General features: G+C 42.1%; 1 protein-coding gene across 2 annotated transcripts; it reads left to right on the top strand.

Moving 5' to 3' along the window:
* Window positions 1-26,971: 26,971 nt before the first annotated feature.
* LOC115135338 (suppressor of fused homolog) lies at window positions 26,972-52,228 on the top strand. Of its 2 annotated transcripts, none has more exons than XM_029669935.2 (12): window positions 26,972-27,337; window positions 27,747-27,881; window positions 31,226-31,362; window positions 40,247-40,389; window positions 40,526-40,611; window positions 40,724-40,796; window positions 40,951-41,107; window positions 45,058-45,160; window positions 45,676-45,810; window positions 46,049-46,187; window positions 46,277-46,345; window positions 50,324-52,228. In XM_029669935.2, exons 1-12 carry the CDS (start codon window positions 27,186-27,188, stop codon window positions 50,411-50,413), a joined length of 1,419 nt encoding a protein of 472 aa, XP_029525795.1. In that variant the 5' UTR covers window positions 26,972-27,185; the 3' UTR covers window positions 50,414-52,228. The 2 variants fall into 2 exon arrangements, with proteins under 2 accessions (XP_029525795.1, XP_029525796.1); XM_029669936.2 differs by having other exon boundaries at window positions 40,954-41,107.
* Window positions 52,229-54,475: the final 2,247 nt, after the last annotated feature.

The raw sequence follows: 54,475 nt of genomic DNA on the forward strand, positions 1-54,475 counted from the left end.
ATCCCTTGCATGCTAGCTAGCAAATTACGGCTAATGTACAGTCAAGTCAAATATTCTGCAGCCAGAATAACAGCAAATTAGCCCCATTTGTTTATGCTGTTTTCAAGTGACATTTGTTTGGATACATCCATAACAATGAGCTAATGAGGCGTGATTTCACCTGGCATAGAAAATGTGCTCACTTGTCAGGACACTGTTTTTCAGAGGAGCTAGTCAACAACACAGCTAACAAAATCACTTCAAACTGAAGCTGGAAAGACTTCAATCTAGCTGCACTTCGTTGTGCTTTTACCTTTTTTCAATTGACATTTCATGCTGATTCATGATTTAGACAGGCTGGCAGGCACCATTTCTCAGTCAGTCTGCCTGTCTGTCTCGTCCTGACTCCCGACACGTTCATTACTATGGGACAGCTGGAGATCAAATTTCAATATTGAAACAATATTAATACAAATCTCCACTGTCAAAAACAAAATCTTCGTCTAAAAGAAATGTGAGATAATGTCTAGATGCTTTTTATAGTGGAGATCAAGTTATAAAATGCTTGGCTGGGCTGATAAGACAGTGGACTGCGAGGGTCAGATGGAACATAATAAAGACACTTCAACGTCATAGATTTAGACAGTGGTAACTTGTGAAATAGACACCGGCTGGAATGTGGTTTTAACCAATCAGCATTCAGGATTAGACCCATTCATTGTATAATTATGTGTTAGTTCTATTAGCCATGCTGACAATGACGTTACATTAGGGGTGGCAGGTAGCCTAGTGGTTAGAGCATTGGTTAGAGCGTTGTTCCCCGTTAGGCCGTCATTGTAAATAAGAATTTGTTCTTAACTAAATAAAGGTTAAATCAATTTAAAATTAAAAGCTAATATAGTGACAATGATGTAGGCTGTGTGTAGCAGTTTGGCTTGGACAGGTTTTTTCACCTGGTCACATACAGCATTGAAGTCCACAAGCGAAGGGAATAGTTGAGAGGAGGAGAGCGCATAGATGTGAGAAGGAATACAACACGGCAGCTATGAAAGCGAACTGTGTTTACGCGTGATCAGGGGTGTATTCATTCCACTGATTCTGTAAAAAAAACATTTATTGAAGAGATAAACATACCTGAAATTGTCCAATAGTAACTCTCGTTTGCAACTGTTGGATTACACCCTATATCAGTTAGATGCAGGCAAGAGTGTGCAAGGCAGTATTGTTTGGCCATGTTTTTTTATTTAAACTTTGTTTAACTAGGCAAGTCAGTTAAGAACAAATTGTTATTTACAATGACGATCTAGGAACAGTGGGTGGGTAACTGCCGTGTTCAGGGGCAGAACGACAGATTTTTACCTTGTCAGCTTGGGGATTCGATCTAGCAACCTTTCGTTTACTGGCCAAACTCTCGAACCACTAGGCTACCTACCACCCTGTGTGTCACTGTCAAATGTGTCTCTCGACCTGTGTGCATCTACATTGTAAACTTTCATTCATAGACCAGACTAGACAACCTCATGATGGGTTCAGGGAAATTTTGAGAATCATGTAGTAGCCTAAGCCTATCAATGTTACATTGAACTGGGTGAATGAAACATGAATAACAAGTCATCCAATATGCTGTAATGTTCATGAAAAAAGTTGTCCTCCCTCATCTTAAACGGCACTGCCGTCAATGATGCGCTGTCTGTTGGAGATCATCATTCTCTCAAGATGTCCTATAATAATGGGGCCACATATGCTCCAGGCAGGGCAAAGTTATTCAGAAAAGCTTAACACTAGCTCCTCCTCCTCTACAATCCAAGTGGCTATTCCTCGTGCACCCAGAACTTAACGCTTTAATATACAGTCGTGGCCAAAAGTTTTGAGAATGACACAAATATTGATTTTCACAAAGTCTGCTGCCTCAGTTTGTATGATGGCAATTTGCATATACTCCAGAATGTTTTGAAGAGTGATCAGATGAATTGCAATTAATTGCAAAGTCCCTCTTTGCCATGCAAATGAACTGAATCCCCAAAAAACACTGCATTTCAGCCCTGCCACAAAAGGACCAGCTGACATCATGTCAGTGATTGTCTCGTTAACACATGTGTGAGTGTTGACGAGGACAAGGCTGGAGATCACTCTGTCATGCTGATTGAGTTCGAATAACAGACTGGAAGCTTCAAAAGGAGGGTGGTGCTTGGAATCATTGTTCATCCTCTGTCAACCATGGTTGCCTTCAAGGAAACACGTGCCATCATCATTGCTTTGCACAAAAAGGGCTTCACAGGCAAGGATATTGCTGCCAGTAAGATTGCACCTAAATAAACCATTTATCGGATCATCAAGAACTTCAAGGAGAGCGATTCAATTGGTGTGAAGAAGGCTTCAGGGCGCCCGAGAAAGTCCAGCAAGTTCCAAGACCGTCTCCTAAATTTGATTCAGCTGCGGGATCGGGGCACCACCAGAACAGAGCTTGCTCAGGAATGGCAGCAGGCAGGTGTGAGTGCATCTGCACGCAGTGAGGCTTTTGTAGGATGGCCTCGTGTCAAGAAGGGCAGCAAAGAAGCCACTTCTCTCCAGGAAAAACATCAGGGACAGTCTGATATTCTGCAAAAGGTACAGGGATTGGGCTGCTGAGGACTGGGGTAAAGTCATTTTCTCTGATGAATCCCCTTTCCGATTTTTTGTGGCATCCGGAAAAAAGCTTGTCTGGAGAAGACAAGGTGAGCGCTACCATCAGTCCTGTGTCATGCCAACAGTAAAGCATCCTGAGACCATTCATGTGTGGGGTTGCTTCTCAGCCAAGGGAATGGGATCACTCACAATTTTGCCTAAGAACACAGCCATGAATAAAGAATGGTACCAACATATCCTCCGAGAGCAACTTCTCCCAACTATCCAGGAACAGTTTGGTGATGAACAATACATTTTCCAGCATGATGGAGCACCTTGCCATAAGGCAAAAGTAATAACTAAGTGGCTCAGGGAACAAAACATCGATATTTTGGGTCCATGGCCAGGAAACTCTCCCGACCTTAATCCCATTGAGAACTTGTGGTCAATCCTCAAGAGGCAGGTGGAGAAATAAACAAAAAACAAATTCCAAGCATTGATTATGCAAGAATGGGATGCCATCAGTCAGGATGTGGCCCAGAAGTCAATTGACAGCATGCCAGGGCGGATTGCAGAGGTCTTGAAAAAGAAGGGTCAACACTGCAAATATTGACTCTTTGCATCAACTTCATGTAATTGTCAATAACATCTTTTGACACTTATGAAATGCTTGTAATTATACTTCAGTATTCCATAGTAACATCTGACAAAAATATCTAAAGACACTGAAGCAGCAAACCTCGTGGAAATTAAGATTTGTGTCATTCTCAAAACTTTTGTCCACGACTGCAGACTACATATTTATCATTTAACGTTTAAAATGTATTACCGTTTATATGTGGCAAAAACACATCCAGTCACAATGTTTTAATATGATTAGGCTACTTCAAAAGTCTTCTGTAGGTACGCGCACTTTCATCCTAAATATAATTCCAGCATCCTCAAAATGGCATGACTTTAACCAGGATTCCATCCAACCTTTTACACGATTAAAGCAGCCTACATGTCAGATAAAAAATGTCACAACATCATTGGAAAGCATGCAGTTAATTCTGCTACAGATGAAATAAGTTACGATGAACTTCACAGGGTGGTGAAAGTACACAGTGATGAAGTTGATGCTCTTTTAAATAAATATCAAGAGGGTCTTATTCTGGTGATATGATGGTCGATGCTTGGCTGTCATTTGACAAATAAAAATAATATAATCTAGCACTTTTGTCCATAATAATCTCTTGATTTAGTAGGCTATACCTGCACTGTATCTGCAAGCTGTTGGCTAGAGCCCACGTGCCAATACCATGGACACATTCGCAGTACCTAAGCACTATTTTTACTGACAAAACTATATACTGTAGGCCTAGAGTTGAAAAGGCCAATTAACTTCAGATCTGCTAGGTCGGATTTGAATGCACATCATGGTTCACCAGCAGCCCTAAACATCTGAAGAATAAACTACAGACTAGGGTTTAATATTTTCCCTATATTTGACAAATGTCCCATCCCGAGAATAATCACTTATCTCCCAGGGTAACCTGGTATTTCCCGCCCAAACCGGAAGCTTCATTCTGAAGTATAAAATCCAGCAATTTATTCTAGTCTAGTTTTTCCTGGGACTTCAAGAGCTAAGGAGTGTTTTTTAAGGTGGGAGGCCAGCGGAGCGCAGGTGCATATTGTGCAAGATATTTTCAGTTAGAAGCTTTTGCGTAGCACATCATCCATTAGCTAAATATGAGACTAGTAACGGCATTGAATCATCTGAAATGATTACCTGAAAGAGGTAAGCTATACATTTGAAGTCGGAAGATAACATACACCTAGGTTGGAGCCAACCACTCCACAAATTTCATGTGAACAAACTATAGTTTTGGCAAGTCGGTTAGGACATCTACTTTGTGCATGACACAAGTAACTTTTCCAATAATTGTTTAGACAGATTATAATTCACTGTATCACAATTCCAGTGGGTCAGAAGTTTACATACACTAAGTTGACTGTGCCTTTAAACAACTTGGAAAATTCCAGAAAAGTATGTCATGGCTTTAGAAGCTTCTGATAGGCTAATTGACATCATTTGAGGAAGAAGGAAGAAGGAAGAAGAGGAAGAAGCCACTGCTCCAAACCGCAATAAAAAAGCCAGACTATGGTTTGCAACTGCACATGGGGACAAAGATCGTACTTTTTGGAGAAATGTCCCACAATGACCCCAAGCATACTTCTAAAATTGTGGCAAAATGGCTTAAGGACAACAAGGACAAGGTATTGGATTGACCATCACATAGCCCTGACCTCAATCCATAGAACATTTGTGGGCGGTACTGAAAAAGTGTGTGCGAGCAAGGAGGCCTACAAACCTGACTCAGTTACACCAGCTCTGTCAGACGGAATGGGCCAAAATTCACCCAACTTATTGTGGGAAGCTTGTGGAAGGCTACCCAAAACGTTTGACCGAAGTTAAACAATTTAAATGCAAAGCTACCAAATACTAATTTAGTGTATGTGAACTTCTGACCCACTGGGAATGTGATGAAAGTAATCAAAGCTGAAATGAATCACTCTCTACTATTATTCTGACATTTCACTTTTTTTTACCCTTTTTTTCTCCCCAATTGGAAGTAGTTACAATCTTGTTTCATCGCTGAAACTCCCGTACGGAGAGGCAAAGGAGAGAGCCATGCGTCCTCCGAAACACAACCCAACCTAGCCGCACTGCTTCTTGACACAACGCACATCCAACCCGGAAGCCATCCGTACCAATGTGTCGGAGGAAACACTGTACACCTGATGACACCTGGTCAGCGTGCACTGCGCCCGCCGCAGGAGTCGCTAGTGCACGATGAGACAAGGATATCCCTGCTGGCCAAACCCTCCCTAACCCGGACGACGCTGGGCCGATTGTGCGTCGCCCCATGGACCTCCCAGTCGCAGCCGGCTGCGACAGAGCCTGGGCTCGAACCCAGAATCTCTAGTGGCACAGTAAAGAAAAACCCTGGAATGAGTAGGTGTGTCCAAACTTTTGACTGGTACTGTATAGACACAAATTATTTTTAAAAGTGACCAGGATTGCGCAATAAAGTCAGGGACTTATTTCCATTGTGGTTCCTACATTTGCTGCATCATACAGTAATATAAGGACTAAATGCATAACTAATTTACACATATACAGTTGAAGTCGAAAGTTTACATACACCTTCAACCTCAGGAGGCTGAAGAAATTTGGCTTGTCACCAAAAGCACTCACAAACTTTTACAGATCCACAATCGAGAGAATCCTGTCGGGCTGTATCACCGCCTGGTATGGCAACTGCTCCGCCCACAACCGTAAGGCTCTCCAGAGGGTAGTGAGGTCTGCACAACGCATCACCGGGGGCAAACTACCTGCCCTCCAGGACACCTACACCACCCGATGTCACAGGAAGGCCATAAAGATCATCAAGGACAACAACCACCCGAGCCACTGCCTGTTCACCCCGCTATCATCCAGAAGGCGAGGTCAGTACAGGTGCATCAAAGCGGGGACCAGGAGACTGAAAAACAGCTTCTATCTCAAGGCCATCAGACTGTTAAACAGCCACCACTAACATTGAGTGGCTGCTGCCATACATGTAAAAAATGTATCACTAGCCACTTTAAACAATGCCACTTAATATAATGTTTACATACCCTCCATTACTCATCTCATAGGTATATACTGTACTCTATACCACCTACTGCATCTTGCCATCTTTATGTAATACATGTATCCCTAGCCACTTTAAACAATGCCACTTAATATGATGTTTACATACCCTATATTACTAATCTCATATGTATATACTGTACTCGATAGCATCTACTGCATCTTGACTATGCCGGTCTGTACCATCACTCCTACATATTCTTCATCCCTTTACACGTGTGTGTATAAGGTAGCTGTTGTGAAATTGTTAGGTTAGATTACTAGTTGGAGATTACTGCATTGTCGGAACTCGAAGCACAAGCATTTTGCTACACTGGCAATAACATTTGCTAAACATGTGTATGTGACAAATAACATTTGATTTGATTTTGATTTAATGTAGAAAATAGTTTGTCACACGCTGTCTGTGTGGGTGAACCAATTCAGTTTGTCCGTGATGTGTACTCCGAGGAACTTAAAACTTTCTACCCTCTCCACTACTGTCCCATCGATGTGGATAGGGGGGTGCTCCCTCTGCTGTTTCCTGAAGTCCACGATCATCTCCTTTGTTTTGTTGACGTTGAGTGTGAGGTTATTTTCCTGACACCACACTCCGAGGTCCCTCACCTACTCCCTGTAGGCCGCCTCGTTGTTGTTGTTAGTGTCGTCTGCATACTTGATGATTAAGTTGGAGGCATGCATGGCCACACAGTCGTGGGGGAACAGGGAGTACAGGAGAGGGCTCAGAACACACCCTTGTGGGGCCCCAGGGTTGAGGATCAGCGGGGTGGAGATGTTGTTACCTACCCTCACCACCTGGGGGCGGCCCATCAGGAAGTCCAGTACCCAGTTGCACAGGGCGGGGTCGAAACCCAGGGTCTCGAGCTTGATGACGAGTTTGGAGGGTACTATGGTGTTAAATGCTGAGCTGTAGTCGATGAACAGCATTCTCACATAGGTATTCCTCTTGTCCAGATGGGTTAGGGCAGTGTGCAGTGTGGTTGCGATTGCGTCATCTGTGGACATATTGGGCGGTAAGCGAATTGGAGTGGGTCTAGGGTGTCAGGTAGGGTGGAGGTGATATGGTCCTTGACTAGTCTCTCAAAGCACTTCATGATGACGGAAGTGAGTGCTACGGGGCGGTAGTCGTTTAGCTCAGTTACCTTAGCTTTCTTGGGAACAGGAACAATGGTGGCCCTCTTGAAGCATGTGGGAACAGCAGACTGGGATAAGGATTGATTGAATATGTCCGTAAACACACCAGCCAGCTGGTCTGTGCATGCTCTGAGGACGCGGCTGGGGATGCCGTCTGGATGCCGTCTGCAGCCTTGCGAGGGTTAACACGTTTAAATGTTTTACTCACGTCGACTGCAGTGAAGGAGAGTCCGCAGGTTTTGGTAGCGGGCCGTGTCAGTGGCACTGTATTTCTCAAAGCGAGCAAAGAAGTTGATTAGTCTGTTTGGGAGCAAGACATCCTGGTCCGCGACGGGGCTGGTTTTCCTTTTGTAATCCGTGATTGACTGTAGACCCTGCCACATACCTCTTTTGTCTGAGCCATTGAATTGCGACTCTACTTTGTCTATATTGACGCTTAGCTTGTTTGATTGCCTTGCGGAGGGAACAGCTACACTGTTTGTATTCGGTCATATTTCCAGTTACCTTGCCCTGGTTAAAAGCAGTGGTTCGCGTTTTCAGTTTTGCGCAAATGCTTCCATCAATCCATAGTTTCTGGTTGGGGAATGTTTTAATAGTTGCTGTGGATACGACATCGCCAATGCACTTGCTAATGAACTCGCTCACCGAATCAGCGTATTCGTCAATGTTGTTGTTTGACGCAATGCGGAACATATCCCAATCCACGTGATCGAAGCAATCTTGAAGCGTGGAATCAGATTGGTCGGACCAGCGTTGAACAGACCTGAGAGCGGGAGCTTCCTGTTTTAGTTTCTGTCTATAGGCTGGAAGCAACAAAATGGAGTCGTGGTCAGCTTTTCCGAAAGTAGGGCGGGTGAGAGCCTTATATGCGTCGCGGAAGTTAGAATAACAATGATCCAGGGTTTCACCAGCCCTGGTAGCACAATTGATATGCTGATAGAATTTAGGGAGTCTTGTTTTCAGGTTAGCCTTGTTAAAATCCCAAGCTACAATGAATGCAGCCTCAGGATATGTGGTTTCCAGTTTACATAGAGTCAAATAAAGTTCGTTCAGGGCCATCGATGTGTCTGGATGTGATTATAATCGAAGAGAATTCTCTTGGTAGATAATGCGGTCGACATTTGATTGTGAGGAATTCTAAGTCAGGTGAACAGAAGGACTTGAGTTCCTGTATGTTGTTATGATCACACCATGTCTCGTTAATCATAAGGCATACCCCCCCGCCCCTCTTCTTACCAGAAAGATGCTTGTTTCTGTCGGCGCGATGCGTGAAGAAACCAGCTGGCTGTATCAACTCCGATAGCTTGTCTCGAGTGAGCCATGTTTCCGTGAAGCAAAGAATGTTACAGTCTCTTATGTCTCTCTGGAATGCTACCCTTGCTCGGATTTCATCAACCTTGTTGTCAAGAGACTGGACATTGGCGAGTAGTATGCTAGGGAGTGATGCGCGATGTGCCCGTCTCCAGAGCCTGACCAGAAGATCGCTTCGTCTGCCCCTTTTATGGCGTCGTTGCATTGATTCGTCGGCTGGGATCCGATCCATTGTCCCGGGTGGTGGGCAAAACACAGGATCGGGAAAGTCGTATTCCTGGTCATAATGATGGTGAGTTGACGTTGCTCTTATATCCATCCAGTAGTTCCTCCCGACTGTATGTAATAAAACCTAAGATTACCTGGGGTACCAATGTAATAAATAACACTTTAAAAAAAGCGAAATACTGCATAGTTTCCTAGGAACGCGAAGCGAGGTGGCCATCTCTGTCGGCGCCGGAAGTAAAATCATAGTGAAGACATAAAAACTATGAAATAACACATATGGAATCAAGTAGTGACAAAAAAAGTGTTAAACAAATCAAAATATACTTTATATTTGAGATTCTTCAAAGTAACCACCCTTTGCCTTGATGACAGCTTTGCACACTCTTGGCATTCTCTCAACCAGCTTTACCTGGAATGCTTTTCCAACAGTGTTTGAGTTCCCACATATGCTGAGCACTTGTTGGCTGCTTTTCCGGTGGGGGAGGTTTAATTTATTTTTTAAACAAATTATTTTTTCCATTTCAGTTTCACTAAGTTGGACTATTTTGTGTATGTCCATTACATGAAATCCAAAATAAAAATCTATTTATATTACAGGTTGTAATGCAACAAAATCTAAAAACCGCCAAGTGGGATGAAATCCACTTTTGCAAGGCACTGTATTCTATTTATTGTGGTGTTGAAGTCGGTATGTTTTGTTTATTGGTTGTGTGGTGCCAAAACCTGTTGGTGAAAAATGTTTTTTATTATTATTTTAATTTTACACCACACAACCAATAAACAAAACATGACGACTTCAACACCACATCGTATTTACAATGACGGCCTACCCCAGACAAACCCAGATGACGCTGGGCCAATTGTGCGCCACCCAATCACAGCCGGATGTGATTCAGCTTAGATTTAAACCAAGGACTGTAGCACCTCTTGCACTGAAATACAGTGCCTTAGACCGCTGCGCCACTCTGAGCCCTAAGAGCAGTTCCCTGACAAGGAATCAAACCCGGGCCGTGGCAGTGGGAGTGCCAAATCTTAACCACTAGACTAGTGTTGCATATACAGTATTTTAATATAATTATAAATATGTCATCAAAATGTTGAAAATATGATTTCCCCTAGCTGATCATGAAGTAATGAAACAGGCAGTGAGAGTGAGCTCGTCTGTGGCGGTTGGTGAACCCTCAATATTCTTGCTACAGGCATCGACAGTGCAACAAAAGCATGCTGAGGAGAATAACCAATTTTATAAACACAGGGTCGCCAGTAAATTTAGATGTGTCTGAGTTTGAGTTTATTATATTTTTACAGGGACAGTGCACATGAATCAATGTTTCAGTAAAAGTGACGGTTTTAGCCAGCCGGCTAATTTTCAACCGCAGTCCCTGGGCAGGTTATTAAAAATAATTACAATATAGACAATAGCAACATAGGACAAGCAAGATGTAGCATACAGACAGAGCAACATAGAACAAAAAGCAGCAAGACAAAATTGATCAAAGCAACAAAGTGTTTCCACACCTCACAAGCTACAGACAACATACATGGAAAGTGGCAACACACAGCTAGTGACCATGTTCACAAATCTGATTGACCTTTAGCCATGTCTTCAAGCATTTTGTGAAAGTGTGATATGTGGTGCAGTTATGTGTGTCTGATGGCAGTGTATTGCAGACATGGGAAGCTCTCACAGAGAAAACGGATTTACTAAAGGTGCTTTTCCTTAAGGGAACTATACAGTCACCTTTCATGGCAGACCTTGTGGATCTGCTGCCATATGTTTGGGTTTTCTGTTTAACAAAAATATTGAGTGGAGGGGGAGCCAGGCCATATAGGATCTTGAATACAAGACATGCATCGGTGTATTGCATAAGATTTTCCCAACTCAGGAGCTCATGCTTTCTGAGGATGTAACAGTGATGATGGCTATTGGACTTCCTATCAAGCACTTTGAGAGCCTGTTTGTAGACAGACTGAATAGGTCTTAATGTTGTACAACAAGCTTGAGCCCAACTAGTCAAGCAGTATGTTAAGTGGGGGAGTATCATAGATTTGAAGTAAAGTTTTGCTACCTCTGTAGTCAAACAATTTCGTATACATTTGGTTGAATTTGGTTATTTGAATTACCTTTTTCACATGCTTTTTAAAAGAGAGGTTGGAATCAAGTATGATGCCATGGTACTTAAAATCAGATACCACCTGGAGCTTCTCCCCTGACACATAGACATCTGGCTCAGTAGCATCTGTTGCCCTCTTTGTGAAGAACACGAGTCACTGAGCCACATTGTAACCTGGACCATTACAGTAGTGAGTTCTTGTGCAGCTTGATGTTTGCTCTTTCCATGCACATATATCACTGTATCATCTGCATACATTTGAACTTCAGACCCAGCACAGACAGAAGGCAGATAATTAATGTACAGGCTGAACAGGAGGGGCCCCAGTATTGACCCTTGGGGCACGCCCACATCATAGCTAAGAGTGGGCGACAGCTCTTTGCTCACTCTGACACACTGAGTACTGCCTTCAAGGTATGATTTCATCCATCTCAAGGCATCAGGGGAAAAGTTGAACTTGGACAATTTTGTGATGAAAATCTCATGGTTAACAGTATCAAAAGCCTTCCTTAGGTCCAGAAACACAGCCCCAACAACGCCCCCTTTGTCCATCTTGGACTTCACATTTTCCAGAAGAACGCAGTTGGCCGTTTGTGTGGAGTGTTTCGCTCTGAAGCCAAACTGCATGGAGTGTAATGTGAAGGGGCTGTTGTTGAGGTGGGCAATCAGTTGTCCCTAAGGAAGTTGTTCAAAAACCTCCAAATAACTTAGAATTTCCATTAATAAATCCTTCCAGGAAAACTTTCTGTGAACCATAGTAAAACGTTCAGAGAACATCCCGACAACCAAAACAGTTACATTCCCAGAACAGGTTAAATTCTCACTTCCATTCTCAGAATGTTAAAAAAAAAATCCGTTTTACCATTCAGGAAACTTCTGGCTTCATTCCCAGAACTAATGGGAAACCAAAAAATTTACATTCCCACAACCAAGGAACCAAATGTGCTAACTGGGTTATTACAGTAACCCTATGAGTGGGGACCAACCAGGGTAGATTGTGTAGAGTAAGAGAAGTCAAGCATGCTGACATACCGGTATAGCTAGAGTGGAATCCCCTTTTCAGCTTCATCACGGAAATACTGTATAAGAGAGGTAGAGAAGGGAGGGAGGGATACAGTAAAACCAGTGGGAGAGAAAGGGGGATTTCCTAGGAAGAATAACAAACGAGGCAGAACCACCTAGCTGCTTACACCTGAGTATCTGTCAATATAACATGATGAGGAAGAAGGATTAATGTGGTTGTTCCGGTTATCATACCTGTCATGTTTCACTTACCGATAGTTTGTGTACACATTCATCTATATGCTGTCTGTCACATTCATCTCTATATGACTGATTTGTTCCATTCGTTGACACTTGTACACACTACCCCTTGAGTGCCCTGTTTCATCCATGACATCATGGGTTTCGACATGCACATAGTGGAGACATTGTTCTTTTATAGGCTTCAGGCTTGTCTAGATTGGTCTAGATCACTGGTTCTCAAACCTGGTCCTGGGGACCCATAGGGCTGCACATTTTTGTTTTTGCCCTAGCACTACACAGCTGATTCAAATGATCAACTCATCATGAGGCTTTGATGATTTGAATCAGGTTTGTAGTGCTAGAGCAATAATTAAAATGTGCACTCCCGTAGAATGACTTTTCGGCCTAATGGGAACCTTATTGTATCCCACCTACTTTTGAAGCATGACTGTTGTTAATTAAAAAAGTTTTTTTTTAAGTGCACTTCAAAACATCACCTAATTTTCACTCAAATGCACCCACACACAGATACCAGAGCAAGAAGTGTTTCCCTGTGCCTCATCACCTACTCTCAGCAGCTGTTCTGGGGCTGAGGGGGAATTCCTGTTCTCTTCACCATTCCAAGGCTGATCATCAATACTCTAACACTGGTTCCTCCTCTCCTATCCTTGTCTCCCCTCCTTTATTACGACAGAAGAGTTGACTACACAGTCCCTCATAGGCATGCAACATGCATTTCTTAACCTGGTCAAAGATCAGTAAAGGGAAAGAAGTGAGAGATAAAGGTGAGAGAAAAGAGGAGACAAACAGAGGAAACCACTGTAGACTACTAAGCCACCCCCTCGCCTCTCCCCAATCTTTCTGAAGAGAAGTGTGTTGGGGGAGGGGGGCCTGGTCTAATGGAGTTCCTCAGAAGCAGCTCTGTTTAATCACTGTGTGTGGGTAAGAGCCTCACTCCCACTATTTCCTCCTTACTGGAAGTGACTGCCTGGCTTATCATTCAGAGAAAGAGAGAAAAGCAGAAGGAGGGGAGAGAGAGCGGGCGGCTTGTGTGGAGGGGAGTGTATTTAAGCGAGTCTCAACTCTGAATGTCAGGCAGTGAGTGGTGTGCCAGGGATAGGGAAGACTGTGAGGATCTGTCTGGACAGTACAGGTAGATGTCGGTGGAGGCTGGTGGAGAGAGAAATGCGGATGATGGGCTCAGCTCCAGTATGATTTCAGACCGAAACAGAATATCCTCAATGGTGATTTAACTGGACATATCAGGTGCCAAAATGGGAGCTATACCACTATTTGTTGGGTGAGGGCCATATCACTATTGTGAGTTTCATTTCACTATTAGCAAGAACATTACTTCTAGGAAAGCCACAACGCAGAATTTCTGAGATGTACCTAATCAATGGGACAGTGTTTAGTCTGATGTAAGTATTTGAGTTACAAATGTCTTCATCTGTGTGAGTATAATTTCTGTATTGGAATAAGAGATTACGTGGCACTGTTTCAACGCAATATTAGGAAGGTGCCCTTAATGTTTTTGCTGAAGTACTGAAATTTCCACAGAAGAATGTTATTGGTTGTGAGGTAGCCTAGCAGTTAGAGTGTTGGGTCACTAAACAAAAGGTTTCTTGTTTTAAGGTGAAAAATCGGTCAATGTGCCCTTGAGCAAGACCCTTAACCCTAATTTGCTCCAGGGGTGCCATACTACTATGGTTGACCCTGTAAAACTGCACCTATCCAGTGTATGTGACATTATAACTTTAGTTTTTTTGTTATCATTCTCTGAACATTCTGAGAACATGACTTTAAATAGAACCAGGAAGAAACCTGCAGAAAATGTTATGCTGAAGTACTGACATTCCCACGGAAGAACGATGTTTCATAACGTTCTTGGAACAATTCGATAACATTACTTTAAATAGAACCATGAGGAAACTGAAATTCCCACCCAAGAAACATATGGTTCTCAGAACGTTATGTGCTAACTGGATATTCTGCACCCTTCCCAGAAAGTTGTGGGAAGGTTGTACACAAAATTACCCTAGGACAACCACGCTCTCACCAAGCTTTAACAAACATATGGTTCTCAGAACATTATGTGCTAGCTAGTCTGTCTGGGTTACAGATGCTAGAGGTTGATCAGAGATTAGAGACTGTGTTGGACTTTGCCTGGTAGCCAAATCTGTCTCTGCTTTAGTCTACCCCATATGTGTGTGATTCCTATCTTTACATTTACTTTTTTAATAACAAAAGTCCCTAGTACGTGACCGAATTGGTTTAACTGTGTTAGCCCAATGAGCTAAAGCCTAGGCATTAGCTTTGGGAGCTAACACAAGTGTCAAGGCCTTAGACAAGGTTAATCATAATGTGAGCATGGTTCACTGAACCATCTCCACTACACTGGGACTCTCTAGCCAGTTCCTCTGTATTTCAACTATTTCTTTATTCCAGTAAATACCAGGCAGTTCAACCGGTTGTTGCTCAGTTCAACTGACTGGCAGGAAGACTGGAGTTTCCTGAGCATATATTACCCAGCTAGCACATAACATTCTGAGAACCATATAATTCTTAGAGCTTGGGGAGAGCATGGTTGTCCTGAGGTTATTTTGTATACAACCTTTCTGAGAATGGTGCAGGATAGTTGCTCGGTTTTGGAACATTTTAGGCACAAAAATGTTTTTTCTTGGTATTTTATTAATTTAACAGAAAGTTTCCTAAAAGTTCAAAGATGGTTACATTTCATTTCAATTTTGGTAATGTTCTAAGACTGTTCTCCCAACTTGTTTGACATTAGGAATGTTATAAAATAGTTATTTTATTTTATTCTGTGGGTACTTTAGCGTAATGGTATTTTAGCATAACAATTCCTACAGGTTTTTTGTAATGGTTGTATTTAGCTCATTTTCCCCCACCATAGGACACTCACTAGCGATTGGAGGATTAAATCACCTCGAGCTCAACATTTAAATGGCCTGGAAAATAACGGTATGTTTTGCGACTGAAGACACACTTCTAGCTAGCTGACCACCAATTTTCATTGCAGTTTATGTAAGTTAGGTTTTGAGAGTTTCAAAAAAGTTATACATATACACATTTTGTGGGACGTGTTGTATATTTTAAAATGTGAATGCGCGACAGACCCCACACACATAATTTAATATCCAACTTTTGACCTAAATTATTCATACTCATTTAAATGTTAGTATTAAACGTATCTACTTTATCAAAACATAAGTTTAATCAGTAAAACAAATAATGAGACATTATTTGGTAACAACACTGAATTTTTAAGAGTCTACAGGAGGGTGCACTGAGCTACGCTAGGAAAAGTTGACAGGCAAGCTTTTTTTTTACCGGAAGCCTAGCCAACTAGTCAACCAATAAACAGTTCGGATACGAGTTTGGTACCCCTTTTTTACCTAACTTAAACAGCTTTATGTTGTAATTGAACAAAATAGTAAGGTGTCAACAACTGGGGACCATATGCCAATAATACAGGACGTATTTTATTTGCTAAACTGCTTATCAAAAAGCTGATAGTAGTAGCATTTCCACTGAAATGTCAAACATGCTAATTGCTAAACCATTAGCTAACATTTTTACAACACCAATAATCACAAAACATTGATGGCTTGATCACAAGATAACACTGTTGAAGGTAATATATTTCTTAAACCCTGTTGAATATGCCGATAATACGGGGTGCTACGCTAAAGTAATGTTCTCAAATTGTCCCGAGAAAGTTAAGAAAACCACTATAAAACTTTAGTAACGTTCAGGGAACATTCTAAGAATGTTATTTAAAAACGTATACATTTAGTTCTCAGCATTAACAAAACTCTCTCTCTCCCTCCATCTTGTTAAATGTGTTCAGTTGTGGTAGCCACAGTTTTTAATGAGTGCTTGTTTCCTTTGAAATAGGGTCTGTTTAAATAGACTAAAATGAACAGCTTTGTATGCGTAACAAAAAACATGGTATGATCGCGCCATCCTGGTGGCCAAGTGAACTCATTCCATGGATAGAGGACAGATGATCATAGATTTTAATCTCACTGCTGCTGTGTCATAATGAAAAAATAAATGTGTTTTCTCGATTAATGCCTAAGGAAATGAATTTCTATGTGTCCTATCTGTGCGTGGAGATCCAAAACGAGCTGGCAGTGTTATTAAACGTCTTATTGAAACACACACAAGTTTTAATTAAGGAAGTTATTCAAAAACCTCAACTTAAACAGCCAATGTGATACCAAAAACATATGTTCCCACAACTTCCAAGGAACCAAATGTGCTAGCTGGTTGAGTTGTGTTCTTCCTCACAATGTTGTGTGTGTGTGTGTGTGTGTGTGTGTGTGTGTGTGTGTGTGTCCACTCAGGAATACACTATAAACCACCAGGAGAGAACACTGAAAGCACCTCCAACTGTACTCACACTGTCAATATTGACTCTAGTTATCTGAATATAATTATAATTCCTGCAATTTTAATTGCTCAGATTACAATCAGTGGCAAACCATGTATTTCTATTATTGAGGATTTAAAGAAATACTAAGCAACAGATATGATTGCCTTTCATTATCTGAACGTTTCACCTTCCTGAATACTCCCCTGGTTTGTGTGAAACTGTTGTATGTGATGAGTCATCTCTCGGCTTGACCAGTGCCGTGTGTGTGTGTGTGTGTGTGTGTGTGTGTGTGTGTGTGTGTGTGTGTGTGTGTAACTGACCAGGGCTGTACAGTATCTCTCAGTGCGATCTGAATCAGGCCCTGCATCACCCCACCACAAAATATTTCCTTTCCTCCCCGCCAACTGCCATCAGAGAAGTTGTGAAACACTTCCAGGAATCTTGTGTGCTGCAGATGGATCCTTTAAACATTCTTTATCAAGGTTAAGCGTAGGCATAACCCTTGGGCACAGATCTCGAATCATGAACTTCATACCCCTCTAATCAACAGGCCCATGGTTCAGTCTTGAATGAAGATGGAACATGCTCAACCATATAGCGTTGTACTCTTAGGAGGAAGAGGTGCTGGTATCTACTATCACCATCTTCTCGTCGCCATCTTAGTGACTTTTTCTAGAAATAGGGAAGGTCACCACAGGGCAAAGCTGGGGGTGATAAGAGGTTGAGCAATGTCTCTACTGGTCTACTGCTTGTCGTTCCCCTGGCATTTATCAGACTCGGTGCCAATCTGAATAGGAGCCTTGGCAGTTCTGTTTACTTAGGTTTTAAAAGACGTGTCAACATGGTAGAGAGGTAGACACAGAAGTGTCTATGCTACTGAGACTAGGAAACTATGGTATTGATACAATTTTCACTACACTATTGTTCAATACCTGGGTCAAAATATTTTTTGATAGTGTTAGCAGTCTTTAAAATACTTAAGGTATGCTTGATTGAAATTGCCTGATGGGACCAATTGAACAAGAGCACCTCATTTCTTTGAAAGAAAACAAATACTTTTTTGAGCCAGGTGTTACAGAAGCAATTTGAATGGATTGGAACGGTGCTAAAGCCTAAATGGAGAGAGAAGAGACGGGAGTATGGGAGGAGAATGAGAGGTGTGAGAGGTGTTGTGCCCTGAGAACTGAATTCCATAGATGGTGGCTACTGGAGATGTCATCTATGGGCTCAGTTCTTCTGGCAAGGCACTGCTTATCAGCATAATAAGACATCACCTATACTTTCTTGTGAGGAATACAGGTTATCTGGATTTCTATGGCAAACTTGCGGTTTCAAATAAAAATCATTGTGTCCTTCTGCAGATTACATTTACTCAGCATGTTACAATTCAGCATTGTGTGTTGTAATACACTGTTAAAGTCTGTAATTGGGGTATGTCTTTTGTATGTATACATATCATGTAAATGAATAAACTTTTCCTATTCAGAAAGTACACTTCATATCTCGTTAATATTTACAATCGCATCATCATTCATGTTTATTTACAAAGTGGTGAGGATTATAAATAACAGTCAGACATCCATGTTTTGTAAAATCATATGTGACACTTATTTATAGAGAAACGGGATGTGTGCTCAAGCACATATATATTACTGGAAATTGTGCAGTACAAGGAACATTCTAAAGTGAAGCAATCGAATGCAGCATACCCAACCCACATACCCTGGCCACAGCTATGTCTTATCACTCTATACTGCGAGAGGTGACTCAGACCCAAACGCCTGTTCCATAGAACCTGGGGTCATGGAGACAACAGAGAGAAGAGCAGGGTCCACAAACGTTGGACAGACAGAAACAGAATGACTAGTCATACTCGTCAGAGTTACCAGTTGACTTGAATGAGAATGTCCATTCTAGTAATTATATTTCTATGCTGATGGACAAAGTCTACTGTGACAATAGTGATGAGATACAAGAGACTGGACCGGGTTTGATACAATACGACACAGGGTTATAGTATAAGAGGTGAGAAATGACTAATATGATAGACAATAGATAAAACTTCTCTCATAACATGCTGATGTTCTAACTGCATAACATGGGTTTTTCAGTAAGAGATGAGAGGCAAATGACAGGAGTTTATAACAAGAGTGGGAAAGCACTTTCCTGAAGCAAATTTGTTAATGCTAATGTTACAGGAACCTTGATACTGAAAATCATAGTACTACACGGTAGCACACCACCTAATGAAAACACTAGACGAGAATGACTCCAGCATTGTAGTTGCCTGAGGTAGCGCCATATAATGAGATGGAGAATATTAACAAATATGTTTAATACAAAAGCAGTCAAATGCTACTTATCTGAAGTTTGCGCTTTAATTATTTGTTTCTTCTCTTACTTTTTGCTGTTGTTGTATTTTCTTAAAACTGCATTGTTGGTTAAGGGCTTGTAAGTAAGCATTTCACTGTAAGGTCTACTAAACCTGTTGTATTCAGCATGTGACAAATAACATTTTATGTAGAATATTTATCAATAGCATTTCTACTATTAACATTTACTAATTTTAATTTTACCTTTATTTAACCAGGCAAGTCAGTTAAGAACAAATTCTTATTTTCAATGACGGCCTGGGAACAGTGGGTTAACTGCCTGTTCAGGGGCAGAACGACAGATTTGTACCTTGTCAGCTCGGGGGTTTGAACTCGCAACCTTCCGGTTACTAGTCCAACGCTCTAACCACTAGGCTACGCTGCCGCTACAGCAACTACTATATAACAGTCATACTTTTGTTCAATGCTTATGGGAAAAATCATCACATTTATGTAAATACATTTTCATATGTCAACAAAGTTGGCATTTATTAGCCATACCTCCATTACAATCATCTCATCTTTCTCCTCTTCTCTACTACCTCACTCATGCTATCCCCCTCAGGACTCTCCTGCTGCCTCACTATCCTCCTCTCCATTCTGTACTCCTGCTCCCCGACATGGGTGTCCCCTCGCACCACGTACTCCCCTCCCTGGTAGGTGATACTAACATCCGTCCGGGGATAGGTACCGTACACTCTCCGCAGGTCCTCCCTCACAAACTCAGGCAGCTCCCTGCGGGGGCCATACACCCTCTCCAGCCTGCCCCAGTGAAGCTCTCCTCTCAGGGTGAAGCCCTCGGGCCAGGTCCCTCCCTGGTTCTGGAACCTCTGGGACCTGGTTGGAGTAGGGGCCACAGGAGCCACTGGAGCAGAAAGATTGGCATACAGGCGCTGGTGGTAGTGCCAGTAAGGGTTAGACATAAGTCTATAGTTACACCAGGGCAGGGGAGAAGTTTGATGATAGTGGTGGAAGGCGCTGGGATCAGATCCCTGGAATCCCCTAGTGCTCCTGGAGACCAAGTTTAAGGGGAATTGATACTTGGTGGGGATACATGGAGGGTAGAGACTGTAGTTGTTGGGCCACTGCATAGGTGGGGTGATGACGGTGGGACACATCGATCTGTAAAAGTGGTGTGTAGATGCAGGTCGAGGTGAGGTGTATGTGTAAAAGTAGTGAGAGTTCATGTTCTAAGAGACAGGTGGGTGTGGAGAGAATGGTAGAAGGTCCCCTGACCTCAGAGGCAGGTTGGGGTTGTCTTTGTCCATACAGGGATCTCACTCTGCTGAAATTAACAGCAAATACAAAACAAAGGGGTGAAAAGTACTCACATTAAAAAGGTATATGAAAATAATTTTCACAAGTCAACACTGTAGCTAGCTCCCATTTCCAATAAACTCTGAACTAAACTCTGAAAAAAGAAACAGATAGGCTGACTGTCATTAAATCTAAAAAGCTGTGAAAAGACTCGGCAACTTTGCACAAGATCATAAGAAAATCAACAACGTGTTGCTCACCTGAAGGAATATGAAGTGAAACTCGCAAAGCCAGTGTTGTTTGGTGTTCTCTTGTCAGAAAATGAAATGCACTTCCATTAAGTATAGAAAGGGTCTGCCATACACAGAAGCCAGTCACCTGACTCTTTGTTACAGTATCTAGGCTGCAGGTAACAACAGTTATGTACATAGATCCTGATAAGATGGTGACTATATCTTCTCAATGAACTACGTTATGCTCAATGGGTAAGTAATACGGTGTCGTCGTCAGGTCATAAAAATCTAAACACCAAATTGCATTTTAGGACAGCCTACCATTGACAGTGGTACCTTTGAGTTCCCTTGCTGTTCCTCCTATACTACTTGGAGCTCAAACAGTAGTGAGTCCCATAGGCCTTGTAAAATGTGTGTTTGCATAGAGCCCCACCGTGGACGTGTTATAATACCCATAAAATCTTGCGGTCAAACTCAGAAACGGCTCCAATCGTCTTTCCACCATTCATTTTTTCACATTAGTGAACTTTACAAACACTTCAAATGAAGTATATGTTTCGTGTAGGCTTACCTTGGCGTGATATTTTTTGTCAACCGTGTGATTATCTCTCGGACAAGGTGAGTTTTATAAAAGGGCACAAGGCGAGACCCAAATGCGGACACAGGAGGCAGACGGTTGAGCATTGACATTTATTGTACCAAAATTGGTAGGCAGAAAACAGGTCGGGGACAGGCGAGTTCATAAACCAGGTCAGAGTCCAAACAGTACCAGGGGAAAGTCAGGTTTGAGGTCAGGACAGGCAGGGGTTCAGTGAACAGGTCCGACTACAAACAGTACAAAGGGATAGGCAGGCTCTAGGTCAGAACAGGCAGAGTGGTCAGGCAGGGGGATTCGGCGTCAGGACAGGCAAGGATCAAAACCAGTAGGGCTAGGAAAAACATTGACTGGGGAAAAATAGGAGCTAGGCAAAACATTGGTCGACTTGACAAACTGGGACAGAGAGACAGGAAACACAGGGATAAATACACCAGGGACTAATGAGGAAAACAGGACACCTGGAGGTGGGTGGATACAATCACAAAGACATGTGAAACAGATCAGGGCGTGGCAAGTTTAATCGGTCTGTTCACCTCAATTTACTCTTGTTGTGGAAATTCTTACAAAGGGACACTCGAAGAAATTCTTAAAAGAATCATTGTTCACTTTCAGCTCGCTGGAGAGGTTCAAAACAAACTTGATGCGCCATAGTGAACGTCTGTCAGGAGCGCTAACCAGGATGTCCCATTTAGTCCCCTTATATACTGGTTACAGACACATTACATAGGCATAGTTCATAGCGTTGTTTCCGGCATGTGTCTGGAACCGTCTCCTATCTTAATGTAAAGAACATATTCTTGGCATTCTGCCAAATAGACTAAAGGAGGAGGTAATGGTGCCCCCCCTGTCTTTACCAGGCACAGGCAGGAACCAAGGATTGTTTATGACACAAAAGACAAGATGCACAAAGTAAAATGTCCTTTACATTCCATCCTTTTATCACTTGAGTGATAATAATGGTGAAATTGTAAGGTAAGCATTGTTTAACTTCTATATCAAATTGAAGTAAGGGAAATCAACACATAAAACCAGACACTTCATCATTTCAAACCCATTCTAAGTTGTACAATCCAATTAGTATGGTAATACTATCATCATAGGTTATACTTCTATTAATGGGAGTGCATTTATCAAAGACTGGAGACGTTATCCTCTACCTGTAGATCCATCGGTGGTATTGAACAGAACCCTAGACAACGTTACAGACAAAAAGAACTCAGCTCACAGAACTGGTTGGGGCATTCATTCACCTCTATCACACGTGAGCTAGTCCCCTGACAGCTCTCGTTCACTCAATACTTTATACCTCAATTTCAATCCTCTTATTATCCATATTTCAATCTTGTTTTCCACATTTCAATCAGCTTAATATCCAATCAGCCTACTATTCAAATTTGGATCTTATCTTCCAAATTCCAATCTCAATAGTAATAATTTCAATCCATTTATGATCCAAATTTCAATCAGCTTAATATGTCATATCTCACAATCACACAGCTTTCACATCCACGTGCACTTAGTACTATTCCCAAACACACTCAGTAATCTCCCTCATTACCCCATGTGCATCTTCAAAGATTATTGTCATTATTTGCTATGCACCATATGTATCTTGCTGTAAATATAAATAACACAACGTATTCAAAAACACCTTGTGTTATTTGTAGTGGCTGCAGGCCACGATTATGTTTTTTTAATAAAAGCCTACAGACAGCTGTCAGCGGGGCTTCCCATGGTACCGTTACGTCCTCGCTCAAGTCTTCATAAAACTACTATGAGTACCTTTGTGTACGTTACTCACCTTGATTTGAGTTTTTATCTTATTTTTTATATTTTTTATACCGATTCATTTAAATGGACTTACTGAAATCAGTTGCCATCCCTCAATTGTTCGCAGATGATGTGTCTCCTCCTGGGCAGATAACAGAAAGGGTCTGGTCTTGGCGAGTCTCGTCGTCTTTTAGTCAGACGGGAATTTCCCTCACGCTTAATAAAATGCACCATCGGTTTTCCTTGCAGACGCTTACTTGAAAGTTCCGCAGGGAGAATCAATGACCCTGTTCATTGACGCCAAATTGTTGTGGAAATTCTTACACAAGGACACTACAAGTCAATCTGAAATTAATCATTGTTTATTGTCAGCGCGTTGGAGAGGTTCCAACAAACTTGATGCACCATAGTGAATGTCTGTCAGAAGCTGGTTACAGACACGTTACATAGGCATAGTTCATAGCGTTAGCAGAGCAGTAGATCAAAACATTGGCCTAGATAATTGTTTGTACAGTTTGTCGACTTTAGTGTCTATTTCCAGGGGCGCAACTTTGGTTGTAACTTTTTTTTCATTTATTATTATTTTTTTTATCCGGTCGGATAAACATTCCAAACAGCCTAGCCATCCGCTCTGAGGCATCCGCATGGTCCTAAAGCATACCGTTGCCTCGTTTTGTATCACATTCCAATGCTAAAACTGGTATCGGCCATACCTAAAACTAAAACTAAAACTGGTATTGGTATCGGCCATACCAATGTGGAATGCGAATGGAGGAAGCCAGCCGTGGCCAACCACGTGCAGTCTGTGGAGGACCTGAACCCAGGAGAAGATTGAAACCCTCTGTCCCAAGAGCCCACAGAGGAACATTTTCAGTGGCTAAGGAACCAGTCTCCAGGGCAGGTTCAGTGGAATGGCATGTCTCTTTGAACTTGAGCCAGAACAGTCAATACCCTCCCTGTCATCCCTGTCTGTACTGGACATTATTTTAAAAAAAACAAGGGCACCTGGGGCTTGCAGGGATCCTGGCTGGCATGGAGCTGTCGGTGGAGCAGCAGGAAGCGATATGGCAGGCAACAGTTGGACAGTGCTCCAACCCCAACTAGCACGCCATGAGGAGAGGGAGGTTGACGGGCAGCAATTATGGAGCAGTGGTCAGGGCCAAGTGCATTACTCTGTCGCTGCTAAAAGAGGGTCCTCAGATCACAGTCGTTAGATGGGGTGTTGTCTGTAAAGTGGGGCACATATAACAAAGAGGATGGCATGAAGGTATCCTGCGCCTTGAGCGATGACGTCAAAGCTTGCGACAGGATGTGTAGTTCTGTATGATAGCCACTTTGTGTCTAATTAGCATTTCATATTGTGGGGGGGCAATTACAGGCGAATATATTGATAAAGGCGACCTTGTCCGTAAGAGATTTACACGATTATCGAAACGTCACACCAGGGTAAGCCTACACGACACAATGATCTTACATGAAGTAGTTCTAAAATCCCCTGTGGAAAACGAATTATGCTGGAAAACTATTGGAAACATTTCCGGGTTTTACCGCCAGATTTTATGAGTATTATGACTCATACTGTGGTACTCAATTGCACACTAGGCAGACTTTTGCAACCCTGCCCAAACATACTACTGTGACAAATTTGATATTTAATTTTGCTTGTGACAAGCATTGATTGCAGTGAGAGGTCAGATGGGTTGCTTGCAAGTTGCCGGCATCATACCACACTACATCCCACTGCTGCCATGCCTGTGAAGCTGCAGGGTCAGTCCTAGTCAGTCCTGCAGGGTCAGTCCTGGTCAGTCCTTGGGTGACCAAATGCTGTTGGAAGTGGTGTTAGAGAGCAAGTACGGGCCACGCTTCCCTCTGGTCTAAGGAAATCATAATGCCACAGGGCAGTAAAGGGCATATTGGCCTGCGTAGGGTGGTGTCTTTTAGATGGGATGTTAAAACGGGTGTCCTGACTCTCTGTAGTCCCAAAAGGAAATCCCAGATGGTATCCCTGGCTGCGTCCTCAGACAAGCTAGCTGTGTTTACAGACATATTCAATCTCCCCCTATCCCAGTCTGCTGTCCCCATATGCTTCAAGATGGCCACCATTGTTCCTGTACCCAAGAAAGCAAAGGAAACTGAACAAAATGACTATCGCCCCGTAGCACTCACTTCTATCACCTCTATCCTAGACCCACTTAAATTTGCCTACCGCCCCAATAGATCCATAGATGATGCAATCGCCATTACACTGCACACTGACCTATCCCATTTGGACAAGAATACCTATGTAAGAATGCTGAACCCCGCCCTGTGCAACTGGGTCCTGCACTTCCTGATAGACCGCCCCCAGGTGGTGAAGGTAGGAAACAACACCTCCAATTCACTGATCCTCAACACTGGGGCCCCACAGGGGTGTGTGCTCAGCCCCCTCCTGTACTCCCTGTTCACCCATGACTGCGTGGCCAAGCACGCCTCCAACTCAATCATCAAGTTTGCAGACGACACAACAGTAGTAGGCTTGATTACCAATAATGATGAGTCAGCATACATTGAGGAGATGAGGGCTCTGGGAGTGTGGTGCCAGGGAAATAAACTCTCACTCAATGTCAACAAAACAAAGGAGATGATTGTGGACTTCAGAAAATAGCAAAGGGAGCAACCCCCTATCCACATCGATGGGACCGCAGTGGAGAAGGTGGAAAGCTTCAAGTTCCTCAGCGTACACATCACTGACAAACTGAAATGGTCCACCCACACAGACAGTGTGGTGAAGAAGGCGCAACAGCGCCTCTTCAACCTCAGGAGGCTGAAGAAATTTGGCTTGGAACCTAAAACACTCACAAACTTTTACAGATGCACAATCGAGAGCATCCTATCAGGCTGTATCCCCGCTTGGAATGGCAACTGCACCTACCGCAACCGCAGGGCTCTCCAGAGGGTGGTGCGGTCTGCCCAACGCATCGATTGGGGCAAACTACCTGCCCTCCAGGACACCTACAGCACTCGATGTCACAGGAAGGCCATAAAGATCATCAAAGACAACAACCACCCAAGCCACTGCCTCTTCACCCCGCTATTATCCAGAAGGTGAGGTCGGTACAGGTGCCTCAAAGCTGGGACCGAGAGACTGAAAAACAGCTTCTATCTCAAAGCCATCAGACTGTTAAAAATCCATCACTAGCACATAGAAGCTGCTGCCAATATACATAGACTTGAAATCACTGGCCACTATAATAAATAGAACACTAGTCACTTTAATATTTTTTACATATCTTGCATTACTCATCTCATATGTATACACTGTATTCTATACTATTCTACTGTATGTTAGTCTATGCCGCTGTGACATTGCTCATCCATATATATTTATATATTCTTAATTACATTCCTTTACTTACTTGTGTGTATTGGGGATATGTAGTGAAATTGTCAGATATTACTTGTTAAATATTACTGTACTGTCGAAACACAAGCATTTTGCTTCACCCACAATGACATCTGCTAAACAGGTGTATGTGACCAATAAAATTGGATTTGATTTAAAGATCCTTTGGCACTTATCCTAAAAAGACTAGTGTTAACCCTGGGGTACTGGCTAAATGATCAATCTGGCACTCATGCCATTGATGGCCACCTACTCAACTCCAGCTTCCAATTGGCTCATTCATCACTTCTCCTCCCACCTGTAACTCTTCCCCAGGTCTTTGCTTTAAAAAATAATACTTATTTTCTCAGTCAATTTACATTGGAAATAACTCTGTATTGGAAACAAATATAATATGTGGAATAGGTGAGAAAATAACTGCAACTTAATACACACACAATATGATACATTTCAATACGATCAAAAACTGGGGATAGTTTTAAATCCATCAATCTTGCTCTTAAACAGGTTCTAACATATTGATTGACAATTCTTTAGCCAAACACAACTCTGTATTTGGATCCGCCTATCAAAAACTGGCACTTTGATTGGATTGAGCAAACGTCACTCAAGCCGTTCCTCCCTTCCTTTCCACAGCTCCAACCAATGATGAAAAGTTTTCATAGGTGAAGCGAGCAACAAGTCACGCAGTTGAGTAGGGCAAGGAATAGGGGGCCGATAGTAAAAACATATATATTGGAAGCAATATCAACAAAAACAAAAAATACAGGGACTGTTTCATCAACCAACATTAAACCAAGGGATCCTTCCTTATCTTCGCGAAGAAAGTAATTTCTGTCGCCCTTTCAGGTATTACCACATTTAAAAAAACAAAGCTGGGATGGACGAGGTGCGGCCTATCAACGGACCAGCAGCAGCCCCTGGGCTGGCGTCAATCTTCCCCCCGGGTCTGCAGGCAATCTACGGGGAATGCAGGCGCCTCTACCCCGACCAGGCCAACCCCTTACAAGTTACAGCCATTGTCAAATACTGGTGAGGAGATGGCTAACGACGTCTTATTGTGGAGACATTTCTTTGCAACAACGTCGGATTCCTCGAAAGCTAGCTAGGCTAAATTGGATTGCAATGTTGTTAGTTACGTTAGCTAACATAATATATGTTGAAAACGCTACGGTTAGTTATCTAGCTTGCTAGCCAGAGAGAACGTATGATTTGATGTGATTGCTCTTTATTGTTGCCGAAATTACCAGTGAGGAATGGGGCTGGAGAAATGTAACGTTAACCACTACACGCCTACAGAGTTTGTAAACAAACAATGGTGTGTAAATCGCCTCATATTTTGGGTTGTGTGATAGTTAAATTAAATAATCAATGGTTATATAATTATTTAAAATGGGAGTAAATATTGCAGATCGCACTTATCAGTAGTGTGTCTCTACAGGTTAGGGGGTCCTGATCCATTGGACTACATCAGTATGTACCGTAACGTGGGCTGTGCAGCGCAGGATGTACAGGAGCACTGGCACTACATCAGCTTCGGACTCAGTGACCTGTATGGAGACAACAGAGTACATGAGTAAGTATAGTACTTCAGGTTAAAGCTCCATCAGACCAGGTTACTAAGAACACACACACATGGTTTGTGCAGCTGCTGCTAACTCATTTTCACTCCTTTGTATCATCCTGCAGAATCAACATTGAGACACTAACTCACTCTCCACTTGTATTTTTCTTGTTCCTCTGAAGCGGTTATGTCATGCCAACAGCTTTCACCCCCGTTTGTAGTGTTCTTGATTAGACTTGCCAGCGCTGAACATGTTCATTTACACAACTTTCAACCAGTTCTAGAATGACCTCAGGAAAGTGGTGTAATTTAAATAAAACCAGAGAGGCTTTAGACTTTAGGCTACTTTGGTGAATTTGCGAGGCATACAAGATGAGATTCATATTACCAAGACATATGCGTACCACGGTTCTTTCTGCATGTCCCCTCTTTCTCTCTTGTGCTGGCAGCATCACATTAGTGGAAACCAAGACCATTCTCTGGGGCCTGGTTTTCGGGGACAATTTAGTTAACCTTCACCTAATTCTCCTGACCTGCCAAGTTAATTATCCTACCCTGCTGCGTAAGTTCTCCTAACCTGCTACAAAAAGGCAATTCTGCAACTCAAAACTGGGAGACCTGTCCTCAGAATAGTCTTGGTTTCCAGTAATGCAATACAGCCTCACGCTGGCCCACCTGCTTTCTCTCGCTAATGATGCTGAGTGTGTGTTCAGTCTTCGGTCTATTGCGTTTAGAATTTCCTAGCCTATTCATTGATGATAGGCCCTGCTTTACTGAAGTTGCAAGACATTAAAAGCCAAGAAATTCCGATCAAATCTAATTTGCATAATACATAACGAAAAAATCTAAGATAGAGATATGTTTTTTTGCATGGGCTGTGTCTCAATCCCCCAAAAAATCAGCATAAAAAAGAATTGTCCCTTTTTCAGGACCCTGTCTTTCAAAGATAATTTGTAAAAATCCAAATAACTTCACATATCTTCATTATAAAGGGTTTAAACACTGTTTCCCATGCTTGTTCAATGAACCATAAACAATTAATGAACATGCACCTGTGGAACGGTCGTTAAGACACTAACAGCTTACAGACGGTAGGCAATTAAGGTCACAGTTATGAAAACTTAGGACACTAAAGAGGCCTTTCTACTGACTCTGAAAACCACCAAAAGAAAGATTCCCAGGGTCTCTGCTCATCTGCTTGAACATGCCTTTGGCATGCTGCAATGAGGCATGAGGACTGCAGATGTGACCAGGGCAATAAATTGCAATGTCCGTACTGTGAGACGCCTAAGACTGCGCTACAGGGAGACAGGACATCGTCTGATCGTCCTTGCAGTGGCAGACCACGTGTAGCAACACCTGCACAGGATCGGTACATCTAAACATCACACCTGTGGGACAGGTACAGGATGGCAACAACAACTTCCCGAGTTACACCAGGAACGTACAATCCCTCCATCAGTGCTCGGTCTGTCCGCAATAGGCTGAGAGAGGCTTGTAGGCCTTTTGTAAGGCAGGTCTTCACCAGACATCACCGGAAACAATGTTGCCTATGGCCACAAACCCACCGTCGCTGGACCAGACAGGACTGGCAAAAAGTGCTCTTCGCTGATGAGTCGCGGTTTTGTCTCACCAGGGGTGATGGTCGGATTTATGTTTACCATCGACGGAATGAGCGTTTACACCGAGGCCTGTACTCTGGAGCGGGATCGATTTGGAGGTGGAGGGTCCGTCATGGTCTGGGACGGTGTGTCACAGCATCATCGAACTGAGCTTGTTGTCATTGCAGGCAATCTCAATGCTGTGCGTTACAAGGAAGACATCCTCCTCCCTTATGTGGTACCCTTCCTGCAGGCTCATCCTAACATGACCCTCCAGCATGACAATGCCACCAGCCATACTGCTCGTTCTGTGTGTGATTTCCTGCAAGACAGGAATGTCAGTGTTCTGCCATGGCCATCGAAGAGCCCGGTTCTCGGAGGGTGAGGGCTATGGCCATTCCCCCCAGAAATGTCCGGGAACTTGCAGGTGCCTTTGTGGGGGTAACATCTCACAGCAAGAACTGGCAAATCTGGTGCAGTCCATGAGGAGGAGATGCACTGCATTACTTATTGCAGCTGTTGGCCACACCAGATACTGACTGTTACTTTTGATTTGGTCCCCTTTGTTCACATTATTCCATTTCTGTTAGACACATGTCTGTGGAACTTGTTCAGTTTATGTCTCAATTGTTGAATCTCGTTATGTTCATACAAATAGTTACACAATTGTTAAGTTTGCTGAAAATAAACGCAGTTGACAGTGAGAGGACGGCTCTTTTTTTGCCGCATTTCTAAGTTCTCATAACAAATTACCTTTTTATAGAGAGTAGTGAGACAGACAGTTGTAAGTCAGGCTGCAATGAAGGGGGCAAAGGACATGCACAGAGAAGCATTGAAGCAAGCAGAGAGACAAGGTTAGTGGTACCCAAACTTGAGGCCCCGGAGAGACTCTTTCATCTTATCAAACACATTAGTAACTTGTTTCTTTTCAAATGGTTATAGAATGCAATATTTTAAAGTCAACTAAGGGCCTGTTACACTTCCATGTCATTGTGTTGGGACAGCCTGTGGGACCTAACATTTTGTGAAATATGAAGCCAATTTATATATAAAGGCAATTTGATATTATTATAATGTACATTGAACAAAAATATAAACGCATCATGCAACAATTTCAAAGATTTTACTGAGTTACAGTTCATATAACTGATATCACTCATGTATGTAGTAAATAAGTAGTGAAACAAAACACGTATGATTGAGTAGATGAATCGCCTTCTGATGGCGACTAGAAACAATTGCATAATAGGAACTATACATATTGATGGTCCTTGAAAATAAATACTAGTGCTTGAAAAAGTCCTACGAACCCTGTAAAATGCACATGATTAGAGTTGATGCGCAAGGAATCATTTATTTTGGAGTAGACTCTTAACGTAGTGGTGAACAGTTGGAAAAAATGACAGAGGAAGGCAAATACTTTGAGGAGTTAAATGACAAGGAAATGCAAACTTTGTGCGGTGGAATTGATGTACAGTAATGGTAGTACAGGTGCAATGCTTAACTATTTGGAAGAGACCCAAACCATTGCTGGCAGCAGCACAGCTGCATTGTGAATTCATGTGTAATTTTATGAATATTCTTATAGTTTAAACGCTAAGAACTTTTTTTCATTTGTCATATCCCTAGTGGAGTAATGGAGTTAAGCTAAAGGGAAGGCTAATCCTTATTGGGTTTGTGTTGTCATGGGTTGTGTGGACTCGTGGTCAAATAACACTTGAATTAAGTGTGTGTATTCCATATGTGTATTGTCAGGTTTACAGGTCAGGAAGGTCCCAGTGGCTTTGGCTTTGAGCTGACGTTCAGACTGAAGAGAGAGGTGGGAGAGACCGCACCCCCTACCTGGCCGGCTGAACTCATGCAGGGGTTGGCCCGCTACGTCTTCCAATCAGGTAAGAACCCAGGCTCTGTGTGTGTGTGTCTAGTGTGGAAGGGATTTAGTAATTGGAGTAAGGTTAGGAGATGGTAGTTATCTACCAATTATAAGCCAGGCGCTACCTGGTAGAATAACGGCTAAATAGAAGTAATTGCCGGGGACAAGTGGCCGGGTGTCCTGATTCATGAAAATCGCAAATGAAATTAAATAAATATATTCAAACACAAGCTTAGCCTTTTGTTAACAACACTGTCATCTCAGATTTTCAAAATATGCGTTACAGCCAACGCTAGACAAGCATTTGTGTAAGTTTAGCATGGCATAATGCTATGCTAGGCTGTGCTGGCAGCAGGCAACATTTTCACAAAAATAAGAAAAGCAACCAAATTAAATAATTTACCTTTGAAGAACTTCAGATGCTTTCACTCAGGAGACTCCCAGTTAGATAGCAAATGTTCCTTTTTTCCAAAAATAATATTTTGTAGGTGAAAAACGTCACGTTTGTTCATCCTGCTTGGCTGAGAAATCGACAGAAAAATACTTAAACTATAACGCATTAGGATAACCCGACCACCTGGTAGATGTAGTCTCTTATGGTCAATCTTCCAATGATATGCCTACAAATACGTCACAATGCTGTCGACACCTTGGGGAAGCGACAGAAAGCCTAAGCTCATTCGTGGCCCATTCACAGCCATATAAGGAGTCATTGGCATGAGGCGGTTTCAAAAAATGCGGCACTTCCTGATTGGATTTTTATCTGGGTTTTGCCTGTTCTGTGGCACTCACAGACAATATCTTTGCAGTTTTGGAAACGTCAGTGTTTTCTTTCCAAAGCTGTCAATTATATGCATAGTCGAGCATCTTTTCGTGACAAAATATCTTGTTTAAAACGGGAACGTTTTTCATCCAAAAATTAAAATAGCGCCCCCTATATCCAAGAAGTTAATGCAGGCAAACTTAAATCCGTTTTACCTAATTTCTATCAACATGTCAAGTGCAACCAGAGGGGGAAAAAACTCTAGACCACCTTTACTCCACACACAGAGATGTATACAAAGCTCTCCCCCGCCCTCCATTTGGCAAATCTGACCATAATTCTATCCTGATTCCTGCTTACAAGCAAAACTAAAGCAGGGAAGTACCAGTGACTCGCTCTACAGAAGTGGTCAGATGACATGGATGCTACGCTACAGGACTGTTTTGCTAGCACAGACTGGAATATGTTCCGTTATTCATCCAACGGCATTGAGGAGTATACCACCTCAGTCATCGGCTTCATCAATAAGTGCATTGACGATGTCGTCCCCACAGTACATACCCCAACTCAGACAAACCATCAAACAGGCAAAACGTCAATACAGGGTTAAGATTGAATCCTACTACAACGGCTCTGACGCTCGTCGGATGTGGCAGAGCTTGAAAACTATTACGGTCTAGAAAGGGAAACCCAGCCGCGAGCTGCCCAGTGACGTGAGCCTACCAGACGAGCTAAACGCCTTTTATGCTCGCTTCGAGGCATGCAACACTGAAGCATGCATGAGAGCGCCAGCTGTTCCGGATGACTGATAACGCTCTCAGTAACCGATATGAGCAAGACCTTAAAACAGGTCAACATTCACAAAGCTGCGGGGCCAGACGGAATACCAGAACGTGTACTCAAAGCATGGACGGACCAACTGGCAACTGTCTTCACTGATATTTTCAACCTCTCCCTGACCGAGTCTGTAATACCTACATGTTTCAAGCAGACCACTATAGTCCCGGTGCCAAAGAAAGTCAGTAGCCATGAAGTGCTTTGAAAGGCTGGTCATGGCTCACATCAACAGCATCATCCCGGATACCCTAGACGCACTCCAATTCGCATACTGCCCCAACAGATCCACAGATGACGCAATCTCAATCGCACTCCACACTGCCCTTTCCCACCTCGACAAACGGAACACCTATGTGAGAATGCTGTTCATAAACTCCAGCTCAGCGTTCAACACCATAGCGGCCATAAAGCTCATCACTAAGTTAAGGTCCCTTGGACTAAACACCTCCCTCTGCAACTGGATCCTGGACTTCCTGGCAGGCTGCCCCAGGTGGTAAGGGTAGGAAACAACATGTCTTCCACGCTGATCCTTAACACTGGGGCCCCTCCAGGGGTGTGTGCTTAGTCCCCTTCTGTACTCCTTGTTCACCCACGACTGCGTTGCCAAACACGACTCCAACACCATCATTAAGTTTGCTGACGACGAAAAAATGTTGGGCCTGATCACCGTCAACAATGAGACAGCCTATAGGGAGGAGGTCAGAGACCTGGCAGTGTGGTGCTAAGACAACAACTTCTACCTCAATGTGAGCAAGGCAAAGGAGCTGATCGTGGACTACACCAAAAGGCGGGCCACACAGGCCCCCATTAACATCGACGGGGCTGTAGTGGAGCAGTCAAGAATTTCAAGTTCCTTGGTGTCCACATCACCAACAAACTATCATGGTCCAAACACACCAAGACAGTTGTGAAGAGGGCACGACAATACCTTTTCCCCCTCAGGAGACTGAAAAGATATGGCATGGGTCCCCAGATCCTCAAAAAGATGCACTATCGAGAGCATCCTGACCGGTTGCATCACCACCTGGTATGGCAACTGCTCGGCATCTGACCATAAGGTGCTACAGTGGGTAGTGCGTAGGGACCAGTACATCACTGGGGCCAAGCTTCCTGTCATCTACTACTACATGTGGCTGAGGCCGCATCGCATTGAAACAACTAGCTCCTGCAAAGATGTTGGGAAATGCAAGATGTCTGGTGGCTAAAATGGTGAATATTCTCTGTTTCTTGGAATACCTCCTGCAACTACACACCTATGTTTATTAGAGTTTCTTTCTTACGAATCGTGAGCGAAGAAAGTATCACCAAGTAAAGTTTAGTTGAAAAATTGCTTCCAGTGCATTGTACTAGATAAAGTGTAACGGTGTATGTTAGCATTCACATATCACCGTTAAGTTCCTCTGGGCTCTGGGGAAACTGAGGAAGTCTCATTTCCATTTCTCTCTCTGATGGGAGAAGTGTGTTTAAATGTTGTAATAGTTGAGAAACTTCCTCTCATCTTAATAGTATTTTCTTTACAGCTGTGAAATATGTTTCCCTCTTTTCTCTCAGACCTTTCTTGTGTGTTTGTGTGTGTGTGTGTGTGTGCCACTTCGCTAAGTCTTTCAAATCACTTAACCATGCACAATGATTATTTTGTGGGGATTCCTCTGGCAGGATCTCTTGCTTACTCTGACTTTCTTGTTGGAAGGTGAACCTTCGCCCCAGTCTGAGGTCCTGAGCACTCTGGAGCAGGTTTTCGTCAAGGGATCTCTGTACTTTGCTCCGTTCATCTTTGCCTCGATCCCATCTGATCTCCCTGTCACTGAAAAACATCCCCACAGCATGATGCTGGCACCAACATGCTTCACCGTAGGGATGGTGTCCGGTTTCCTCTATATGTGACGCTTGGCATTCAGGCCAACGATTTCAATCTTGGTTTCCTCAGAGCAGCGAATCTTATTTCTCATGGTCTGAGAGTCGTTTAGGTGCCTTTTGGCAAACTCTAAGCGGGCTGTCATGTGCCTTTTACTGAGGAGTTGCTTCCATCTGGCCACTCTACCATAAAGGCCTGATTGGTGGAGTGCCGCAGAAATGGTTCTCTCATCTCCACAGATGAACTCTAGAGCTCTGTAAGAGTGACCATCAGGTTCTTGATCACCTCCCTGACCAAGGCCCTTCTCCACCGATTGCTCAGTTTGGCCGGGCGGCCAGCTCTAGGTAGAGTCTTGGTGGTTCCAAACTTCTTCCATTTAATGGAGGCCACTGTGTTCTTAGGGACCTTGAATGCTGCAGACATTTTTTTAAAATACATTTTCCAGTTGTAGAAACATCTCAAGGATGATCAATGGAAACAGGATGCACCGGAGCTCAATTTCGAGTCTCATAGAAAATGGTCTGAATACTTATGTAAATAAGGTATTTCTGTTTTTTTTGTAAACATTTCTAAAAACCTGTTTTTGCTTTCTCATTATGCAGTATTGTGTGTATATTGATGAGCGGAAACAAATATTTAACCTCTCTAGGGTAGGGGGCAGCATTCAGAATTTTGGATGAAAAGCATGCCCAAATTAAACGTCCTGCTACCCAGGCCCAGAAGATATGATATGCATATAACTTGTAGATTTGGATAGAAAACACTCACAATTTTAACAGTTTTGGAAACTTTAGTCTGTGAGTATAACAGAGCTGATTTAGCAGGTGAAAACCTGAGAAAAATCCATTCAGGAAGTATGTTTTTTGGGGGGGGTTTGAAGTTTTCTATTCAATGCCATTACAGTATCCATTGACTTAGGACTCCATTTGCAGTTCCTATGCCTTCCATTAGATGTGAACAGTCTTTAGAAATCATTTCATGCTTGTATTCTTATAAATGAGGGAGTAAGAGCAGTCTGAACGAGTGGACCTTAACGTGATGCAGAGTTTTTTCAGGTGCATGTGCATTTCTTGTTTACCTTTTATATTGACGACGTTATTGTCCGGTTGAAATATTATAGACAATTTAGGCTAAAAAACAACATGAGGATTGAATATAAACATCGTTTGACATGTTTCTATGAACTTTACGGATATAATTAGGATTTTTTTGTCTGATTGTTTTAACTGAGTTTGGGCCTGTGGATTACTGAAGAAAACGTGCGTTTTTGGATATAAAGAGACTTCATCGAACAAAAGGAACATTTATTGAGTAAATGAATGTCTTCTGATTGCCACCATATGAAGATCATCAAAGTAAGGGATTAATTTTATCTCTATTTCTGAGTTTTGTAACGCTTCTGCTTGGCTGGTTACTGTTTGTAATAATTTGCCAACTGGGCTATGTTCTGGGCTAGGTATGCTTTCGCCAAAAAGCATTTTATAAATATGACACTGGTTGGTTTAACAAGAAGTTAATCTTTAAACCTATGTAAAATATGTTTTGTTTTCTGAATTTTTACAATGCGCATTTCTGTAATTGAATTTGGCGCTCTGCAACCTCACTGGATGTTGGCCAGATGGATGGCTAGCATCTCACATACCCTAGAGAGGTTAATACATTTGAGAATATGGCTGTAATGTAACAATGTGACTTGTTTTAGGAAACTACGCGTATGTCGCGCGTCTACTTCACAGGAGAGCCATTTGAACAACAACTTTTTTTATTTTATCAAAATAAGTTTTTTGGCAGATGCCTTTTGGAACGTGAAGTCCCTTGTGTCTTAACTTCTTATGGCTGCCATCCCGTTAATAACAAATGTGTATGTCATCTGTAAATACAAATAAAATTGTTAAATTATGAGCCTAGTTGGTTTAGCCATGGAAAAGACAGCAACCTTCCCGCTAGCCATGATTGGGGGAGATGAGTGGGCTGGACATGCCGAGAGATGAGTTCGGATTGGTCTGCCATGTAGCGCGCTTCTGTCTATAACATGAGCTGGTCGGTATGTGTAGGTAATCCTTTTTAACACATCTTTTTTTGAAAGATATCATGTAGTACAACTGCATAAGGGTTGCTCTCCACTTTCAGGAGGACAGAGTTTTGAAATCAGTGGAATTAGAGTATGATAGCTAATTCTGGTGTTTGATTGTCGAAAAGGAAGCATAGAAGGCTGTTTGAAACACTTTTCGCTCTAAGGTCAACCATGGCATCCGTGATAGAGAGGGAGAAGTGTCCTTCCATGTTTACGGGTAAGATAGTCTAGCTAACTATATTTTCAGATATTACACATTTCAAATTTAGTCAGTCGTTTACAAGTTTGTGTACTGTTAGCTAGCTAGCTAACATTAGCTTGCTAGTATGATCTGTGTAGTAATATTATTCGTATCAGAGCCATTTGCACTGCTAGTTATAGCCTAATGTTAGCTAGCTAACATTGAACCTTGTTGGTTAGCTACCTGCAGATTCATGCCGGGTAGTAACGTTATGAGTTGGGATTATCACATTTATTTATTTAGCCTTTCTTACATCAGCTGATATCTCAAAGTGCTGTACAGAAACCCAGCCTAAAACCCCAAACAGCAAGCAATGCAGGTGTAGCAATGAAGGCTTTTCATAGCCTATCATTGAGAGTATCTCTACCGCTCCTGCTGTTTCTAGAGAGTTGAAAACAGCAGGTCTGGGACAGGTAGCACGTCTGGTGAACAGGTCAGGGTTCCATAGCCGCAGGCAGAACAGTTGAAACTGGAGCAACAGCACGGCCAGGTGGACTGGGGACAGCAAGGAGTCATCATGCCAGGTAGTCCTGAGGCATGGTCCTAGGGCTCAGGTCCTCCGAGAGAGAGAGAGAATTAGAGAGAACATACTTAAATTCACACAGGACACTGGATAAGACAGGATAAATACTCCAGATATAACAGACTGACCCTAGCCCCCCGACACACAAACTACTGCAGCATATATACTGTGCTGCTGGCATGGTTCATTAGTTAGCGAGCTAGCTAAATATCTAAACAAAGGACTCCTCTATGCAAGGAACCATTTCAATAGAATGTTTATGATGTCACTGCAACAACTGTCGATAGACGTAGCCTGAGTGAGGGTGAGGGTAGGCAACAACATCTCCTCCCCGCTGATCCTCAACACGGGGGCCCCACAAGGGTGCGTTCTGAGCCCTCTCCTGTACTCCCTGTTCACCCACGACTGCGTGGCCACGCACGCCTCCAACTCAATCATCAAGTTTGCGGACGACACAACAGTGGTAGGCTTGATTACCAACAACGATGAGGCGGCCTACAGGGAGGAGGTGAGGGCCCTCGGAGTGTGGTGTCAGGAAAATAACCTCACACTCAACGTCAACAAAACTAAGGAGATGATTGTGGACTTCAGGAAACAGCAGAGGGAACACCCCCCTATCCACATCGATGGAACAGTAGTGGAGAGGGTAGCAAGTTTTAAGTTCCTCTGCATACACATCACAGACAAAACTGAATTGGTCCACTCACACTGACAGCGTCGTGAAGAAGGCGCAGCAGCGCCTCTTCAACCTCAGGAGGCTGAAGAAATTCGGCTTGTCACCAAAAGCACTCACAAACTTCTACAGATGCACAATCAAGAGCATCCTGGCGGGCTGTATCACCGCCTGGTACGGCAACTGCTCCGCCCTCAACCGTAAGGCTCTCCAGAGGGTAGTGAGGTCTGCACAACGCATCACCGGGGGCAAACTACCTGCCCTCCAGGACACCTACACCACCCGATGTTACAGGAAGGCCATAAAGATCATCAAGGACATCAACCACCCGAACCACTGCCTGTTCACCCCGCTATCATCCAGAAGGCGAGGTCAGTACAGGTGCATCAAAGCTGGGACCGAGAGACTGAAAAACAGCTTCTATCTCAAGGCCATCAGACTGTTAAACAGCCACCACTAACATTGAGTGGCTGCTGCCAACACACTGTCATTGACACTGACCCAACTCCAGCCACTTTAATAATGGGAATTGATGGGAAATGTTGTAAATATATCACTAGCCACTTTAAACAATGCTACCTTATATAATGTTACTTACCCTACATTATTCATCTCATATGCATACGTATATACTGTACTCTATATCATTGACTGCATCCTTATGTAATACATGTATCACTAGCCACTTTAACTATGCCACTTTGTTTACTTTGTCTACATTCTCATCTCATATGTATATACTGTACTCGATACCATCTACTGTATGCTGCTCTGTACCATCACTCATTCATATATCCTTATGTACATATTCTTTATCCCCTTACACTGTGTATAAGACAGTAGTTTTGGAATTGTTAGTTAGATGACTTGTTGGTTATCACTGCATTGTCGGAACTAGAAGCACAAGCATTTCGCTACACTCGCATTAACATCTGCTAACCATGTGTATGTGACAAATAAGATTTGATTTGATTTGAGTGAATTTACCAGCTATCTACTCCGATTTCAGAGCACTGAGCGTGGCAGAGTGCAGAATAACTTTAGAATTTATGAACGTTCAACACCCGTTGAATATGGCCAGTGTCAGTAAAAGTTTGCAAACAAAGTATAATTAAATTGTTGCCAGCAGCACAGTTGCAGTCACCAACACTCTGGATAACATGAAAACCGTGACCTGTTCTGGTAGCAGCTAGCAAGCTAGCCAACTTTAGCCAGTTAGCTTGGGTGCTTGACTACTGCTGTTAGGTCTGAACGCTCCGAGAGTGAAGCGCTCTGAATTTACGAATGGACAATCTGACAACGCTCTTTTTCAAACGCCCAGAGCACACTCTGGCGCTCCAAATTAAATTTACGAACACACCCGTAGTATAAACCAGCCTTTAGTCTTGAAACCTTTGGTTGTTTAGTAAATGGCCACACATGTAAATACTTAGATGGGTGGGGCTAAAGCTTAAGAGGGTGTGAACGATACTCAATGGGTGTAGACAAAGAAGAGCTCTCCAGTAAGTGTAGCAAAACATTCAAGGTCCATTTTCTGGAAAGTGGGGTTACAAGTTTATCAACTTAAAAAGCAGAATTAACTTTCCCATTGTTCCTCAAATGTAGTGTATGATATACCATGTTCTAGCTCGGAGTCTCTACTTTTTTCCAATGTAAAAAAAATATATAATTTAAAAAACACAATTTTAAAATGTTGTACATAAGACCGAATCGAGCCGGTCAGTCACAAATCTGGAAAAAGTCTGAATATTTTCGAATGCACTGTATACATACACTCCCTTTTTCCTTGCTTTTTCTCCTATCATTCTTACCATCACTCTCTTCTTTCAGTCTGATGGTCTTTTCTCATTTGCTGTTTGACTGGTGATGAGAACTGTAATGTATTTTCCAATATATATCAGAGTGGTCTTTCACAGCCATGTCTCTCTTTCCTGTAGAAAACACATTTTGCAGTGGAGACCACATATCGTGGCACAGTCCCCTGGACAACAGTGAGTCTCGTATCCAACACATGCTGCTCACTGAGGACCCCCAGATATCACCGGTCCACACACCCTTCGGCCTGGTCAACTTCTTGCAGGTGAGCTAATCTAGCCCCAGGCTCTCCGGCCTATCCCCTCAACTCCCTCCGTTGAGTCTATAATAGCCTTCTGTGTGTTCTTTTGCCCTGTCTTTTTCTTTTTTTTCGGTGTGTTAACTCTCTCTCCTTTCTGTAGATTGTGGGTGTGTGTACAGAAGAGTTGCAGGCGGCCCAACAGTGGAACGGCCAGGGAATACTGGAGCTTCTCCGAGGGGTCCATGTGTGAGTTTGAAATATGAGATACCTCCCTGCCAGCCGACCAGTCTTATTTCACATTAACCCAGTGTGACCGAGTCGATGATTCTCTTTTCTCCTCTATGCTGTCTGTGTTCAGTGCCGGAGGACCCTGGTTGATAACTGACATGAGGAGAGGAGAGACCATGTTTGACATCGACCCGCATTTACAAGTAAGGCTTTGATTAGTTACTTTGTGTATTAATTCAAATTGTATTTTCATTCTAACAGTGCCACCTGCTGGTTCAGTCCACACAATGTGTTTGAGTGTGCGTTAATGTGTGTGGGCTAGTGTTAATGTTTGCGTGTGCGTTTGCTCATCCTAAGCAGGAGCGTGTGGACCAGGGTATAGAGACAGAGGGATCCAACCTGAGTGGCGTGAGCGCAAAGTGTGTGTGGGACGACCTCAGCCGGCCGTCCGAGGATGAAGAGGACAGCCGCTCCATCTGTATAGGATCTCAGCCACGAAGACTGTCGGAGAAAGGTAACACGCACACCTCTAACTTATATCCCTAGACAATTTTAATAGGCCCTCATAGATCTGACCTGGGCTGTGTTCAATAGGCACCAACATTTTATTTTTTCAAATAGGGAGGGACTATCTGGACTTGTCCAACAAGAACGGCTCATATTTGTTTTCTGTTGCAGAACTATATACATGCTTACATGCATACATACATACATTTGAAGTCAGAAGTTTACATACACCTTAGCTAAATACATTTAAACTCAGTTTTTCACAATTCCTGACATTTAGTCCTAGTAAAAATTCCCTTTCTTAGGTCATTTAGGATCACCACTTTATTTAAAGAATGTGAAATGTCAGAATGATTTATTTCAGCTTTTATTTCTTTCATCACATTCCCAGTGGGTCAGAAGTTTGCATACACTCAATTAGTATTTGGTAGCATTGCCTTTAAATTGTTTAACTTGGGTCAAATGGTTTGGGGAGCCTTTCACAAGCGTTCCACAATAAGTTGGGTGAATTTTGGCCCATTCCTCCTGACAGAGCTGGTGTAACTGAGTCAGGTTTGTAGGCCTCCTTGCTCGCACACGCTTTTTCAGTTCTGCCCACAAATTTTCTATGGGATTGAGGTCTGGGCTTGGTGATGGCCAATCTAATACCTTGACTTTGTTGTCCTTAAGCTCTCTAGGGTATGTGGGACGCTAGCGTCCCATCTGGCCAACATCCAGTGAGATTGCAGAGCGCAAATTCAAATACAGAAATACTCATTTTAAAAATTCAGAAAAGATACAACTATTTTACATAGGTTTAAAGATTAGCTTCTTGTGAATTCAACCACTGTGTCAGATTTAAAAAATGCTTTATGGAAAAAGCATACCTTAAAATTATTTGAGAACATAGCCCAGCAGACAAATCATTACAAACAGTAACCAGCCAAGTAGAAAAGTTACACAAGTCAGAAATAGAGAGAAAATGAATCACTTACCTTTGATGATCTTCATATGGTTGCACTCAGAAGACATTCATTTATTCAATAAATGTTCCTTTTGTTCGATGAAGTCTCTTTATATCCGAAAACCTCAGTTTTGTTTGCGCGTTTTCTTCAGTAATCCACAGGCTCAAACCCAGTCACAACAGGCAGACAAACAATCCAAATTGTATCCATAAAGTTTGTAGAAACATTTCAAACGATGTTTATATTCAATCCTCAGGTTGTTTTTAGCCTAAATAATCTATAGTATTTCAACCGGACAATAACGTTGTCGATATAAAAGGTAAACAAGAAAGGCATTCTCTCGGTCGCACGCATGAAAAAGCTCTGTGACATGGCAGGGTCCACTCATTCAGACTGCTCTTACTCCCTCATTTTTCAGAATACAAGCCTGAAACAGCCTGAAACAGCCTAAAGACTGACATCTAGTGGAAGGCATAGGAACTGCAATTTGAGTCCTAAGTCAATGGATACTGTAATGGCATTGAATAGAAAACTACAACAACAAAAATCCTACTTCCTGAATGGATTTTTCTCAGGTTTTCGCCTGCCAAATCAGTTCTGTTATACTTACATACACTATTTTAACAGTTTTGGAAACTTTAGAGTGTTTTCTATCCAAATATATAAATTATATGCATATCCTATCTTCTGGGCCTGAGTAGAAGGCAGTTTAATTTGGGCACACTTTTCATCCAAAATTCCAAGTGCTGCCCCCTACCCTAGAGTAGTTAAGCTATTTTGCCAGAACTTTGGAAGTAAACTTGGGGGGGTCATTGTCCATTTGGAAGACCCATTTGCGACCAAGCTTTAACTTCCTGACTGATGTCTTGAGATGTTGCTTCAATATATCCACATAATTGTCCTTCCTCATGAAGCCATCTATTTTGTGAAGTGCACCAGTCCCTCCTGCAGCAAAGCACCCCCACAACATGATGCTGCCACCCCCGTGCTTCACGGTTGGGATGGTGTTTTTCGGCTTGCAAGCCTCCCCCTTTTCCTCCAAACATAACGATGGTCATTATGGCCAAACAGTTCTATTTTTGTTTCATCAGACCAGAGGACATTTCTCCAAAAGTACGATCTTTGTCACCATGTGCAATTGCAAACTGCTGTAGTCTGGCTTTTTTATGTCGGTTTTGGAGCAGTGGCTTCTTCCTTGCTGAGCGGCCTTTCAGGTTATGTCGATATAGGACTCGTTTTACGGTGGATATAGATACTTTTCTACCTGTTTCCTCCAGCATCTTCACAAGGTCCTTAGATGTTGTTCTGGAATTGATCTGCACTTTTCGCACTAAAGTACGTTCATCACTAGGAGATAGAACGTGTCTCCTTCCTGAGCGGTATGACGGCTGTGTGGTCCCATGGTGTTTATACTTGCGTACTATTGTTTGTACAGATGAATGTGGTATCTTCAGGCGTTTGGAAATTGCTCCCAAGGATGAACCAGATGTGTGGAGGTCTACAATTGTTTTTCTGAGGTCTTGGCTGATTTCTTTTGATTTTCCCATGATGTCAAACAAAGAGACACTGAGTTTGAAGGTAGGCCTTGAAATACATCCACAGGTACACCTCCAATTGACTCAAATTATGTCAATTAGCCTATCAGAAGTTTCTAAAGCCATGACACAATTTTCTGGAATTTTCCAAGCTGTTTAAAGGCACAGTTAAGTTAGTGTATGTAGACTTCTGACCCACTGGAATTGTGACACAGTGAATTATAAGTGAAATAATCTGTCTGTTAACAAGACATTTGTGGAGTGGTTGAAAAACAAGTTTTATCGACTCCAACCTAAGTGTATGTAAACTTCCGACTTCAACTGAACATACATACATATAGTGCCAGTCAAACGTTTGGACACACCTACTCAATCAATGGTTTTTCTTCAGTTTTACTATTTTCTACATTGTAGAATAATAGTGAGAAATCAACTATGAAATGATACATATGGAAACATGTAGTAACCAAAAAAGTATTAAACATGTCAAAATATATTTGAAGTAGCCACCCTTTTCCATGATGACAGCTTTGCACACACCTATTCAGACCATTTGCTATAAGACTCAATTGAGCTCGGGTGCTTCCTGTTTCTATTGATAATCCTTGACTTTTTACTATTTTCTACATTGTAGAATAAAAGTGAAGACATCAAAACTATGAAATAACACATGTAGTAACCAAAAAAGTGTTAAACAAATCAAAATATATTTTATATTTTTGATTCTTCAAAGTAGCCACCCTTTGCCTTGATGACAGCTTTGCACACTCTTTGCATTATCTCAACCAGCTTCACCTGGAATGCTTTTCCAACAGTCTTGAAGGATTTCCAACATATGCTGAGCACTTGTTGGCTGCTTTTCCTTCACTCTGGAGTCCAACTCATCCCAAACCATCTCAATTGGGTTGAGGTCAGGTGATTGTGGAGGCCAGGTCATCTGATGCAGCACTCCATCGTTCTCCTTGGTCAAATAGCCCTTACGCAGCCTGGAGGTGTGATAGTCCCATTAAGCGCAAACCAGATAGGATGTCATATCACTGCAGAATGCTGCTGTAGCTATGCTGGTTAAGTGTGCCTTAAATTCTAAATAAATCACTGACAGTGTCACCAGGAAAGAACCCCCACACCATCACTCCTCCATGCTTCACGGTGGGAACCACACATGCAAAGATCCACCGTTCACCTACTCTGCGTCTCACAAAGACACGGCGGTTGGAACCAAAAATCTCAAATTTGCACTCATCAGACCAAAGGACAGATTTCCACCAGTCTAATGTCCATTGCTTGTGTTTCCTGGCCCAAGCAAGTCTCGTCTTCTTTTTATTAGTGTCCTTTAGTAGTGGTTTCTTTGCAGCAAATCTATTGGTCACTACCCCGATAAGTGTAAGCAATATTGTGATTTAAGTCCTTGCGGCGTGATTTTGTGTCCTAATGTTACTGTATGTCCAAAAACTAACCCAATGGGTTGTCCACTGCAGATACAGAGCAGATCAGAGAAGCCCTGAGGAAAGGACTGGAGTTCAACACCAAAGCAGCACTACCCCCTATCAACTCACAGAAACAAGGACACGACAGGCCTCAGTGAGTACATACCCACACAGTGCAGCTGCTGTTAACTCACTTTCCCACTCTAAATGTTCATTCTCAGTCAGCATTGAGGCACACACACCCCACTCTTGTTTTTCTCTTTCCTCTCAAGCGGTGATGTCACATCAACAGCTTTCGCCCCCTCCTTTGTCATGTTCTCTAGAGTAGACTATACACATACATGCACCTCCCCTTAACCCAGCCAGAGACCACGCCATGAGACCCAAGTGTGTACACAGTATTGGGACATTGAACAACACGTGATAGGTGTGTGAAATTGTATGTGGTAGAATTCTCCCCCTGGTTTCTCCGTAGACAAACAATGGCCATTTGCAGCGCCAGCAGTATCACAGGTAAGAGAAAGACGAGATAAGTGCTTATGCACATGTCCAGTTCCATAGCAAACTCATTCACACACTTTATAGGGAGCTACACGCCACCATCGGACTTGTTTCCCCTGAACGTAAGGGGTCATTTAAATCTCTTTCTGACTCCCCTTCTTTCTCTAGAAGTCGTAAGGACAGTCTGGAGAGTGAGAGTTCGGCGGCCATCATTCCTCACGAGCTAGTTCGTACCAGACAACTGGAAAGTGTTCATCTGAAATTCAACCAGGAGTCAGGAACACTGCTGCCTCTCTGTCTCAGGTACACACACACACACACTGGAGTTGGGGGTGAGCCTGGGTCTTCCCACATACATACAGATTACATTCAAACGATACCCGGGTCATCTGAGCCCTTTGTGTGTGAAAGCGGGAGAGATCGGGAGTGGCGTGTGAGAGCGATGGAGGGTGAGAAGAAGCAGGCTCTCCAATCCAGCAGACTTCTTACATACAGTATGTATTCAGTGATGTTTAATGTGCTGGTCATCTTCTCTGCTTAGGGGTCGTTTGCTCCATGGTAGACACTTCACCTATAAGAGTATTAATGGAGACACGGCCATCACCTTCGTATCCACTGGAGTAGAGGGGGCCTTTGCTACTGAGGAACACCCATACGCCGCACATGGACCCTGGCTACAGGTAAACACACACACTGGCTCCTGGTACACACACACTGCTTCAAGTGCATACTTGCTGCATGTACTTATGTTACCACATCTCCTCCTCAGATATTGCTGACTGAAGAGTTTGTTGAACAGATGCTTGGAGACCTATCGGAGCTCAACACTCGAGAGGAGGTGAGGGAAACACCTTTTACCATTCTTTACAGGGGTAATATAAAGAATGGAGTGGCTGCGGATCCTCTGGAACCCTCTTCATGACAGCTGACGGTACGAAGCTTCTGCGCATGTGTGGGATTCTCTATTTTACGCACACTCTGCTCTACTCGTTCGGCTGCTCAGAGAACAGGCTGTGTGATGAGTTGAGAATGGTGTTCGTTTAATGAAGTTAGATCAAAGCTGAATCAATGTCGCCGAGATCAATGATAGTATTCCACACATGAGAATATAATACCATATAACATTACTGTAAGACAAAAACACCACATTTTCTTAGGAGATTTATGGATTGTGCGAGTGGTTGCATTTTTCTTTAATGTGGCCAAAATTCAACTGTGAACGACTGTAGGCAAAATACAGTGCCTTCAGAAAGTATTCATACCCCTTGACTTATTCCACATTTTGTTGTTACGGCCTGGATTCAAAATGTATTACATTGATTTTTATTTTTCCACCTATCTGCACACAATACCCTACAATGACACAGTGAAAACGTGTTTTTAGAAACTATAGCAAATGTATTGAAAATGAAATGTCAGTCAATACTTTGTAGAAGCACCTTTTGCAGTGATTACAGCTGTGAGTTTTTCTAGTAAGTCTCTAACAGTTTTCCACATCTGGATTCTGCAACATCTGCCCATTTTATTATTTTCAAATTCTTGAAGCTCTGTCAAATTGGTTGTTGATCATAGCTAGAAAGACATTTTCAGGTCTTGCCATAGATTTTCAAACAGTTTTAGTCAAAACTGTAAATGGCCACTCAGGAATATTCGCTGTCTTCTTGGTAAGCAACTCGAGTGTAGATTTGACCTTGTGTGTTAGGTTATTGTCCTGCTGAAAGGTAAATTGATCTCCTGGTGACTTGTGGAAAGCAGATTGAACAATGTTTTCCTCTAGGATTTTGTCTGTGCTTAGCTACATTTCGTTTCTTTTTTATCCTGAAAAACTCCCCAGTCCTTAACATGACACAGCCACCACTATGCTTGAAAATATGGAATGTGGTACTCAGTAATGTGTTGTATTGGATTTGCGCCAAACATAACACTTATTGTTCAGGACAAAAGTCAATTTCTTTGCCACATTTATTTGCAGTATTACTTTAGTGCCTTGTTGCAAACAGGATGCCTGTTTTGGAATATTTGTATTCTGTACAGGCTTCCTTCTTTTCACTCTGTCAATTAGGTTAGTATTGTGGAGTAACTACAATGTTGTTGATCCATCCTCAATTTTCTCCTATCGCAGCCAATAAAATGTTTTAAAGTCACCATTGGCCTCATGGTGAAATCCCTGGGCGGTTTCCTTCCTCTCAGGCAACTGAGTTAGGAAGTACGCCTTTACCTTTGTAGTCACTGGGTGTAATGATATACCATCCAAAGTGTAATTAACACCATTAATTACACTTTGGTGTAATTAACACCAGCACCAAGGGATATTCATTTTTTTTTACCCATCTACCAATAGGTGCCCTTTGCAAGGCATTGGAAAATCTCCCTGGTCTTTGGTTGAATCTGTTTGAAATTCACTGCTGGACTGAGGGACGGTAACAGTTATCTGTATGTGTGGGGTACAGAGATGAGGTAGTCATTCTAAGATCATATTAAACACTATTATTGCACACAGAATGAGTCTATGCAACGTATTATGTGACAAGTTAAGCACATTTTTACTCCTGAACTTACTTAGGCTTGCCATAACAAATGAGTTAATTATTGACTCAAGACATTTACGTTTTTCATTTTTTGTTAATTTGTGAACATTTCTGAAAACATAATTCCACTTTGACATTATGGGATATTGTGTGTAGGCCAGTGACGACGACAAAATCTATTTAATCTATTTTAAATTTAGGCTGTAACACAAAAAAATGTGGGAAAAGTCAAGGGTTGTGAATACTTTCTGAAGGCACTGTATGTGCTTTGATTGAAACAACACAGGTATTCTACAGTTTAACACCATCACTGTACATACAGTGCATTCGGAAAGTATTCAGACCCCTTGACTTTTTCCACATTTTGTTACGTTACCGCCTTCAAAAATGGCTTAAATTATACACTGTTCCTCATCAATCTACACACAATACCCCATAATGACAAAGCGAAAACAGGTTTGCAGAAATGTTAGCAAATGTATTACAATTAAAAAACGACCTTATTTTACATAAGTATTCAGACCATTTGCTATTAGACTCAATTGAGCTCGGGTGCATCCTGTTTCTATTGATAATCCTTGACGTTTTACTATTTTCTACATTGTAGAATAAAAGTGAAGACATCAAAACTATGAAATAGCACATATGGAATTATGTAGTTACCAAAAAAGTGTTAAATATAAAATATATTTTGATTTGTTTTTGATTCTTCAAAGTAGCCACCCTTTGCCTTGACAGCTTTGCACACTCTTGGCAATTTCTCAACCAGCTTCACCTGGAATGCTTATCCAACAGTCTTGAAGGAGTTTCCACATATGCTGAGCACTTGTTGGCTGCTTTTCCATCACTCTGGTCCAACTCACACCAAACCATCTCAATTGGGTTGAGGTCAGGTGATTGTGGAGGCCAGGTCATCTGATGCAGCACTCCCATCAATCTCCTTGGTCAAATAGCCCTTACAAAGACATGGCGGTTGGAACCAAAAATCTCAAATTTGCACTCATCAGACCAAAGGACAGATTTCCACCTGTCTAATGTGCATTGCTTGTGTTTCTTGGCCCAAGCAAGTCTCTTCTTTTTATTGGTGGCCTTTAGTAGTTGTTTCTTTGCAGCAAATTGACCATGAAGCCCTGATTCACTCAGTCTCCTCTGAACAGTTGATGTTGAGATGTCTGTTACTTGAACTCTGAAGCATTTATTTGGGCTGCAATTTCTGAGGCTGGTAACTCTAATGAACTTATCTGCAGCAGAGGTAACTCGATCTTCCTTTCCTGTGGGGATCCTCATGAGGGGCCGTTTCATCATAGCGCTTGATGGTTTTTGCGACTGCACTTGAAGAAACTTTCAAAGTTCTTGAAATTTCCCAGATTGACTTAAGGAAATAAATTCCACAAATGTAACTTTTAACACAGCACAACTGTTAATTGAAATGCATTCCAGGTGACTACCTCATGAAGCTGTTTGAGAGAATGCCAAGTGTGCAAAGCTGTCATCAAGGCAAAGAGTGGCTACTTTGAAGAATCTCAAATATGAAATATATTTTGATTTGTTTTACACTTTTTGTGTTATTTCATAGTTTTGAGGTCTTCACTATAATTCTACAGTGTACAAAATAGTAAAAAACAAAGAAAAACCCTGGAATGAGTAGGTGTGTCAACTTTGACTGGTACTATATATATATATATATATATATTTGCAAACATTTCTAGGAACCTGTTTTTGCTTTGTCATTATGGGGTATTGTGTTTAGATTGATGAGGGAAAATAACCTATTTAATATATTTTTGAATAAGGCTGTAACATAACTAAATGTTGAAAAAGTCAAGGTCCTGAATTCTTACCGAATGCACTATAATTCAAATCAACACTCATAAATGCATATTTCCATGAAACTGATTGAGGTCCAAAGGTTGGTATGCAGATGCTGCATGGACGTTTCACCAGTAAAACTTGAAGAATTATCACTCACGGGTGAGAAATGTGAAGGGAGGGTGACCATGAAAATGTGTGCATAAAGTATAGGTAAAGAAATGCATGCGCCAAATGTGATTAGGATCTCTGGCTCTGGGGACGGCTTCCAGGGGGGACTACCTATGGATCTGCATCCTCGGCCTATTAAGTATTACGGTTGGGAAATTACAGAAAAGTTCCTAGATTTTTCAGAAATCCTGGTTTGAGGATTACAGTAATAAGCAGGCAAGGAAAAAACCCTGCAAAGTTTCCAGATTTGTAACTTTGTTTTGCGTCTGTCATTAAATGTTTTTCTCCTGTTTGATTCCTCCTTCCAGACCAAGTTACCGAAGGAATATAGCTGGCCAGAGAAGAAACTGAAGATCTCGGTCCTGCCTGACTCTGTGTTTGACAACCCTCTGCAGTGAGGCTGGGATCCACTCCTCTTTTCAGAGTACTCTGGACCTCCTTACACAGTCAGTTCCCATGGATGGACCTATTCACCCAGCCTTTAAATGGGACATGTTCATTAGGACAAATTGTAGCAAAGTGTTTTGCAGCAGAATATGAAAACAAGTTTTTATTTTTTATTTTATTGGACAAGTTCAGATAGTAGCTCTGGTAACACACACATTTCGGATATTTCTCATTTTGTGCCTACTGAGCACAACCATGCTCTTTTCCAGGGGCTCTGGTCTGCCTTGTATACCCAGGGCGAGAGAACCTGACCCGGCTACTGCAGGATGTCTATCACATCTTCCTTTGACTGTAGACTGTTACTGCCTTCTCTGACCTACCCACCTTTTTCTACTGGGTTTTTCAAACCTTTAGAAACATCTGGAAATGTTCTGGAAACCTGTTTCTCCAAATAGCTGCCTTGCTGCCTTGTTAGATGAGACGTGGTTGCCATGCCTTGTGAATGGGTCAAATGTCTAGTTATAAAGAGACATCCACTAGACTCGATAAGTTTGTAACACAAGCAAGATGCAGGGTCAGTTGATTTAGTTCAAACATATGTTTGTTTTTTTAGTGGAATTTTGTTTATCTCAATGTTTTCATGAATGTTGCTAATTATAACTGGTGAGGTAAAAAAAATGAGAAACTATACCAAATCTATTCATTTTTAAATGTTGATCATCTCTCCCTGCCATTATCATTCACCTGATGAGATCTTATTTTTATTTTGCCATATTATGGCAAGAAAATTTGAAGACCCCTGCCGACTCTGTTAAAATCAATCAAACCACCTTTCATTCTATTGTGTGTCTGTCAAATCTTAGTTGTCCCTCTTTGCCAAGAGAGCCCGATTATTTTATCGAGTAATATTTTCTGTGTGTATTGTTTCCCCTTCATTTGATTTTTAGATCAAGATTACCCTATTCTGTAACTTGCTCATGAAATGTATCTCCTAAAGCTCTACAATGACTTAACTACTATCAGTGGAAAGATTGTGTTTGTAAGAGTTTGTATAAGGGCTGAGAGAGAGTGAAATGTGGGAGAGCGTATCAGAGAACGTCCCATGTGGCCACACAAAGTTAATCAGTGAGAAAGTTAAACACACGACAGTAACTGTTGGTCTCTTGTCCTTTCATTGAATCAGAGTTGATCGAACTCGCACTAATTCCTCCCATCTCTGTGTTTTGCTTTTTTAGGAGGCCAATAGAACTTGTCAAACCCTTGGTCGACTCCACGTTTCTGATCAATACTTTATTGGAAACTCATTCTTTAGTTTTGATACCAAAGCCAAAACTTGTGATACTTTGTCCTTTATCGCTGTCACAATGCGTGTCCTCAACTGTTACGTTAATGTATTGTGTTCTCGCAGATTGACTCTCGCCGCCGTTTCAGTCCACCGAGGCTTTAATGTTTAGACTCCGTGTATCGTCTAGACTCTCCACTGCCTATCGCTCCTGTGTTTTATTGTACATCGGTTTCGATCAAGGACCTCGGTCTTCATACACATACGGCATCCCAGATGTCTCTTAATGCCTTGACTGCATTCCATAGCTAGGTAGTCCAGAACAGGAGCTAAGTAACTCTTCTCTTTCTACAGTGGCCTCCTGTTCGCCATATGTATTTTACTGTGTCTTTCTGGTTTTATTCCCGGGTGAAAATGTAAAAGAGCTTTTATTAGGGCATTTTTGAAAGGTGAGTTTTGTAGTACTGTTATTTTATGAATGAATGAATTACTTAACTGCCTGTTTCTATGTAATCACAAGTGCATTAAACAAGTGTACATTCAAGTCCGTGTTTTTTGGTCTAATGGTCTATTGACGTACTAAAGTGTAAATAAATGAGACATGCTCTGGGTGCTCTGGTGACTACAAAGTATATATATTTTTTTAAATATGAGTGAAAGCCAGCAAGATGCACCCACTGTAGAGCAATAACATGGTGCACATATCTACCCGTGATGAAGTATGCAATTTTCGGTAACCGCTTTATATATTGTTGCCATATATTGAATATATAATTAGATATGTAGAAAGGTGTATTGAATATTTTGGTATTGTTTTGACATGGGAGATTCTCAATTGGGCAAAAGTTCATCCTCTTGTTGACGACTCCGTCCTCCTTTACTTCGTGACCGGGAAACCAATAAGTGGTCTAGGCGGGTGTCAATTGTGTGTCTGTCAAATCTAGTAGGTGAATGGAGGAGTGTCCTCCTCGCCTCTTCCCGCCGAGGAAGCACAAGAGAGTCCTTCATGGAAGAGTTTTGTAATCCGCCATGACCTTTGAATCAGCTCCTGTTTTGTCCGTGGAGAAAAGCATGCATATATTTAAAATAAGTAGCATATAGTTTTTATCTATAAAATGTCTGGCACAACTAGCTACATTAATGTTTACTACTTTACACGTTTATTTTGGGATTCCACCCCTGTAAATGTCATTTGCATGATGACCCGCTAGTGAAGGAGAGTAAATTTCAAACAAGTGCATTTGTTTCTACATTTCCTCTCCTCGATTACCTTTGAACTTTTTCTAAAGGAGGATGGAGGAGTTGAGAAAAACCAATTGAGAATCTACCAATGATTTCCTCTAGTATTCTCACCTTGAAGAGACGCTCTGATACATGCATTCACAGTGGTAGGCCTACTTAGGAACAAAGACTGAAGCAGAACGATAGCTTTCATATGATTCCACCCCCCTGGGTATCATAATGAGAATCTCGGATGAGTTGTCCCAGAGCCATATATTTCCTATGATATTTTGCGGATGAGTAGTTTTAAAGGGTAATTCCCAACCCCAATTTCAGGCTTTGCCCAACACCTTCAAAAAAAAATGTAATGCATTCATGTGAGAAGTTGTCAGTGGGGGTAAATGGCACAACAAATACCAGCTGTTTCACTGCGAGGTGGAGCAGGTTGCTGTATGTCAGTACTGGTGCTTCTCCTGTTGCTCCTCCAGTCACGGACACGCTGTCTGCGACGTGGAGGTCAGGCACAACGACCTACGGGTAAGTCAGCAAGAGGTGGAATAAGTTGTGGTAAGCGGCAAGGAAGCAGGACTAGGCCTGTAGAAGTTGAAACTAACCATTGGTCAAGGGTCAGATACTGTATATCATCCCCCTGATGGATAAGGTTAGGATTAGGGATATAGTCTGATCCTAGAACTGTGTGGTTTGAGGCAGGTATAAAATCAAATCCATTTTTTGTTGTTTTTGCTCTGTACTCCAGCACTTTTGATTTGAAATGATACAACGACTGAGGTTAATGTGCAGACTGTCAATTATAATTTGAGGGTATTTTCATCCATATCGGGGTGAACCGTTTAGAAATTAAACCACTTTAGACTTAAATTTTACGAGACCAAAGATATTGGGACAAATTCACGTGTATTAAAGTAGTCAAAAGTATTTGGACCCATATTCCTAGCAAGCAATGATTATTACATCATGCTTGTGACTCTACAAACTTGTTGGATGCATTTTTTTGTTTGTGTTTCAGATCATTTGCCATCAATAGAAATTAATGGTAAATAATGTATTGTGTAATTTTGGAGTCACTTTAATTGTAAATAAGAATATATGTTTCTTAACACTTACATTAATGTGGATGCTACCGTGATTATGGATAGTCTCAAATGAATTTTTGAATAATGAGTGAGAAAGTTAGACGCACAAATATCATACCCCCAAGACATGCTAACTTCTCACCATTACAATAACAGAGGTGGTTGGCGATTTTGGGGGGGGTATGATATTTATGCCTCATCTTTCTCACTCATCATTAGTCACAATTCATTCAGGACTACGAAAACGGTCCAATTCACACACTTATCAAGAAACTATCCCTATCTGATCTGGCGGAGTCACTAAACACATGCTTCGTTTGTAAATGATGATATGTCAGTCTTGGAGTGTGCCCCTGGCTATCTGTAAAAAATAAAAACAGAAAATGGTGCCATCTGGTTTGCTTAATATAAGGAATTTGAAGTTATTTATACTTGAACTTTTGATACTTATGTATTTAAAACCAAATACTTTTAGA

This window comes from Oncorhynchus nerka, linkage group LG10 (assembly GCF_034236695.1).
Source record: "Oncorhynchus nerka isolate Pitt River linkage group LG10, Oner_Uvic_2.0, whole genome shotgun sequence".
NCBI lineage: Eukaryota > Metazoa > Chordata > Actinopteri > Salmoniformes > Salmonidae > Oncorhynchus > Oncorhynchus nerka.

What these genes read in the sequence shown, in the direction of transcription:
- LOC115135338 (XM_029669935.2), top strand. Translation starts at nt 27,186, where the DNA reads ATGGACGAGGTGCGGCCTATCAACGGACCAGCAGCAGCCCCTGGGCTG. An exon ending in CAAGGACACGACAGGCCTCA is followed by an intron (nt 45,161 to 45,675) that starts GTGAGTACATAC and finishes TTCTTTCTCTAG; the next exon opens with AAGTCGTAAGGACAGTCTGG. An exon ending in CACATGGACCCTGGCTACAG is followed by an intron (nt 46,188 to 46,276) that starts GTAAACACACAC and finishes TCTCCTCCTCAG; the next exon opens with ATATTGCTGACTGAAGAGTT.